General features: G+C 45.5%; 1 long non-coding RNA gene across 1 annotated transcript; it reads right to left on the reverse strand.

The window, feature by feature from the left end:
- Positions 1-12,687: 12,687 nt before the first annotated feature.
- Positions 12,688-16,633, reverse strand: LOC132250051 (uncharacterized). The gene is made up of 3 exons (XR_009461649.1): positions 16,544-16,633; positions 15,122-15,249; positions 12,688-14,113 (listed from the first exon to the last, which is right to left on the reverse strand). It is a non-coding gene; the product is annotated as an uncharacterized LOC132250051 (long non-coding RNA).
- Between the last annotated feature and the right edge of the window lie 55,456 nt (positions 16,634-72,089).

Raw genomic sequence — 72,089 nt, forward strand, 5'->3', positions numbered from 1 at the left:
TGGGCCATTTCTACCCAGAATTCCTTCCCTCTTGACTGCCTAGCTGCTTAGCATCAACTGAAGCATGCTCTTAGTTCTGTCTGAGCTGAGCTCAGTGGCCTAGAATTTAGGGCACAGTCCTGGACTGTGACATCTTAGAATCATTGAAAATTTGGGCTGGAAGGGACCTCAGGAGGTCATCTAGTCCAACCTCCTGGTTAAAGAATGTCCAACCCCAATTAGATCATCCCAGCCAAGGCTTTGTCTAGCCGGATCTTAAAAACTTGCAAGGATGAAGATTCCACCACCTCTTGGGGTAACCTGCTCCAGTGTTTTACTACCCTCCTAGTGAGAAAATTCTTCCTAATATATAACCTAAACTTCCCTTGCTGCAACTTGAGACCACTGCTCCTTGTTCTGTTATCTGCCACCACTGAGAACAGTTTAGCTTCATCCTCTTTTGAACCCCTCTTCAGATAGTCGAAGGCTGCTATTAAATCACCTCTTAGTATGCTCCTCTAGACCAATTAAACCCAGTTCCCTCAACCTCTCCTCAGAAGTCATTGTTCCCCAGCCCCCTCACCATTTTGGTTGCCCTCTGCTGAATCCCCTCTAATTTGTCCACATCCTTTCTGTAGTGGGGTGCCCAAAACTGAATGCAGATGTGGCCTCACCGATGCTAAATAGAGGAAAATAATCACTTCCCTTGACCTGCTGGCAACACTCCTACCAATGCAGCCCAGTATGCTGTTAGCCTTCTTGGCAACAAGGGTGCACTGCTGGCTCGTATTCAGCTTATTGTCCACTGTAACCCCCGTGTTCATTTCTGCAGAGCTACTGCCCAGTCAGTCAGCCCCCAGGCTGTACTACTGCATGGGATTCTTCCATCCTAAGTGCAGGACCTCACGTTTCTCCTTGTTGAACCTCATGAGATTTCTTTTGGCCCAAGCCTCCAATTTGTCTAAGTCATTCCGAATCCTAGCCCTACCCTCCAGCATATCTACTACTCCCCCCAGCTTGGTGTCATCTGCAACCTTGCTGAGGTTGCACTCTATACCATCATCTAGGTCACTGATGAAGACATTGGACAAAGCTGGCCTCAGGGCTGACCCTTGGGGCACTCCACTTTATACTGCCAGATAGACATGAACCATTGATTACTACCTTCTGAGCCACTTTTCTATGCACCTTACAGTCCATTCATCCAGTCTGTACTTCCTTAGTTTAGCTGCAAGAATATTGTGGGAGACTGTATCAAAAGCCTTGCTAAAATCAAGGTATATCACATCCACTGGTCTCCCCACCTCCACAGAGTCAGTCAACTTATTATAGAAGGCAATCAGGTTGGTCAGTCATGACTTGCCCTTGCTGAATCCATGCTGACTGTTCCTAATCACCTTCTTCTTCTCCAGTGCTTTGAGATTGATTCCTTGAGGATATTTTCCATGATTTGCGAGGGATTGAGGTGAAGCTGACTGGTCTGTAGTTCCCGGGATACTCCTTTTTTCCGTTTCTTAAATATGGGCACTATGTTTGCTTTTTTCCAGTCATCCAGGACCTCTCCTGATCACCATTTTTCAAAGATGATGGTCAATGACTTTGCAATCTCATCAGCAAACTCCCTCAGCATCCTTGGGTGCTTCCTGTCAGGGCCCATGGACTTGTACACATCCAGCTTCTCTAAGTAGTCCCTAACCTTTTCTTTCACCACTGTTGGTTGTTAACCTCCCCCAACAAACTGTGCTGTCTGGTGCAGTAGTCTGGGATTTGGCCTTGCCTGTGAAGACTGAGGCAAAGAATGCTTTGAGCATTTCAGCCTTTCCTACATCCTTGGTCACAAGGTTGCCTCCCCCATTCAGTAAGGGATATACACTTTCCCTGATCCTCTTCTTGCTACCAACATACTTATAGAAATCCTTCTTGGTACCCTTCACATTCCTTGCTACCTACAACTCCAATTGCACTTTGACCTTCCCCACTGCATCCCTGCATGCTCAAGCAATGCTCTTATACTCCTCCTTATTTATTTGTCCAAGTTTCCACTTCAGAATTCAGATTCTTATAGGATCTGGAATGCAGGTCCTCCATGTCCTGGACAAGTGCCTTATCTATTAGACTATGAAGCAAAATGGGAACACCAGCACCATGGTACTGTGAGCAGCATCAAAAAGTTGCTAGTCATTAGTTGTGGTCAACTACAGTTTTGGAGTCTTGCATATTTGTATGTTTTTATGCCAAATAGAATTGCAAGAGGGAATAAATAGATACAGTTCAACACCTCATTAGCTATTAGGTCCTGTTCATACTGCTGCAGAAGTGGGTTCTGGTGAGGATGGAGCATGACTGCAGGCTAAGGTAAGTGTGCTCTGAGGTGAGGGGGTTGGTATCCTCAAACCATCAGTGCTGGTAGTACAGCTATGGTAAGCTCTGAGATGTCTTAGTGGTAAAGCAGAATTAATCCTTAAGGTCCTTAGTCCTTTAGAAATAAGATTTTATTCAGAGCAAGCAGAGTTAAAGATCACTCTTCTCCATCCCAGTATGAGTCCTAAAACTTGTTGTGAGAAGTCATAAAACTTCAAACACCAAAGAAGTTTTCATACACATTTCTTTAAATCAACAAAAGCTTTATTATGTGAGAGTTTTCAAGTTGTTACAATCCTTGCAAACTTCGACCTTCATCTATAGCCTTCAATGCTATTTTAATCTTTTGAAATGTTTTCTAGTTATAAAATACACAGAAGTTGCTTTTGCCACTTACACTGATTAACTGATTATCATGTTCCCTAAGCATTTAATTCAAGGTGCATTCAGAACATCAGGTATATAACAGTGGCAAAAAGATGCTTTACCATTTTGTTCTGATATTTGTATTTACTGGGAGAAATACCAAGGAAAGGCATTCAACACCACCACTGCTACTTGCTTTAATTATCTGTGTTACCAGGCACATAGACCTTTCTGAATGGTTCCTGTATTTGTGATATCATCAAATACAGAATTATTATGTCCCAAATAATAACCTAACCAAAAGTACTCTTGGTATTAAGAAATAAAGGCCCTTTGTTTATGTAAGTGTTCCTAGTTTCACATGCACAAAAAGAGAGAGAGAGAAAGGAATTCTTCTATGACCAGAACTCCTTGAGTTTTAATGACATGAAAAGTTTAAAGTCTGTCTTTTTTCATTACTGAGATTATTAGAGACTGGGCGTATCTAGATAAGATGTTTTACTCTAGAGTAGAGCAAATGCAGACACTTACTATGAAGTAATTTGCTCTAATTGTGAGTAAATACAAGTAGCATATTTACTCATTAGTAATTACTGCACATTAAGGCATGTGTAGATGGCTGACTGGAATTTTGCTCCTGGACAGCCTGGGAGCAGGGGGTGGGAGATTGCTCCCTGCCTTTGGGAAGTGTCTGCTGCTGGGGTGGGATCCACCACTGAAGTCCAAGCAGGGACAATATCCTCCTGCCTCAGCAGCAGGGAGCTCCCAACCTCCACTCTATGATTGTGATTGCAGAGCCTAGGTTAGGAGCTCCCTGCACAGAAAGAGTTCCCCACCCAGCCTGGAGTTGGCTGGTAGGGCTGTGTGAAGCTTTGGGTGGCGATTCAATTTGGAGGAGATTTGGCTCAATTCTGTGGCTGAATCTCTGAATCTGAATCAAATCAGGGGACCAATTTAAAGGTCTGAATCAATTCAAAGCTCTCTGAATCTTCGGAAAAGATTCGGAAGATTATTCAGGCAGTTCCCAGTGGCTGCAGCAGGGAGCTATGCCGACTCTGAGCTGGTAAGTACTAGGGAGCAGGGGAGCATGGGCTGGGGGAGGGGACTATGGGGGGACTCCTACCAGCCCCTCTGACCCCCCCTGCTCCCCCAGCCCCCTGACCACTCCCCCAGTCCCCCCATGGCTACCCTGCCTGCCCCCACTCCTGGTTCTTTAAAAAAAAGCCCCAGTGCTCACCAGGTGCTGCCCGGTCAGGGGTGATCCCTGCTTCCCCCCACTGCCCTATGCTGCATGGGTGGGCTCTGCCACAAGCCCCCCAATCCCCCTAGCCCCCTCAGCCCCCCCCCCCACAGGTGCCCTGCCTGGGTCAGCTCTGGCTCTTTAAGAAAAAAAAAAAACTGAGAAAAGCCCTGGGACTCACCACTCCTGCAGCAGCCATGGGGCTTTGGGGGCTCATGTAGAGCAACCCCCCCCATGTGGTGCTCAGCAGTCAAGGGCAGCAGGAATCACCCCCCACTGGCAGGAGTGGTGTGTCCCAGGGTTTTTTTGGGGGGGAGGTTTCTTAAAGGGCAGGAGCTGGCCCATGTGGGGCACCCATAGGGGGGCTGGGGGAGTGAAGGGGTGAGTTGGGGGGCTCATGCAGAGCCCCCCATGCAGTGCTGGGCAGTGGAGGGCAGCAGAGATTGCCCCTTGCCCAGAGGCACCTGGTGAGCTTTTTTTAAGTGCCAGGAGCTGGGGCAGCCATTGCTGGGTGGGCAGAGGGGTGGGAGATGGGCCTGGCCTGGTTGATTCGGAGATTCGAAGATTCGGCTGCTGCTGAATCTCCAAATCAGTTTCGGCTGAATCAAATCAGGACAGTGATTTGAATCACCCAATTGAATCACTGTCCTCCCAATCAGCCGAATCCAAATCCAAAGAGGATACTAACCGCTTTGCACAGCCTACTGACTGGGACCTGCCCCTGGCCAGCCCTGGGCTGTGCAGAGAAGTCTGCACATGCAGCCCAGAGCTGGCTGGGGAATGCCTGAAATAGGACAGTCCCCAGACACCTCCAGGCTGCACATGCACACTTCCTTGCTCAGCCTCTGGCTGGCTGGGAACTGTCCTAGTCAGGGACAGGTCCCAGCCTCGTGTCCTAATTGGGCAAGTGAGGCACAGGGCTTGAAAAGAGCTTTAGGAGAGAGGCAGATCCCAGCCACCTACCCTGATCCACTGGTTGGGCAACTGGCAACAAGGCCATGACTGGGTGGGATTTTTCCCATCCAGCTGGGGGTCACTGCTAGCTGCCCCCACTGGTGGATCAGGACAGGGGGATGGGACCTTCCCCTCCCCTGAAGCTCTTTTCAATCCACTTGCTCGATCGGGAACCCAGGGCCAGGAACTCCCTGCTGTCGGGGCAGGGGGACATCTCCCAGAAGGCATCTCCCAGGGGCAGGAAGCAATCTCCTAACCCCCACCAGGAGACAGCTGTCTTCTGGTCCTGTGCTCCCTTCCAGACCCTGGACTAACATCCAGGGCAAGCATAGATTTCTTCTGGCTGCTGCAGAGGGCTGGTGCAGAGCCAGAGGGGATGGGAGCAAACTGCTGCCAGAGCAGCAAATTTGCTCCAGCATCCCTTCATATGTAGAATGCCTGCCAAGGGTGGATTTACTCTAAAGTAAACCCATCCCACAGTATTTGCGTGTGTAGACACACCCACCAACAAGGAAAGGGGTCCAGAACCAACTTCCTCATTACTTAAAGCTTACTTAAATATCTGAATGTCTTGATAAGTTTCAGAAATTCATTTCTACCTTAACACTATATTTAGAAACAGTTTTGTCCACATAAAATTTATTTTTTCCTTACATATATATGGCCAAAAAAAACCTTAATTCTTTCTTCATATATATATATATATATATATAAAAAGGAAACATTTTATGTATAAAAATTGGGTCTACATATAATTCATCACAAAATTATCCATGGATCATCAGGCAGTCTTTAAAAGATATAGGAATGGCATGAAATATTTAGATCATATTTTACTTAGAGCATGGGTGTTATTGAAAACATGTCCATTCAATAAGCACATAGAATTCCAATCAAATGTAATAAAAGGACTACTTGTTTCTTTAGAAAAAGATTGTTATTTTGTATGGCTAATTCCCTTGCAATAGGACTGCTTCATTCCTAAAAGATTTTAAGATTCTTTTTTATATTTCAGCTAGGATTTGTGAAATGAAACAATTAGAGAGTATCTTATGAATTGTGCAGTAATTCATATAAAGTCTCTTGTTTTAAATAAGATACAATAAGAGATTTCTTTTGAAACATTAAACTGTATCTTTTAAAAAGAAAAATAAGCCTTGTTAGATGCTTCAAGGAGGCTACTACAATCTCTTTACAATGTTATTGTCCAATATATATCTGGAGCGAAAATACCAAGGATATTTTATATGAAAATACAAAACAAGAAACTAGACTTCAGGTATTAAGATCAGACTGAGAGTTCAGAACAAAATCAAAGAGCCTCACAGACACCAAACAATCCCCAGGAATACATTGCAGAAAACAGACTGGCTCTGCTCAGATTGTTTATTCACTTCTGAGCATACAGTTCCTTCTCTGCACTTCTCCCCAGGCAAGATACAGTTTGCTTTCTCTCTTGTTCATAAGTAGCAAAAGATATTCATGACTAAGGATCCTCCCCTCAAGCCATTTTTTCACCCCTTTAAACCTACTGCAAGACCATACCATTTGCCTGTCTAGCTTTTTACCTTGATCTGGGACAATAAACCAATTTAACCTAAATCTGATAAGTCTCATACTACGTCCATCCAGGTTTACCTTAAACTGGTTGTGGCCATTTTGAAAGCAGTTTATGTGCACTGGACTTCTGTTGTGTTACATAGTTGAACCAGTTTCTGATTACTTATACTGGTTTGCATGCAATTTCTGTCCCTAGTCCTTGATACAGTGTAGGGTTTTGTACCGGATACTTTGTGGCTGTAGAGTGCAAGAGGAGTTATAGTAGATGTTCTTGTGACTTTTGAAGAAATGGTTGCCTATGAATTCAGAAGACTAGACTCAGCAGTTCCTTCCCACATGTGCCTGGGACTTCTCCTTGCATATTGGTGGGAGAACATTGAAGAGTGGGTCCTTCTGTCTCTGAGCAGGCCTTAGTTGGCGAATTAGTTGAGAGATGGGGAGTGGAAGCCTTGCTCCCCTCTGTGGCAGAGTAAGGATGAGGAACAATCTAAAGGAATATGTTATATTTATAGTAATTCCACCAAGGTTCCAAGTGTATTAAATATGTACAGTGAAAAATGTCAAATGATTCCTTTGTGACATGAGTTTCCTAGTTTAATAACCTATGTAATACTGGAAAATTTTCAATTTCTCCATATTAATTAACAGAAGTATTGCTCATTAGAGCTACTCCTCCTCCCCCTGCTTTTCCCTAGACAACTTTAAAATATGAACTAATGGCTGAGGAAATTATGCCTGTGAAATTACTCTAGGGTTTAAAAACAATAACCTATGTAGAGCTCTGTTCTGCCCAAATTCATATTCCTTCCACCCTCCTGGTAAAGTACCTGGGGCATATTTACCCCAAACCATGGAGAACATCCATGAGGCACCTATTCCCTAATGCCCCCCACCATAGGTGGTAGAAGACTAGAGCTAATGGGGTTTAGCCCTACCCTGCCAAAGGTGGGGCAGCAGTGACAGTGCAGAGGGCCACAGGGCAGGCCATGCGCAGGCTCTGGGTGGCTGCAGCAGGGGACATGAACATTCACATGCACAGACACAGACATGCAGCCACAGAGGTGGGCTGCTGCTGCAGGTTAGGTCTCTGCACCCTGCTGCCTTTGCCTCAGGAGCCGTGCATAACACCATGTGCCACCCACTGCCAGGCGGGAAGGGGATGCAGTACAGCCTGGCAGCAGAAGGCACAAGGCATTGCGCGTGGCTCCCAGAACAAAAAAAGCAGGGTGCAGAGCCCCAGCCTGCAGTGGCAGCCTACCTCCACCCCATGCACAAATCTGGGGGGCACATTTGCACATGCCTCCCCCGAAGTGCAAGCAGTGGGAATCCCCCCATGCCCCTGGATGAGCCACCCGGGCTCTGACCATGCCATGATGTGCCTGGGGCCCCATTCACCCTAGCCCATACTCCAGCCCTGCTCCCTCCCTCACAGCTGGGGGGGGGGGGTGTCTCAACCTGCCCCCGTCCACACACACCTTCCCTCTCACCACACCCCTTCCCCTCCACAGTCTTACCTGCTGGTCAGGTGTGTACGTGTGCACTCAGCCCCACCAAATAACATTTTTTTCCTTTGCCTATGCCCCCTACCTTCCAAATAAAAGTAATACCCAATGACACTGGGTGTATGTGAAAAGGTTCTTCCTATGACATTTGCTGTGAATCATATTGAAACAGAAGCATTAGTTCTATTCATGAGGTAGTGTGTTTAGCATGCTGTACTGTAGTGGTCCCTGACCTGGTCCTGAGCAAGCTATACATGGGACGAATTTTCAGAAAGCCAATAGGCAGCAACAATGGAAGGTGTTGGGTACTGGTAAAAACTTTTTCTAAAATATAGTTACTTAACTATGGAGATGCCTAACTGGAATTCTTTTAAGCATACAGCTATAAATGGAGGCACTGTGTACATTAAAAAATATGTCTTAAATTGGACCTTTAGATTGTTACTTCTGAAGCCAAAGTAAGCCATAAGAAAATGGTGGAAGATGTGTAGCTTTTATACAGGTAAATGCTTCTTGGCAAGAAATTTTATTCTAACTAACTCCACTTTGTTAGGGAGTTAATTATCAGATTAAGTAATTTATTAGTTATTATTTCTTTGTACTGAAGCCACACCTAGGAGCTCAAGTCACAGACCATACCTAACTGTATAAGGTCCTGTACAAGCACAGAATAAAACATTGCCCCTACTTCAGAAGCTTATAAAGAGTTGATGTGTCTGTGCTGTAGACAATGCTGTATTAGGTTCAATGAGTGATACTTCAGAATCAGCAAGCTTGTTTCGGTAGTTTTATTTAAAATATACTATTAGCTTTTTAATCTATCAAGTGTTGCATTTGTTCAACTAGATCCCAAATGTACTTCTAAGTCCTGGTTAAGGTGTTGTTGGATATCTACACCAGTAACCGAATGATAAATGAATGCTAACAATTTAGCATCTAGCAAACACATATACATCCTTGATTTCATATTCTAAAGGACTTTATAGTAGAACAAAAATGGAGTTTGAAAACTGATAAAGATTCACTAGTTCTGAATATATTTGATTTAATATTGATTTGATTTTCTAGGTAAAGCACTTGATTCAAAGGTTTTTGCATTTGATTTAGCAGATGGTAATTTTGATTCAGTATATAAAGTACATGATTTGGTATGTGAAAAGTCTGATAAATAGTGGTTTTGATAGAAAAGGAAGTGAATTTAGTTTTATAGTTGATTTTCCCAGTGAAAATAATTTTTTGTCTGAAGAAAAAAGAAAAAGGTACCTTTGGAGCATGGTCTGTTGACTTTATCATTTACAGTATTTTCCAGGTCCTGTAATGTTTGATGAATATTTTAAAGACAGCATATTCTATCAGTCAATTTATTCACATCAATGTATAATCTATCCAAAGACAATTTGGAACTGTTGAATGAACAACCATTTATTCTGTGGCTTGGCATCTACAGTGGGCACATCTACACAAGACATGTTACTGGGCAATTGCATGGTTAACCCTGCAGCAAGCATGCACATCTACACATGAATGCACTAACTATGCCATAAAAACCCTTTATTGTGATTAAAATGGCTACCTGCATTTGCAGGTAACTGCTTTGCAGGTAGCCAATTTAATTACAATAAGTGAATGCTCAGTAATATAAATGCAGACGAGACCTAGGTATGCCCAGCCACTAGGGGGCCAGCCTGCAGCCAGCCCCAGGGCTATAGAAGCCTACAGGCATTTTGTGCCCTGGGGCACATATCACAGGCAGCCTGAGGGCAGTGCAGGCCCTGTGTCTGCTTGCTGTGCCTACCTGCCAGCACCCCAGCACTACTGCCTGGTACTGTACTGCTATGTGGCTGCCAGGGCAGTGCTGTTGAGGCCAGCTGGATGCTGAAGGATGCTGCAGGCTGCTACAGCCCCTAGACAGCTGTCAACCCCCCACCCCCAACACCTCAGAGATTCCTGCAAACAACCTCTGGGCAGCAGGGCCAACACCACCTGCCTGCAGCATGCCATCAACACCCTGCCCTATGCCTACAGGAGCTGCAAGGCATTGCCTTTGCCACATGGCTGCCAGTCCCATGCTGTACCCCTGTGCTGGGTGGTGCTGGCAGCTGCCCAGGGAGGGCAGGCAACACTGGGACAGCCACACAAGGGCCCAGAGACCTGGTGCAGGACCCAGCATGACATTGTCCTCCCCATCCAGGCCTAGGACCACATGCATGTGAACACCTGCTCCCTCCACCTTGGGCCCTAACTGGAGCCAGCAGGAGACTGGTAACCTCATGGTTTTCCATGGAGCTGACTTACTGCACCAGTTTGAGCAGGTGGGCACTCCAATGCCCACATTTATGAGGCCCTGTCAGGTTGGATGAATGAGAAAGGGCACAACTAGTCAGCGTGGCAACGTTCCATAAAGGTCAAGACTTTGTGGGCACAGTGGGTTGCCATGACCAACCACAATTATTGGTCTGGCTGTGCCTGCAAGACCATGCCCTTTATGCAGCAGCTGACCAAAATTCTCATACCCTGGGACACAAGCCACAACTGTGTGGTATACATAACCATGGGAGCCCTGCCCGAGTCCCTGCCCCAACCTGGTACACTGGGGGAGGGACCCTTGGGCATGCAGTGCCCCATCCCGCCAAGCTCTCCAGACACATGCTCCAACAGCAGCTCAGGGAGCCCTGGCCAGCACCTGCCTCACCAGTTGCACAGCTCCATGGCCACCAACAAGGCTCAGCCAGCCATGACATCACCAGCCCCCAGCAGTGCCAGTTTTTCCCTGGGAGGGGAGGGCCTGGATGGGTGCCTCCATGGCACACCCCAAAAGCCAAGGGCATTGGGTGCAACCACACACCATCACCAGCTGGGAGGACTGTGCTGAGCTGCAAGCCATGCAAGCCCCACATACATGGTAAGCCCTGCACTGGGGGGAGGTCCCTCTCCACTCCAGCCCTGGCCCCTGACTCTGCCCCAACTCCCTGCCTGAACCACCCACACTCCCCTGGCCTGGAGCTCATCCCCAAAGCACACAGAGAGGCAAGTCACAGTGCAAAACTTTAGTGAGAAGCCCGTGCTCCTGCAGCTGGGCAGGCATGAGTCTCTCACAACCTGAGGAATGCATCAATGCCAGCAGTGATGTCCTTCTTGGCAGTGGAGGGTATGGATATATAGTGCTGTCACAGGTAGCCCTATAGCCAGTGGTGGAGGTTGCAGGGCAACCTGGGCTTCCCCCCTCCCCATCATAGCTCAGAGTCCGAAACAAGAAGAGCAGGTGCACCTGAGGCACCATGAAGCTCAGCAGCAGCAGGGCATAGGGAGTCATTCACCCCTTGGTCCATGTGAACAGCTCCTCGTGCACTGCCCGGGGCAGGTGCGCCAAGAGCACACCCAAGGCATAGAGAGAGCCCCCTGCAGGGAGGACGGAGGTGCAGACGGTTCCTTGTCCCAGTTGTCCAGGAGCCCTGTGCCCCCTGAACCCAGGCACCATGGACTGTACAGCAGTGCAGCAGAGTGGTTAGCCTGCAAGGGGAGAGGAGGGGAATGGGATCTGGAGCCGTGACAGCAGCAGCAGGTACTGCCAGGTTCCTGGCCTGTCCCACCCTAGCCAGAGGATGAGGAAGGCAGGTTGTCTGTGGCCAGCACCGAGCAGGCCACCAGCCAAAGGGGAATGTGTGGGAATGGGGGGGCTTGGCCAGCATCTGCCTGGGCCCAGACCTGCCTGACTTACCGTGGTCCCTGGGCACCAATGCATGGCCAACCCCTGATCTGAGGCCAGGCAGCACACAGCCCTTGGCACAGAGCAACTTATCTTAGAAATGTTGGAAACTCTCACAAAAGGCTTCTGTCTCATGGCTCTGCAGGGACAGCATCTGGAAGTGATGAAGAGGCCACAGCTGGCAGCTCAGGGTCACTGTCACCTACCACATGGGCCCTGCAGATGTGCCAGCTCTGCCAGAGGTGTGCTGTGGACAGACCCTCCTCCTCCAGTGGCTTGTGGTGGTCACATAGGAGTGGGAAGAGAACACAGAGGCCTGGCAGGAGGAGGACCTGGTCTACCAGAATAAGTGGCAGGCAAAGGACATCACCTGGCAGGAGATGTGGGACTGGAGTAAAGTGGTGCAGGACTTTGACAACCAGGAGTTCAGGGCTGAGCTCCTGTCCATGGAGCACAAGTGGATCCAGATCCTGTAGGAGCAAAACACCATCCTGGGCTAGGCAGTGCAGACCACGGTCAATGATTGTCAGGTGCTAGACACCACTCTGGACCTGATGGTGATGTTAGTGCTGCCTGATGAATTTACCTCAGCCCTAGCCCTGCAGGCTCCCTGGGAGCTGCCTGCCACCCCACAGCAAGCCCCTGCCTGGGCCTAGGAGGAGGTCTTCTGCCACCTCCACCTCCCTGGCTCAGCACCCCACCCTGGGTCTGCCTCAACCCATCTCCCTGCCTAGGCCCAAGGCTGCCACTCACCCTGGCTCCATTACACCACAGAGCTGTAGCAGCCAGCAATAGGAACAGGACCCAACACCAGCCCTGCTGGCCATAAACAGCACCTGGTGGAGGAGGAACCACCTGTGCCAGAGTACCAGAGACTTCCATCACTGCAGGACATGCTCTCTGCCTACCCACCATATGCACCTCAGTGTGTGCACTCATGGGGGCACGGCAAGAGGCTAGAGTGCTGGCTGCCTGCCCCTGGGCTCTTCCCCACCATCCTGCATCACAAAAATGACTTCGTAAATAGTTTTCTTAGGAAAGAAGGTGTTTTATTATTGGTGGGCGAGACAGATGGTTGAGGGGCATGATGTGAGGGGAATAAAAACTTCTTCAGATATATGTGTCAGCTATGAGAATGATGCTGGGAGAAGGCAGGGTGTAGGGGGTCTGTGGGTGGTGGGGTAGTTGGGCTTGAGCAGGGAACACTGGAGGAGATAGTCAGCTAAAGCCTCCCCCACCCAGTGCCCTGGCCCCAATGGTGGGTGTGTGGCTCTGCTGGTGCCTCAGCAGGGGGACCCACTACTGCTGCTGCCACCACAGGTTGTGCTCCCAATTCCAGGCAGCCTCCATGTGCCACACCTCCTCCTCCCAGGCCTTGCAAAACAGCTCCTCTGGTCCTCACAGATGTTATGCAGCATACAGGATGTGATGATGACCCATGGAAGGTTCTCCTCAACAACCTTGAGGGAGGCAGTGAGGGAGCACTAGGAGTCCTTGAGGTGGCTGAAGGTGCACTTGACCAGGGTGTGGGTCTGGCCTAGGGAGTAATTAAAGTGGGCCTAGTGGGGGTCCAGGTGACCAGTGTAGGACTGCATCAGCCAGGGCAGGAATGGGTAAGCAGGGTCCCTGATGAGCAGGGGTGGGACCATGACAGTGCCCAGCTGCAGGTCTGGTACCCCTGGCATGAAGTGCCCACTCTCTACTAGTCCCACAAGGCCAGAGTTCCGAGACATGCAGGCATATGTGTACTGCCTGCCCAGCCAGCACTTATGTGCACAAATGTGCCATAATGGTCCACAATGTCCTGCAGGACCATGGAGTGAAATCCCCTGCAGCTGTAATAGGGCCAGTCTCCATGGGATGGGTAGATGACAGGTCTGTAAGCCCCATACAGGGACCCAATGCACTGGGGGAATCTCAGTGCATGGAACCCTGCCACCACCACTACAGGGTCATGGAGGCAAAGCATGGTATCCTGGGGGGCCCTGCACATCTCCAAGACAGCCTCCCTGGTGGTAGCCTTGCCCACCCCAAACAAGCGTCCAACATACCAGAGGCTGGCAGATGTGGCCAGCTTCAGCAGCGTGAGGTCCAACTGGGCGTCTTCAGGGAGTACTGGGTGCATGCTGGTGTCCTGCTGCTCAAGGTGGGGCTGGAAAGTCTGGAACAGGTCCCAGAAGGTGGCCTGTGTCATGCAGAAGCTGTCCAGTCACTGCTTATCATCCCAGGTTTTTTGAACAAGGTACAGCCACCAGTGCTGGCTGATGTGGCAATCCAAGAGGCAGCAGGGCTGGCAGTCCAGTGGGGGAGACAGCAGTCCTGGCAGTGGCATCATGGAACCCCTTATCAGCATCCCTGGTGGTGGCAGCTGTGCAGTGCTGGCAATGGCAGCAGCCTTAGGACAGTTTACTGCAGGTGGTCAGGTAGTCACGGGGGGTGAGGTAGCTGAGTGGGGAGAGACAGCCATGGGACAAGCATGATTGGCATGGCAGGCCAACAGGGTGATCATGGCAGCCAGCAGGAGCCAGGGCCAGGAGCTGGAGGGGCCAGGGGCTTGGAGCAGCTATAGTGCAGGGAGGCAGAGTGGCCCAGGAGAAAGTGTCTGCATGCTGTCCCTGTGCTTGGCACTCTGCTCCTGGGCAAGAAAGAAGCTGGCCAGAGAGCAGAGGGTACGGCAGGCTTTTAAAGGGGGCTGCCAGGTGCTGGCAGCTGCAGCCAGAGCCTAGAGCTCCCCCCAATGGTGGGAGGGGCCCATTGCAGGGCTGCAGGGAACTGGGAGCAAATGTGTAGATACTTACCCAAAAACCCTTACTCTGCCTTAATTTATACCAGAGTATATTCATGTCTAGGCCAGAGTAAATTCATGTGTGGATGCACCCAGTTTGTACTATATTATTCACTTCTTTACCTCCACTGGAGGATCTGTAGTCCTTCAGCCCCATCTTTGACCCATCTCTCCCTCTTCTTTGTTTGCCCATTTAGATCCCAGCTCCATCTTGCACCCGATATTTACTTCCTTTGTTCTTTTGTCCTGATGAACACTTCAAAGCAAATTCAGTCCACCTTTTAAAAGCAGCTTTTTCCATGCTATATAGCTTATGTTTCCTTTATTATTATCTAACTTACAAGATTTAGCATTTCCTCTTCATTCTCAATCTCCACCTTCCTCCCTACCATAGCCATTCTTCCCTCTTTGTCCTCAATTTCACTAACCTTCTTAAAAAGGTGAGAACTGTCATTCTTCTATATGAGAATACTCCTCCATTGCAGTCACTCTCAACCTATGGCTTATAGGTAACATGCCATCTATGAGACCTGCTAATGTTGCTTGCATCCACAGAACATTTAAACAAATTACATCCGAGGTTGATAGGGAGAGTAAAGTCTGAACGCTGGTTTAGATTGCCCCCCCAAAAAAAAACAAAAAAAAGAGCCAATGCAAACATCACGTACTTTTCTCCGATTTTCTTTTTCCCCCCCCTCCTGGAATCCTGGAAGAATCTGCTGTGTCTTCAAAGCCCATTGGTTTATATAAGAGTTGTTTGTGGATGTTCAGTGATGGCTTAATTTGGACTGTCTCACTATATTTAGAAATGAGTGAGTAAAAAAAAAAAAAAAAAAAAGTGTCATATCCGGGTTGTCTAGAATATAGCACTTATCTTTCTTGAAAGTACAAGTGCCTTTGTATTCTCCTTATCACTGTCTGCACCATAACACAATATATAGTGTTAGAAATGACTGGATCACACCTCCAGAGAGGAGAGAAAAGGGCGGGGGGGGGGGGGAAAATCAAAGAAGAGAGTGACCTTTTTGTCTCCAAATTTCAGAGCCCTGGGCAGTGTGGCAAACCTCAGAACAAGTTCTCTGCCAGTAATACACAGAAAGGAGACAGTCAAGGAAGCCAGGAAGTGCCCCAGCCTAGCAGAAAGGGAAAGGAAAGCTAGCAGGGCAGAAAATATCATTTAAGAGTCTCTGCAGAGAGACTGGGTGATAGCCCATAAGCACAGCAGCTGCAAAAAGGAGACCCAAACAGGAAAGGACTCTCTCCACAGGAGCAAGGACAGCAATACAAGCTGCTTTTTTATAGGCCCAGAAGCAAAACATGTAGCAAAGGGATTTCCAATTAAACAGGAGGAATGGAGCAAAAATGTCTCATGTCCCTTCTAAAGTGCATTAATGTAGCTTATACAGTGGTTATACCAATTTAATATGAGGGCAGTCAGGGTCACCGTGCTCTTCCCTGCCACCTCCTTTACCGTGTCATGTTGCCGACTGGCACCTTCCAATTCACGCCCACCATGACTTTGATCTTTATATATATAAAATTATAGGGAGGCTGCTTTTCATTCTCTGTTCCACGGTTATCTGGTTCTCTCCAGTTCCTCTGCACTCCAGCCTTATGGGCTATGCGTGGCTCCAACTACCCCATACCATGCCCAAAGCCTTCTAGATGTAACTGACGTTGTTCTGTCTCTCTTTCTATACTCTCTCTGGCGCTCGGGTTCTCTGAAGCCCTGTGTCTCAAGCATTGCTGCCCCTTCTCCAGGGCTTTCTCAAGCATTACCCCATTTCCTGGGGCTCACCACAATGCTGCCCCCTTCTCCGGGACTCACCACACCCACACTGGGGCATCTCAGCAATGCCCCCTTCTCTGGGGCTTCTCAACTGCCCCTCTCTGGGGCTGGGGTCTATGTACCCCAAATGCTGCACCTTCACTGGCACTCGGGTCCCCACACCGCTGTGAGTCCCCTATGAGGCCTCCTCCATCCCCTGATAGCCTCACCCAAACCACCGGTTTAACAAATAACACAAACACAAGCCTCTTGGCTATAACATAAACAGAAGCCACCCGGCCATAACAACAATCAATCCTACCAGGAATCCTTTCTCTCTCTGCAGTATCAGATGCAGCTCCCTCATCAGACCTCTCCTTTATAACATGGCTGAAAACTCCCTCCTCCTTGACTGTCAGTCAGGAACTACCTCCTGGCCTTCTGCCTGTGATTTATATACAAGCCAGGCCCTGCCCCTTCCTTCAGCTGTCTAGGCAGGTGGGGCTTATTAATTCCCTCCAGTTATCTCAGCAACCAGCACCTGAGGAGCTATCCTGGCTCTCTCAGTACCAGGCACCTTAGTGCCCTGCTACAACCACAGACCATTTTGGGCATTTTTGCATGTTATTTGGACAGATTTCCAAATTGGTTTTATAATTTACACCAGAGGTGTCAAACATAGTCTGTGGCCAGATCTGACCCACAAAGCCATGCTATCCAGCACATGGGGCTCCTGGGGAAGCTGCAGTTTTGGCAGCAGGGTGAACAGCATCAGTGTTAACCCCCACAACTCTCTGGGCTGACACAGTGACCCAGGCACTAGTAAAGGTTAACACTGCCATAACTCACCCTTTTGTCAAAGTCCTGGATATGGAGACTTAGTTCAATAGTGGCAGGATGAATGACTCTGGGATGAAAACTTGTGGCTGTGTCCCCACGAGCAGGGGCATATGGTTGCCATGGAGAAAAAAGCAAAAATTAATGCTGCTACTTTTTGCCTAACACATGCCCCTGCATGTGGGGTTACTGCAGGGAAAAATGCTCCATGTGGGGTAGGGGAGGCTGGGGGAGCTCCTGGGTTGGACCCAGGAGGCTTACCTGTGGTTCTGGGGGCCTCCCAGGGCTCCAGTGGTGGTGATCCAGGCACGTGGAGCCTGGCTGGTAGCCACAGCATGGCTCTGGCCTGCCAGGCTCCTGTTTTGTACAGCACATGCTGCTGCCATGTGTGGCACCCCACTTTTTCTCTATATGCTTTTTTATATATACCAGGATTTTCCAGTATCTAAATTTGGCTCTGCGCTGCAAATATGTAGTGCAGAGAACCAAATAACATGTGTGGGGTGCATTTTGCAGCACCATAACATCTTTGAGGCACCAAAAAATGCACTTCCATTTGTGTGGACATGGCCACGGGTGCCTGAGAGACTGTGTTGGCTCATGGGACCGTGCGGGTGGGTTAACATTGCTACTATTCACCCCACTGACATTCCTGGGTACAAAGGATTCCCATTGTCTGGCTTTGGCCTGGGGGGAGCAAAATAGTTTTACACTCCTACTTTACAGAAAGGTAAATGAAACAGCTAATACTATGATGAATTTTAGCTTAACTCTCAAGCAGAAAAATGAATGAGGGAGAAATAGATGTGTACTGGATTGGAAAACTCAGTTAGCCCCAAACAATAGCAAAAAGACAACAATAAAAGGGAGAGCATTTAGCAAAGGTAGTGCAGCATGCAGAACCTGTTAGAGAAACCACTGGAGTAAAAGTTACAGTGAGTATGCTGGAAGGTTATGACAGAAGCTCTGATCCAAGAAAATTAAGTTTGCTTAAAGCCTTCAAGAGAGAACACTTTAATGGTAGAGGCTAAACAAAACCCATGAGAAGGAAAAAAAGACAATGAGCTCTGAATAAATACATCTTTCATAGGATCAAGAACAATTTCTGTATTGTTTTGTCTTCTCATTTACACTATCAGTTTCACTAGGGGTGGCGGGGGGGAGGGGAGAGGGGGGAGAAGAGCTGTAGCCAAGAAAAGTACTTTTTTAAAGAGAGCGGGTAAATATTCTAAGACTGCCTACTGGCCAGATTGTAAAACGTATTTACAGACTTGCTAATGCAAACAGATACCTACTTTAATTGTCAAAAGTCCACAAGTGCCCTATTGCAATCAATGAGAATGAGACACCTTCACACTTTTTGCAAATTCTGCTAATGGCCTAGATCAGGGCTGTCAAATTCACCAGCATCCCCAGCTGGATCTAGACCAGGGGGCCATATTCTGACTGCAAGGAGCCTTGTGGGCTGGATCCAGACATGGCAGTAGGGTGAGTGGACGTGATGATAGGAACAGCTGAGGCTGCTGCTGACCCATGCCCAACATGGCTCCATAGTTGGGAATTTCAAAGTAGGCCCTGCCCGTTCTCACACCATCCCAGCTTTAAAAATGGGACTTAAGTTCTCAAGGGGTACTTTAATAATTTTTATCACATAATTATGTAGCGGCCGCACCGGCTGTGGCACAGCATACTCACAGCTTGCTGGCTTCAGCAGCACACTGAGCCATTGGTGGAATTTCTTCCACCAGTCAGGAGAGGGTGCCCCCCCCCCCTTTCCTGATTGGTGTGTTTAGTATCCAGGGGCAGAGCTCCTGGGAGGAGGGGTCCTGGTGAGGTTTTTACCCCTCGCTCTGATTTGACCTTTTGTGATAAAGGGCAGAGCCCCAGATGGCTATAAAAGAACAGCATGTTCTGCTGGGAGACCTGACTGGCAAGGGACAAGAAGAAGAGAGGAGCTGAGAAAAGCTAGGGAGAGCTACTTCAGCAGGCAATAGCCCTAGGCTTCTGAAGACACCACTGGAGGAGCTGCCTCCAGAGCCTCAGCCCTGACAGCAGGGAAAGCCTGCTCAGGCTTCACTTGGTACACGCTCCGGTGCACAGAGCCTCTGCCCTGGAAGAAGGGAGAGCCCGCTTATGCCCTACATGGTGCACACCCTGGTGCCCAAAGCCTGGGCCCTGGGAGTGGTGAGAGACTGCTCGGGCTCGTCAAGGGGCACCTGCCCTAAAGCACTTTTGGAGTGTCACCAGCCCCTTTCCTCTCACAGGGACACTGGGCCTAGGCCCAGGAAAGGTGGGCCAAGCCCCCACCCCTTGCTTCAACAGAAGGTGAGGCCTTGGAGGTGCCCAGGACTAAACCCAAACTACGAAGAAGGAAACTCCTGTGGCACACCAGAGCAGCAGCCAGTGTTGCCCTGAGGAGTCAGGCCAATGCTCAGGATCTCAATATTGCTCTGTTAGACAGGAGGGTGTGGTGTACAATTGCACATGCACACATAAAAATCAAATAAGCACACATACACTCACTAGGTGCATACACCCCTACTAGGCATACACACTCACACTAGCAGCTACATACTACTCAGGCCAGATTTAGACAGAATCAGTTGCCAGTTACCAACACCTGTGCATCCAATACACATACGTGGATTACTAATTCATATACCACACACACACACAATGATATCTATATATGTGTATATATGTGTATTCACTAATTCACACACATACCACCCACCTACACAAACACACAGGTGAGTTTCTAAGTTGGATGTTGTGATGTGTATGTAAGTATATGCTTGCTGTACTTGGGATATCTGGGGAAAGGTTAAGGTAAGAAAGTAAAAGTGTAAGGATTTAAAGTTACCAGGGCCGGGATTAGAACCAGTAAACTGAAGGGTCCTGGGCTGAAGAACTGAGGCTTGGGGGGTAACTTTAGGTTAATTGATCTTAATTGATTAAAAAACAACAACCAAAGCCTGCAGAACAGGGAAGCATGCTGGCACAGAGTCTGGGACTGGAGCCAGAGCTACCGGGGAGCTAAAAACGTAGGTGCTGGAGAGGGAAAGTGGGACTAAGGGAAAGTGGGGGTGTTAAAGAGGGGCTCTGGGTGTGGGGGAGCCAGAGGATGGCTCCCGGGCAGCTACAGAAGTCTGCAGGGGTGGGGGGAAGCCTGAAACCAGAGAGATGGACAGCAGAAAATCACAGAAAAAGCAGCAGGAGAGACCGAAAGGCGGCAGAGGCAGCAGGAAAGCAGAGAAAGACAGCAGAAAATCACAGGAAAAGTGGCAGTAGGAATTGAGAGGAGACTGAGAAACTATTGGAGAGGGGTGGGGGCTGGAATTGAGAGAGAATGAGGCTGGAATTTAAGATAAGGAAGGGACTGGGATTCAGTAAAACATGACCCAACTCGGGGTTGCAAATGACAGTGGTTTTATTGAACAGGGGAGATGGTGACACAATGCCAAATTGGTTCCCTTGTGCACACACACCCACCCCCACATAAACACAATGGCAGCAGGGGTTAGAGAGGCTTGGTGCACGGGCTGAAGTCCACTGAAGTCCAGGAGGAGAGAGACAGAGAGAGAAAGAGAGTCCAAATTGTAGGAGGAGGTGTGCAGGTAATATCAACCTATCCCAGGCTGGAAGTTGATCCTCAATGGTCAGTCGGGGTCTCCTGCAGCTCAGTGTTGTCCAGAGGGGGTCACCGGCAGGGCCTCTGGGGTGGATAGGTGACGTGAAGCTGGTCTGATCCAGATGGAAATGGCGTTCCCACTAGGTCTGTCTTCGCTACCCCTTTTTATAGGGACAGACCGTGTGTGACCCTTGTTACAGGAGGCATGCCCAGGCACGGGTCAGCCCCTGATGTACTGAACATGTGTGCTCCATGCAGGGATGTACAGTTTCGGGTGTCTGTAATGGTAGGGTACAATGATAGAATTGCTGGTTCTGCAGGGTCTTTTGTTTTCAAATGCTGGTTCTTGTCTCTGTTGCTGGGTGAGGTCCATGGTTCCTGGGTGAATCAATGCTGGGTGATTGCCTGGTCATTACAGGCCATTCAGTAGAGGCCTGCTACCATTGTATTTCATTCATTCTCAATCATTCTCATTCATCGGGGAACCAATTGACATTGGAGGGGTACAATAAATCATATTATTGCAACATGGGATGCCCAGGCACAAGACACAAGATGGAGGCTTGACATATAAAATGGAAACTTGACATGACTTTTGGTTCACTTAAAAACACAGGCCTAAACCATACAATATCCATATGAAATAATAAAAATCAATACAAAAATGATAATAATACAATATACAACAGTAAAAATTAATACAAACCTAATAATATGATATAAAACAATGGATATCCGAAACCAAAAACTTGCTAGCAAAATAAAATTGTTTAAAGCTTATCCTAAGTTTGAGCTCACTTATACTTATCTATAGGGAATAGAGAGAGAGAGAAAAGTCAGAAATGGTTGGGGAAGGGGAGGGAATGCATTTTAAAATTTAAAAAAAGGAAAAACTGGGGGTTTTGCTACACCAGGTCCACAATGTGGGGAAAACAAGCCTACCGCATCCCCGCTTGGGGCAACTGTGAGTTCAGGGAATAGGAGCTTTGCAGGGGAGGAGCTAGTGAAAAGGGTCCCCCCACCCCACTCCTTTCAGAGAACTGGGTGAGAGCATGCCCTACAAAATGAGGAGCTGTGCCTAATATTTTGTAAACTGGTTGTACTGTGTGTTATGTTCTATTTTAGCTGGTAAATCAGTTTAAGGTTGTTATTTTTCTATTAGAGTCTATTGTTGAGTATTATATTGGGAATCTGGTACTTATCTGCTGGAGGCCCACATGGAATCACCCTGTGGGCCTAGTGGCTTACCTTAAGGATCTTGGGGTCCTGGGTAAGGGGGCTGCTCTCAAAACATACCCCATGCAACCCCATTCCCGAATATAGTTATAAGTGTATGTATAAGAGTGTATAGTGGTTAATTTTCTCTAATATTATCTATTGGTTTTGGAGAGATATATATATATATTTTGCTATATAATTATTTTTATGTTAGATATATTCTGTATATAGTTAAGAACACTTTGTGCGGTGTGGTTCTATAGAGAATAGAAGGATCTGTACCCTCTCACGGCAACCCTCTCACAGCACTGTTGCCTGCCCACCTATCCCATTCAATTGAGCATGGGGCACACTCTTGGGTGGACTCGGGTTACAATTAGTTTGGCATATAACTAGATAGGAAATAATGTATAACACTGAACCACTGAATTCTTTAGACATAGGAAGCTCCAGGAAATAATAGTTTTGAAATCACTGCTGATAAAGAAGAAAACAGAATGAGTAAATCTAACAAGTTTAGCTTAATCATGCTTGCAAGTAGTAGCATATATAATCTAGTTATGATTTATTAGGAAACATAACATTTGCTAGTACTAACTGAATTAAACATCTAAATTTGGAGTCATTCTTAAATTGATTGCATATGGCAGGTCAAATATCCATGTATTTTCCTTTGTTAACACTAGTTCTATTTCAGATTCAACAGATGGGTCTAACTTTTGTAACTTTCAAGCAGATTTTACATACATATACATAAGCTGTGTCAGTGATAGTTTTCCACTATCATGGATTTGTCATTTATTTTCTTAATGCTGAATTTTAATTCAGTTGCTGTCAGCTTTGAAGACCAACACTTTAAATAAATTCACAGGCAATGTAAAATGCAGTTATCTAGCTGGTTTGCTAATACATCTTCAGAGACCTAGAAAAGCACACTACCTGGTAAAATTAATGCCTAATTTGCCTCCATAATCATTTTATTTCATGCGTTTTCCAGGGTTATTTACTGTACTGATTTAAAACCTGTTTTGTCCTACATGTTATCAAGCCAGTAATATTGATGTTACCATCAATCAATCTATTTAAGCTTTCAGAACTTTTCAGGTAGGTGCTTTTCAGATAGCTTTTAAAGGCCCAATATGCTTTTGTCAAGAATTCTGAAAGAAGGTAAGGCATGGAGGTGAGCAGGGCATGAACCCCAAGTACTCTGTAAGGAGGGAGTAGGGGGCACCATATGGGAGCTGGCAGCACCTCACTAGGGCTGTGCAAAACTTCAGTCCCTGATAAGATTCAGCAGAGATTTGTCCCGATTTGGTGGCCAAATCTCCAAAATCCATAGATTTCTTAGACATTAGGGGCTGGAAGGGACCTCATGAGATCATCGGGTCCAGCCCCCCACCCTGTTTTTTGAAGGAGTCCATAGTAGGTGCTTGCACCACCTCTTGGAGGAGTTTGTTCTAGACCCTGGACATAATCAAATCAGAGGACCCTTTAATCTCTCTGAATCGGAACCCTCCAAATCTATTCAGAGCGATTTGAAAAGATTCGGTGATTCGAACATAAGCACAGCTTTAAAAGTTTTTTCTACATACCTCTAGGTAGCAGACATCATGAATGCTGGGATGGTGGGGTGCATGGAGTGTCCCACAGAAGCATGGAGTGCTCCCCAGTGCACTCTCTGGCAGACCTGGAAGTGGACCAGAAGCACTTCTGGTTCACTTCCAGCTCTGCCGGAGAGTGCACTGGGGGGACCTCCTCACACCTGACTCAGTGACTGGTGCCTCCTGGGTCTGGAGGGGCACCCAGGGTCCTCCCATGGCCAATAACTGAGCCAGGGTGTCATAGGGGGGGGCAGTGTGCTCCCCATGGACCCGGGAGTGGACCAGAAGTACTTCCAGTCCATTTCTGGGTTCACCTCCGAGCACACACGGGTGGAGAGCACTCACACTCCTGTGGGATGCTCCATCCACCCCAGCATCACAGCATTCATGAGCGGCACCTGGTACCTCAAGGTATATGGAAAAAAATATTTAAAGCTGTCTATGTCTGAATTGCTGAGTCTTCAGTCAGCATTGAATCTTCAGATTCAGATTTGGTGGAATTGAATCGGGGACAGTGATCTGAATCAATGTGTCGAATCACTGTCCCTGATTCGGGCTGAATCCAAATAAAAAAGGGCCCATTTCACACACCCCTACACCTCACCCTCTTTCTCCCCATCTGCCCATCCCACCATTCCCCCCACACCTTTCTAGCAGTGGCTCTGACTCTGGGAGGGCCGAGTGGCAGTAGAGCAGGAGTGTGTGTATGACTTACTGAGGCTTTGGTCTTTGGTGAAGTGCATTCTAGGAAATTAAATTCTAATTTGAGGTTTTCTTCCCCTAGGGGAGACATCAATTCTTTTTACCTCTGAAAGCTGGTGGGGGGTTTTGGCCACTCAGCATATGTATCAGGAGAAAAAATAGAAGACAATATCTCCCATAAGAGCAAAAAACATCCAGTCACAGCTCCAGTAGCACACTGGAGCCTTCAGGTAATTTTCATGAAGGTCAGCCATCATCATGGGTTTGTTGCAGGTAGGTCTTGCTTGACCAGTCTCATTTCCTTTTATGACCAGGTGACCTATCACCTGGACAAGGGAGAGGAGATTGGCATTGTATATCTTGACTTCAAAAAAGCCTTTGATCTGGTATCCAATGATCACCTCTTGGCAAAACTAGCCAGCTGTGGCCTTGAGTCCACCACGATCCACTGGCTGGGGAATTGGCTCTGTGGTCGGACCCAGAGGGTGATGGTTGATGGAAGTCAATTGTCGTGGTGCCCTGTGACCACTGGGGTCCCCCAAGGCTCTGTTCTTGGGCCTATATTGTTCAACTTCTTCATTAATGATGTGGACATTGGAGTCAGAAGCGGACTGGCCAAGGTCACGAATGATAACAAACTTTGGGGTAAAGCATCCATGCCTGAGGACAGGAGGGCAATCCAGGATGACCTTGACAGGCTCAGAAAATGGGCAGATGAGAACCTGATGGTGTTTAACACCGAAAAATGCAAGGTTCTCCACCTTGGGAAGAAAAACCTGCAGCATCCATATAAACTTGGCAGTGCTACACTGGCTAGCACTATGGATGAAAGGGACTTGGGGGTCATGATTGACCACAAAATGAACATGAGCCTTCAATGTGATGTTGTGGCTAGTAAAGTGAGCAAAACACTGGCTTGCATCCATAGATGCTTCTCAAGCATATCCCGGGACGTTATTTTCCCATTCTATTCAGCTTTGGTGAGGCCACAGCTAGAGTACTGCATCCAGTTTTGGGGTCCACAATTCAAAAAGGATGTGGAGAAGCTTGAGAGAGTCCAGAGGAGAGCCACGCGCATGATCAGAGGTCAGGAAAACAGACCTTACGATGACAGGCTGAGAGCCATGGGACTCTTCAGCCTGGAAAAGCGCAGGCTCAGGGGCAATCTGATGGCCACCTATAAGTTTATCAGGGGTGTTCACCAGGATCTGGGGGAATGGTTGTTCACCAGAGCCCCCCAAGGGATGACAAGGTCTAACGGTTATAAACTCCTCCAAGACCATTTCAAGCTGGACATAAGGAAGAATTTCTTTACTGTCTATGCCCCCAAGGTCTGGAATAGCCTGTCATCAGAGGTGGTTCAAGCAGCTACTCTGAACACCTTCAAGAGAAAATTGGATGTTTATCTTGCTGGGATCCTGTGACCCCAGCTTACTTCCTGCCCCTGGGGCAGGGGGCTGGACTCGATGACCTTCTGAGGTCTCTTCCAGCCCTAATGTCTGTGAAATCTGTGAAATCATTCCTAATCTCCCAATTATTTTTTTCCATTGTCCTTGCTTCATTTGTCTCTTTTGTTTTATCCATTTATGTTAAAAACCCTTTGAGATACTTCAGGACAGGATCTACTTATGTAAGTCTACAAAACACCTACTATACCTTTTGCACTATAAATGAAAAAAGGAAATTTTGTTAAAATAATGTATTCTCATAATACCAAGTCAACACCTTATAAGTTAGAAGGGCCAGATATTGACTTGGCTATTCAGTGTTAATTCAGTCAACTTGTGTGTCCAACCTGAACACTTAATGAGGCTGGAGCCAGCTCAAAAATCCACGATAGTATCATGCAAATAAGGACTTTATCATCATGTATAACTATTAGATGGCAGCCCTTCATACTGCTGTTCTGGTTCACTATTTACTTTCTCTTTTTCAATTATTTTACCAAAGGCCAAATTTAAATCTTGTTGCCTGCATTTGGCATCTATTGCTCAAGTTGCATCAGAGTCCCTGGAGTCATCCTCCCTTCTCTGGCTGCTGCTTCCTGTCCCCGGGGTAGAGCAATACACCAGCACAAGGGCTTGATGGTGAGACTGTCTTGTGGGCTGCAAATGAGGGGCATGGGGTAGGTTCACAGGCACATAGTGCAGTGGTGGGCGGAGGGTGGAGTGCAAAATTAATGTTAAAAATATCAATATCACCTAAACCTATCAATGTTTATTTTGGTGTTGCCATAATGATGCATAACTCTGACAGATTGAAGTAAGATTTTGGCAAAGCAGTATAGATGAATAAATTAATCTTTAGGATATAAACCTCACTAATTTTAGCCTCATTTACACAATTAAGTCAAGCAAATTCAACATTATAATCAGGGCTATACAGCTGATCTTATTTATGTTTTTTAGAAAATATTTTCTATTTGAAATCATCTGGGTTTTTTGTTTTGCAGTTGACCTTTTAATCAAAATGTGCACAATCACTATTTTCCTTCCTATGTTCATTCACTGATTGCATTTTCTCATATTTATGTTATCCAAGTGCTGAGTAATCACAGACAGAAAGATGACTCATTAATATGATACACAGCTATTATGCTGTTCAAAGACATGACTCTAACTAAAAAAAGATGTAGGGCTTGCCTTTCACCACTTGCGTAAATTTTGCAGAATAGAGTATCACAGCAAGATCAGAAGCTGTTGTAACATTGGAGTTCTAGAAACAGGATTGGAAGAGCTTTGAACTAAATCTCTCTGTGTTGTTAACAGAAAATAAAACACGTAGAAATACTTGATTTGACTTTTGAACTATTTCAGTTTTCAAAACGAGTGACATTTTTAGAAGATTTAATGAAAACTGACATGATGGCAAGAAAATGCATTAATGGCAATTTCACCATGTCCATCATCCTGGAAGACAGTGTACAGGTTTCCCTCAATTTATGCAGTACATACATTCCTGGAGAACACCACATAAATCAAATTTGCATAAAGTGAACACACTTTATAATGTAAGAAATAGGGATACATTCTCATGTTGGCTGCTCCCAGGGCCACTCCAACATGGGCTGGGGTGAGTGCAGACAAGCGGAGCCCTGGGCAGTGTGGGGCATGGCACTAACCCTAGCTCTGGCTGCAGTGGCCCTGGGAGCTACTAGCACCAGCTGCCTGCAGCCACTGGGCTGTACCATGCTCCAAAGCCCCCAGGGCTCTGCTGTCCTCACTCACCCTAGCTCCTGCTGCAGCTGTCCCAGGAGCAGGCAATGTCAGCTCCCTGTAGCCGTTGGGCTGCACCTTGCCCTCGTGCAGGCAGCTGGTGCTAGCTGCTCCCAGGACTGCTCTATCATGGGCTGTGGTGAGTACAGACAAGTAGAGCTCCGGGTGGTGCAGGGTGCAGCACTCACTGCAGCCCCAGCTGCAGCAGCCCCGGGAGCTGCCAGCACCAGTTGCCTGCACCAAGGCATGGTGCAGCGCAGTAGCTACAGGGAGCTGGCATCCCCCACTCTTGGGACAGTGCAGCTGGAGCTGGGGTGAGTGGAGACAGATAGAGCCCCAGGGCATTTAGGGCACAGTACAGCCCAGTGGCTGCAGGCAGCTATTCCGGCAGCTCCTGGGGCCACTGCAGCCAGGGCTGGGGTGGTGCCACGCCCTGCACTGCCAGGGTCTCCACTTGTCCCTGGCCATGTGGGAGTGGCCCCAGGAGCAGCTGACACTAGCTACCTGCTCAGTGGGTGCATCTACACATGTGCATTTACTGTGCAGTAACCTGAATTACTGCACAGTATGGGTGCATGTCTACACATGCACACCTGTACTGTAGAATAAATATGGCACATTGAGGCAATATGGGTGTAAGTTTGATACCTAAATTATGCAAGTATTGCATTTACATCTGATTATTTACTGTTAGCCACATCTGGACGCATTACTGCACGGTAACCCAGGGGACCTTTCTGCTGGGTCTGCCCAGCCACTAGGGGGCCAGCCCCAGGGCTCCTGCCTGGCCCCTTCTCCTGCTGCTGGGCTGGGCTGGGCTGGGCTGGGCTGGGCTGCTCTGTGGCAGCTCCTAACTGCAGGGTAAAGAAGCCTGAAGCCACTTTGTTCTGTGGTGCACACACTTCAGGAGCCTCCAGAAGCCTGTGCTCACTACTGGAGCCTGAGCAGGCCCCATGTGCCCCCATGGACAGCCCGCAGGCTGTGTCTGCCAGGTCTGCCCCACTCCAGAGCTGCTGCCTGGCCACAGGTGAGTGTTGCAAAGGGCTGCAGTTTGCTGCACCCCTTGCCCAGCTCTGTGATCCCTCAAGGGCTGCTGGTCCTGCTGGCTGTGCAGCCAGGGCCAGCACCAGCTCCCTACTGCAGCTCACTAGGGCTGTGTGAAATTTCACCAGCTGTTTCATTTTGACACTGTTTCAACTCATTTTGAGCTCAAAACAGTAACATCAAAATGAAACAAAAGGCTTCGAAACAGCCTCGAAATAAAATGAGAGTAGTTGAAATGTTTCAAAAGTTTTGAATCTGGGCTTGCTTGCGGCTAAAGAGAAACTAAGGAGAGGGAGAGGGAAGAAGGGGGAAGGACTGCTCTGATACTGACATGTGTAGCTTCCCAGTGACTCTGATCCTTCTCTGAAGTCACTTCCAATCCCAGTGCTCTGGGGAAGGGATGAAAAAGCAGCATAAAAAGCATTTCTTGAAATGAGCTTTCTCTGTGCCTTTACACTTACAAGTGACACAAGTTTTGCTCTGAACAGTTTGAGATGGATTTTTCCAGAAACCCCTGCACCTATCTCCTTGAAACTTGTCAGGCTTCATGGCCTCAGAAGGGGCTATTATGCCTGCAGTTTTCACCCTGCTGTGTCTTAACACATACACATGACACGAGTTTTGCTTTCAAGACTTTGAGGTGCAGTCTCCCAGAAACCCAGGCTGTACCTATCTCCTTAAAACACGGCAGGCTTCATGGCCGCAGAAGGGGCTACCATCCATGCACGTTTCATCCAAATCAGGCAAGAAATGACAAAGTTATAGGCTGTTTTGTGCTTCCCCATTATAACCTATGGGTGAAACGTCAAAATGGCAAAACGGTTTCGACTAAATGAAATGGAACAGTGGTTTTGAAACAAAAGAAAATGCAAAATGAAACACCGTTCTATCAAAATGGTGAAATGGAAGTCTAAACAAAATGGTGCTGTTTCACACAGCCCTACTGCTCACCCCCATTTCTCTCTCTTTGCAGGACTGTGGTGAAGCACCATGGCCGTGAGGCTGTGACTTTCTGGCCATGCCCCTGTTGGCAGTGCTGCTGTCAGCCCTCCAGGACTGACCACACAGGACCAGCTGCACAGGGGCACAATCTGCCTGCATGGGGAGGATGTCCACCACTTCCCCCATGTCCAGCCCCATCCCTGCCCACATGCGCACACGGATCTGCAGCCCTGGGCATGCAAACCGGATGCACTAGGAGGTGCACGCCCTGGTGGCACTGGCAGGTAGGGATGATGTCCTGAGGCAGTTTGCCCATGGTGGGAGCTTGAACATCCACATTGATGAGGCCCTAGTGGCTGGGATGTAGGCACAGAACCACTCCCAGTCAGTGTGGCTGTGTCATGTGAAGGCCAAGGCCCCGTGGGGCCAGTGGGTGGCCATAACCAGCCACAATTGCTAGTCCGAGGGTTTCCCCTAGCATTATACCCTTCATATGGGAACTGAACTGCATTTTGGTGCCCCAGGAGGCCATGCCCACACCCCACTCTGACACCTCTGGTGACTCATCACTGGGGAAGGAGACCTCAAGCCTCCAGTGCCCTGCTCTGCACTCATCCTTGGCTGCTGTGCCCACTGGCAATCTGGGAAGCCCTGACCAGTGGCCCATGAGGAACAGCCAGCAACACCACCACCAACCACCAGAAGAACCAGCTCCTCCCCAGGGACAGCCCCTCCTCCTTGCCCCACCCAGTACCACTCCCCTGCCCCTGGATTCCCACCCACAGAACATGGGGAAGCAGGACACAGGTCATAAATTTATTGAGCAGGCCATGTCCCCACAACTGGGTGGGCACAGGCCTCCCACATGCTGATGAACACATTGAACCTGGTGCCAATCTCCAGGGCATAGTGGCTGTGGCACCCCTCCACCTGTACAAACAGCTCATTATGCGCTGCCTGAAGCATGTGCAGCAAGGGCATACTCAGGGTGTAGCAGCAGCATGGCAGAGGGTGGCCCTGGGGTGCCTCCCCAGAAAGAACACCTGTGGGAAGGGCAGGGGTGCAGCCAGCCCCTCACCCCCATTGTCCAGAAGCTCTGCATGCCCTGAGCCTGGGCACCAGGGGCTGGACAGGTGTGGACCACAAAGGTGGACCTGCAGGGGCCAAGGGGGGGGGGGGTGGGCGGAGGCTGGGGATGTGCCAGCGGGGGCTGGGGATGTGCCAGCAAGTATTGCCAGCACCCTGGCCTGGCCAGCTTTGGAAAGGAGACAGAGGAGTCAGATGGCCTGCGGCCAGCAAGGTTCCCTCTAAGGTGCATGAATGCACGGCCGCGCACAACTAAAAGTCTGGTGGTGCACAGCCTTTTCAAGGTCACACACCAGGAGAGGAGCTGAAGATAAGCTCTGAGGGGAGGTGGGGGTTGAAGCCTGGTGTGGGCTCCACCGGGTCCAGGGAACTGCTCCGCTCCTCCACTTCACCTTAGGGAGTGAGGAGGCACATGGCATCAGGGCCGGGGAGTGTAGCACTTCCCCAGAGCCAATGGAGCCTGCACCAGCCCCTTGCCCCAGTCTCCATCTCTGCCTTACTACACCTCAGGGAGGAGCTGCTGCCTGCCCCAAGTGAGGTTCCACCAGTTCTGGGATAATGATCCCCAGTCCCAACTCCATGTGCCTCCTCACTGCCTGAGGTGATGCGGGGGAGCGTAGCAGTGTCCCAGAGCTGGCGGAGCCTCACTCAGGGCAGGCAGCAGCTCCTCCCCGAGGTGTGGCAAGGCAGGGATGGAGGCTGGCATGGGCTCCACTGATTCTGGGGAACTGCTCCACTCCCTGGCCCTGATGCCATAGGGGAAGCAGTGGAGCAGAGCAGTTCACCTGAGCTGGTGGAGCCCACAGCAGCCCCCAGCTCCAGCCTCTGGCCCTGGCCCCAGCCTCCAGCCCCCAGCTCCAGACTCCAGCCCCCAGCTCCAGCCTCTGGGTCCCCTCCCCCAGCCTCTCAACTCCATCCCCCAGCCCCCAGACCCCAAGGCCCCAGCCATCAGCCCCCTTCAGTAAGTGTCCCATGCCTGACCGAGGCGGTGTGCTCATGGACTGACGTGGTGTGCTCATGGACCGAGGCGGCACACTCACAGACCACTACTCCTTAGAGGGAACATTGGCCACCAGCCCCCAGGGAGCAAGCAGGGATGGCAGCATTCACCTGGGTTCAGGTCTGCCTGGCTAGCTTACAATGTTTCCTGGGCACCCACATGCTGCTGCCCTCTAATCTGAGGCCAGGAAGTACAGGGCACCTGGAGAAGAATATTTTCTCTCAAATATTGAAAATGTTCACACAAGACTTCTGTCTCTTGCCTTTATAGGGCCAACATCTGGACATGGGGAAGAGGCTGCAGGGGCACACAGGACCACCAGCACTAAGTGACTGCCACCCACCACTGGAGCCACCTGGAGTCACCAGCAACACCATTGCTATGTTCAGGACTGGACCTACCTGCTCCAGTGGCTGGTAGTGCCTGTGGAGGGTGGGGTGGTGAACCAATGGATGTGGCAGGTGGGGAACCTCACCCGAGACGCTGCCCAGGAGGAGGTGCAGTTACGGGCATACACAAAGCATGGGGCTGAGCTGGTGGCCCTGCTGAAGCAACAGATCACCACCCAGGGCTACCCAGCAGAGGCTATGCCCATGTCCCCTGGCACCTGGCCCCCTGCCTCAGCTCCACGTGGCCTCTGGGTCCTGCCTGCAACCCCACAGCAGGCCCCTAGCAAAGCTGTTGAGGAATTGGTGCAGTGCCTGCTGGCCACAGGTTTCCCCAGGATCTGCTGTGGCCTCTGGACCCATGGCAGCACTTCCTGTGGCTGGGGTGCTGGCCACCTGCCACCAGACTCGCCACCCTGGGTGGCCTCACCACTAAGCCCCTCCCAGGTAGACTCAGGAATGGAGGTAGACACTTGAACTGTGTTTGAAGCTTGGTAAATGGATTTTTTTATTGTTGGTGGGTGGGGAGAGTGATGGAGGAGCACTGTGTCTGTGGGAGGAGGGCAGAATGGGCTGTGTTTGTTGAGGGGGAGGTGGGAGAGATTGGGGGGTTGTTTTGTTAATAAAGTTTGATTTACCTATCCGTGTGTCCTGGTGCTTGGGGAGGGCAGCGATTCAGGGGTGTGTAGGCAGTATGGCAGGTGAGCTGGAGTGGGGAGTGCAGGAGGAGGGGTTTGGCCAGAGCCTCCCACAGCCAGTGACCTGGGCCTAGCTGGCAGGTTCATGGCTTTCCTGGGGCCTGGGTGGTGGGGAGCATGGTGGGGCCAGCAGGGCCAGCACCATGGTAAGCAGCAGCGCAGGCCGCTGATAGACAGGGGCATGGGTGGTGCACAGCAGCAGGGAGGGAGTTGCCATGTTCTTGTCCTGTGCTAGGCACATAGCTACTGGGCAGGGGAGGGACTGGGCAGGGCTGTGAGGGTGGGGATGAGCCATGGCTGCCACATGCTGGCAGCTGCTTCTAGCCTCAACATGGCTGCCAAGTGCTGGCAGCCATGTGGCCAGAGGCTGGAGCTTTTTGCAGTGGCCACAGCGGCACATGGCAGGCAGCTCTGACGTGGGACTAAATCTAGTCCCTGGTTGCCTGTACATGTAGATGCTGGTCTATTCCTACTTACTGCACAATAACCTACGGCACAGTGAATTTAAACTGGTGTAAATGTATGTGTAGATGTTTCCAGTCAGATTAGCAGGCAGAAGAGTCCTTATCACATTGGAATGATATATTTATTATTTATTATGTCCTTTGCTGAGTGTGTGCTCCACTTCTACTCCACCCACCACCCTTCCACACATGCTTACTCTATTGGAATAACAGATCTGAAAACAAGGAAAGGTAACACATGCCTAAGTGATATGCTCTACTGTCTATGCTGTTGTAGATTTGATGTAGATTAAGTGTATAAATAAAGTCTATGCTGAAGAAGATATTATCCTTTCTGATACCTCAGAGTCAACCTCTTTATACATAGGAAGTGTGAGCAAGAGAGAAATGTCATGAAAATGCTTCCTACCCAGTAAAGAACAGAATGCGTGGGAAGCTGAAGGCTAGAACCAGAGCAAAATAGGCTCCCCAGACATGAACCTGGGGACTTAAAAAAGCACAGATAAATTGCAGGAGATAATATATTAGATTCCTCTTCCACCACCTCAGTCTGATGCTTATTCCACTCTCAGCACTAATATGAAATTCATGGTGGACATGGATCATCTGAGCAAGGAACTGATGGGGCACAGTGACTGAGTCAGCTCCAAGCATGCTCTAGTCTTCAGCCATGCTTAAAAAACTATTTGTTTCCTGTGTTAGTTATTGCAATGAATCTGTGTCAGGAAAATGTGATATGTCCTCCAGATACTTGAGCATCTTCTCAAACCAAGTATAACACCCCCCTCTTCCCCATCTATTTTTATATCTAGAGCAAGTAGCTATCCAATTCATGTGACACACCAGATGAAGCTAACAGGACAAGCACAAAACAATATTCATAATTTATGAAAAATATATATACTGAATAATGTTGACCTAAGTCATCTATCACATAAAAGGGCACCCCCCTCCCCCGCCAAAGCTTCTCCATGGGTAATTTTGAAACACACAGAAGGTCTAAATCCATTCAGTCTTTTGGGTGGGGAGTCTTCACGGTTTGATGACCTCAGAAAAAAGGTGTACTGCATTTTCTGAACTATCTTCAGTAGCTCGAATCAGCAAGACTATCCAGTGAAAGAAAGATTTTGACTAACATTAGTTAAATAGGGGGGAATAAATGCAGAAAATCACCTATACAAAACTGTTTAACAGTTTGTTCCGAGAAGGCCTTCCAAAGATTGGATTGGAAAGATACATGGGTCTATCATAACTAGATAGTAACTGAAGCATCCTAGGCAATATTATCCCACTCTTATTAAATATACGTGGGGAAAATTGATAGAGGAACTCAATTATGAATGACAGAAAAATGTACTGAAAATTAATCTGAGTAAAATGAAGACCATTGATCACTGTCAACCATTGTAAAAAGAAAAAAACAGCTCAGCATATTTGGAAAGATAATTGAAAAGTAGAACAATAAATCTGCTTTAGCAGCCATTTGGGTTAGATAGAAATCAGACAATGGGAATCAGGTGCAGAAAGAACATGTCTAACCACAAATGGATTTGCAAATATAAAAGTCAACATGAAAAGTATTCCTTCTCTGAACTTGATAAATAATGAAATCTATAGTCAGTGTATGTATCAGGTAACATGTAGCTCAGAGAGGCCATGACACACAAATGATAGCAGGGAAGATATACAATACAATAAAAATAGGTTTTGACAATGAGTAGACAGACCTGAAATAATAATATAATGAAACAAATGGAAAATAGCAGAAGCTCCCTGTAGGAGGATGAGCTGTATTAATGGTTACTAATTACTAAAAGTATAATAGAGAATTAGTAAAGTTATATTATTAGAAGTAATGAATGAACCATGGATATAGAAGACCCAGGATAGAAGTGGTAGGTTTTATAACCTGAATGGGCATTGATTTGCATTCATGGGTGTGAGAGTACCGCTTATAGCCTAATTAATTATTCTAGACCCTCTTTTCTCAGATTGCTCTGTCTGGACTACTTGCGGTATATTCCAACTCTTTCCTGCCACATCTTGATTATTATCTGATGTTATTAGTCGGAAGGTGTTACTTGTTTTCTACTGCAGTAAAACTCCAGCAATCTATGAGGGGGAAGGATCCTCTTGAGTTATCCCTTTTATGGTAACTCTTGTACAGGATACCCAAAGTTGATTGTCATATTGAACTCTCAGTCTTACTTTGTTTAAGTTAACAATTTTCTTTATTTATGAAGACTCAGTTTTACATCCATAATCAACTTGCTGTTTGAAAGACTGTCATTGCTTCACTACATCAATTAGGTCTTAATATGAACTTAAACAGAATCCAACTTGGGTATAATTTTAATTTAACAGCTACAATGCCCACATAGCACTCATATTCAGTCCCATTTAAAACACACGGTGTTTTATTTATTTATTTATTTTATTTCTCCATCTCTGGGCATGGTCTCCCTTCCCTGAGAACTCACAGTATCACAGTCTTGTGAAGGTCATCGTCTCCCAGTGTCTCTTCTCTAATATAAAACCCAATTGGCTCACAACCAAGTCCGATAAATAAACAACAACAAGACCCGCTGTCCCAGTATCACCACTGACAGCCGCGTTCCTCCCCTTCCTTCCTCTCTCATTTTTAGGATTACGTTTCAAGGATTTTCTTCACCGACAGTTCCCAGCTTAATTAGCTCTACTCAAGTTCTTCTCTTCAAACTGGTCCTCCAGGGGTCTTTTTGTCCCCATCCTCTTCCCGAACTTTCTGCTCTCTGATGTCTTCTGGCATCCATTTCTCCTGTGCCCTGCCCCTCCCCTCTTGGGGTCGCTGTATCTTTACAGAGAAGCTGCTCCAGAAGCACCACTGTCTTCCTGTTCTCGCATCCCTCCCCACTTCAGACTCCTTCCCTGTGGTGAGTGTTTTATTTATTGCCCATGTTTCTTCACAATGGGTTACAGAGAATTTGAGGATGATAATTTTGGGTGAGCATAAAAATCTATCTAAGACTTATTTATATCTCTTAGAGGTGAAAAGTGAAGAGTTATTGCTAAAATAATTTTACTCATTTGTTAACTTGGCTGAAATATAAAGGAAAAGATCAAGGTTCGCTTCTCCTGCCTAACTGAAACACCAGAGGGTATATTTCTTGGTTTTGAAGAGTGTTGAAAGGAAAATATGTCAATATGTCTATCAACAGCACTTCACTGCTGTTTACCTCTATTTTACACGAAAAGGCTATAAACTAACTTCTATTACTGTATACTATTTCCAGCAAAGATGCTGAATTACAAAGCCGGATAATACATTTTTTTTTAAATTAATGCTAAAGTGTTTTTTAGTGTAAATTAATGCCATTTCAAGTGCTTTTTCCTCTGATAAATAACTTCAGTTTACACCCAAAAATACTTAGGGGCTGCTAAGATACGTTACATTTGCTATAGTCCAGAAAAAGGTGATGCAGGTGGTGACAATTAAGGCTGTCTCATCATCATCTAGTGTGGGAAGAAGTCTTTATGCTAATCAGAGAGGACAGAAAACACAGATTTGCAAATATAAAAGTCCCCTACCCCTGGTCAGAGAGCCAGGGCCAGGAGCTCCCTGCTGCTGGGGCAGGGAGGCATTGTCCCCACCCCTCCAGCAGGCAGTCCCCCAGGGCCAGGAAACAGCTGTCTCCTGGCATGATGCTCCCTGCCAGCCCCTGGGCTAGCACCCAAGGGGAGCCTAGAGCTCTCCCGTCTTGTGGTGGCAGAGATCCATTGCAGGGATGCAGGAAACTTGGTGCATAGAGCCGCAAATCTGCTCCCTAATTCCCCCATGTTTAGATGCCTGCCCAAAAACACTTACTCCAGAGTATTTTACACCAGAGTAAACCTAGACCAGACCAAATGCGTGTGTAAATACACCCTCTTTGTATGTGTCTTCATTTTGAGTAAGCTGTGCAGCACCTGAAAACTCTTCACAATTATTTCTTCTATCCACCACCATCAGCTCTGTCATCCTCAGGTCCAGCTTCAGCTAGTTTTAATCTACAGTATCTTTATTATTAGTGATGGTACATAAAAGACAAAGAGCTCCAATTAACTTTTGGAACACAGGAAAATCATTTAATAATTGTGTTTGGGAAAATAGATCACAATGTAGTTTGTATAGTATACCTATGATTTCTCTACTGATAATTTTCTTGCACCTCTGATTTTGGTCCTTTATCCCAAACTTTGGCCCCAGCACCTTGAAGGATATTAGATATCCTTCATCCTCCAACTTGCTAGATGCAATCACCTGGATATGTAATTACTCCAGGTTAAATTAAATGCTTGCTAACTATTTAAAGTTATATTCTGACCAAGGCCAGCCCTAAATCATCTTACTTAAATCTACTTACATATGGGAGCAACATTTTCCCTAGAGAAAAATCTTATAAATGGTTCTTCATCTTTCAAAAAAATTAATAAACCAAAACTGAACAAACAAGTGTGGAGCTCTTGAGTTTATTTGTGTAAATATTTATACAAAATGTTGGGTGCACATTTAACGCTCCTTCACAATTCTTGTGAAGGGTCACAAGTTTGAATAAAGTTGGTTTAAGGAAAGATTAGTTTTACATGGATTTGCTGGCAGTGATTGAAATTTATCCTTTAGATTCCACATCCACTGTGAAGCATAGGTTTTGATTGCAAAAACTTGGGGCATTTATACACATAATTTTTGGTTCCACGATGCACTGGAGATTTGCAACCAGAGATCTATCACTTCAGAGCTGACGCACACTGCACTGTGTCACGTGCAGTTGTATAAGTGGCGAAGTGTATGTCAGCATGCAGAAAATGGTGGTGATGAGCTTTTGAATTAAAGCACCTTCCATGTGTTTTACTTCAGAAGTGCACAGCCACCATTTTCCTAGTACTGGTGAACATTTTGCCACTTATACAACTGAAGTGTCTCAGCGCTGGGCACTTTCCAAAATACCCGGCACTGTGGCACTTGCATGTGCAAAACTGCACTGAGATGATTTTTAGTTTAATTCTAACTTTGCCAAACTTTTAATACAGGTGTCCTAATAATCACCTTGGGAGAATCACATTAATTATCTTAGCTTTTTTGTCATATTTAGTTAGTTCAACACCTTCATATGATTTGTCCTCTTCTCTTAGTTTAGGGAGAAAAAGGTTACTAAGTTGATAACAAGTTTCTATCTTCTGAAAAGTAGGGTTTTTGTTTATGTCCAAAAATAGGGTGAAATTAGACTGGTTTCCATCCCAGCCTAAAACCATATTGACTCAGAAATAAAACTATATTTCAAGAGGTTCAGTCACCAATAGGAGTGACTGTATTATAAGAAAAAGGCTGCACCTGGAGAGACCTGTAGATGATCTGATAGAAATTGGCCTTGATGATTAATTTGAGACAATAGCTAGTAATCCAATCATTTTAAATAAGAGGACTCCTTATGACATTTTTTTCTAATAGTTATTTTTTGGGAAAGGTTGAAAAAGAATAATAATGTATTTCAAAATGTGTTGGCAATCATTTTAGGATGGATGGCTCCACTCTGCATGAGTGATTAAGCAAGGAGTTATATAGGATATTTCCCAAAATGAAGGCCACTAAAAAAGACAATGCTACACCCAGCCAACAGGCAGTAACTGCATAATAATATCTAGCTCTTCCATATATCACAAAACACTGTATACAGCAAGACTCAGAATCCCCATTTTAAAGATACACCAAAAAAAACATTAAATGACTTGCTTACTATCACCCAGCAGGCCAGAGACAGGAAAACAAGTTAGATCTAATTCTCAATCCAGTCTCTTTCCACTTAGTAAGATGGTTTGCCTTCCATATATAATCCATAAGGCATAAATATCAAAATGCTCTTACAGGGATGTTTTAGAGTATTTTCAAACATTTTACTAGAACCATTTTTCATATCCTTCTATCAGTACAGACTAGATGGCATTCAAAGAGGAAAACTTACAACTAATTAATTTTAAAAATCTTTAAAATGACCTAAAATGTCCTTTTCATGCATAATGATATCTTGATTTTAATCTTACTAATTAAGATTAATAATATCTTAATACTGTCTCTACCAAGGTTAAAAGTGAACATTTTCCAGGTCAATAATTTCAAGTCATACATTTCGAGTCATATATGTTAACCATGAAAATAATTAGCTATTAGACTTATGGCTAGCAAGGATCCAATATTACCTGTCTTCCTACCTGAGAACAGTGTAAATGTAGGTTGAAAAAACTGCCTTTTGAGTGAAAGAAGGAAATATGTATCTGACCAATTGTTTTGTTTTTGTTTTTAATGGCTGCTTCGAGACTCTGCTTAGAGCTTTATACTGTTATAAGCAGCTCTTTTTATATACTTAGAGCAGGGGTGGGCAATTATATCAGCTGGAGGGCCACTTAACAAGTTTTGGCAAGCTGTAGAGGGCTTCATGGGTAGCCCCGCGCCTTGACTGGTGCTCCATCCCCTGGTCACCATCTTGGAACCAGAAATCCTGGCCCCTAATCCCTGACCTTTGCCACCAGATGGCCCTCCCCTTGCCCCCAGAAGTACTCCTTTTGGCTAAGACATTTACCATCTTGGAACCAGAAAAAACAAATTATATTCTAAAAATCAAACAACATACTTTAATTTGATTTCAAAAAATATTTTGTCCTTATGTATATGGGTTTGTGCAATGTACATAGAGGTGATTGCATAATAGCCTAAAATGAAGTCTTACTTTTGTAAATTGTGGAGCAGGTATGGAGGGGTATGGGGGTATGTATGAGTGAGTACAGGGCTTGTGGGGGCTATGGGTGTGGGTGTGTGGTTATGTGTGTATGTGGGGTATGGGGGAGGGTGTGGGTATGTGTGTGGATGTGTGTGTGGGGTTTGGGAGGTGGATAAATGTGTGGGGTTTGGGGGAAAGGTGGAATGTGTGGAAGGGGAGGGTGGCTGAGGTGTGTGAGGGGGTGTGGGTGTGGGGCATGGGTGTGGGACCTCCACTTCAAACATGTCCTCCTCCCTCACTGTGCACAGCCCCCACCAACAGTAGCAGCAGCAGGCAGTGAGAACTCAGGATGCTCATGGCCTGTGGCAGGTGGAGATCCCGGTGGTGCATGGTCCCAGTGAGTCCCATGACTGCATGTGGCCGGGCCAATAGCAGGGGGAGTTGTGAAACTGGCCAAGTACCATACAGCACCTGCCAGCCCAGGCTCCGTGCTCCTGTTGCCCTGCACTGGGCCCCTGCTGGCCCCAGGGCACTGGCATGGGCCCTAGGCTCCTGTCTGGCACTTCCCCCTCCACCTGCTGCTGCTGCCCTTCCACAGCCACTTCTCTTCTCTACCTTCCCACCCACTGCCATAGCTCTCCTAATACCTACCCGCACTCTGACAGTATGCAGTTTCCAGCTGCATGGCCAGGACTGCAGAAGACAGCAGGAGCCAGCTGAGCCCCCATGGTTCCCAGCTGGCTCCTACTGCCATTGGCCCTGGCCCCAGGTCCCATCCGCTTACTGCTATACTCCCCTCCTGCCTGCCACTACTGCATTTCCCCTGCTACTTCTCTTCCTTCCCTGCTCACCACCACTGCTCCCCCCCACACCCACCTGCCCACCAGCCATTCCAGCAGCATGCAGTTCCCAGCTGCATGGCTGGGACTGCAGGATGCAGCAGGAGCCACCACAACCTGGCCCATCCCCCATGGTTTCTGGTTGGCTCCTGCTATGCAGTGTGGTCCTAGCCATGCACCTTGGAACTATGTGGTGCAGAAGCCAGCCCATCCCAGCCAGCAACATGCAGTTCCCAGCTGCACAGCTGAGTCCATACAGTGCAGCAGAAGCCAGCCGGAAACCATGGGGGCCCGACTGGGCCAGGCTGGCTCCTGCAGCATTATGCTACTGTTTTTACTGGCTAGTCCCAGCCATGCATCCAGGAACTGTGTGGTGCCAGCCAGGCTGAGCTGGCTCATGCTGCACCACCAATTCTCTCCCCCCACCCCCTGCCTGTTCTTATCTGAGTTTCCCTCTTGGATACAGGGAGGGAGGGTGGGGGAACAGTCACAGGGTCCCTGGCCAGAAGCCTCCACTAGGCAGAAGCTTCCAGCTGGGGGATGGGAGTGGCGTAGGGCCAGAAGGACCTTGCTGCTGCTGCTGCCCTTGGGTCCTGCCACTGCTGAGTCCTGCCACCAGCTCCTTCTGGGTCCTGCTGCACTTTGACAAGCAGCCAGGGACAGGTAAGAAATAGTTTTCTACATTTTTTAGGGGCTCTGCAGGCTGGATAGAATGGCCTGGCAGGCTGGATCTGGCCCATGGGCTGCATTTTGTCCACCCCTGAGTTACAGTCATCAGAATACCATGGAAACAATGAAAGTAGAATCTCTCTCCTTTCTGTCATTCTCCTTACACTTGTTAAATTATTTTTCTCAAAGCTGTTATACTATATTTCTTCAAGAAGAGGTGATAAACAGCCAGTCCACAAATCTCCAACATTTTTATCACTCACTTTATGATGTTACAGATGTCCAATATGGGAGCAGTCTGGGTGTGAGTGAAAATCTAATATCTAACCTTTCTGAACCTGACACCCCACTGAGTAAGGAATTCCTGACATAATTCTTCAGTTGTCTTTCGACTAGTTTTCTTCTTGTTGAAATATGAAAATTCACTGAAACCGATATAACAAGAAACTGAATCACCTTCTAGCATGGTTATTACTCTCTTCCTATTCCTCCTTGGGTGCATCTACACATTGCCTTACAGTGAGGTAGCAATGTACTACATTACTGTATGGCACGCTACGGTGACATAGCAATCTATATGTGATTGCCAGCTACATTGCCATAGTAGCACATTCCCCGAGTATAGCACGCCACTATGACAATGTAGTGACAAAATTTACTCATGCACCACATGCACAATTCAGTAACTATCCATACTGCACCATGCTTTAGTACTTCCAAAGGGAAGTACTAAAGCATGGCACCATAGCAAAGTCACCATATGGCTCTGTGTAGATGCATACCTTTTCTCTGTGATCTTGAGCCATCTGCATAAAATTGCAGAATGAATGTGATTGTGGATGTTAAAATGTTATTTTGGCTTTTCTCATTGACCTCCAAATATTTTGTTTAATGTATACACTGTTAATATCCTTGGTTTCTCCTGCAATGAGCTAATATTTTGCCCCCATCTCCCACTGAGCAGAATTCTGGAACAGCGAAAGATCTAGGGCATTTGTCTAATTTCAACAAACATAAATTAAAATGTGAAGGACTTTATTCTAATCTCTACTACTCTATTTACACCAGAGTGGATACCTTTTCTTCCCTGGAGTTACTTCCAAAAGACAGCTGTGCCAATGAGTTCAGAATCAGGACCCAAGACTGACCCACATCATTCTGATCAGGAGCATAATTTATTCTTCTAGATTATAGAAAGAATTGCCATGTCATAAATCAGTGACAGGGCTGGTTCTATATGGATGTTCTATTTTTTACAAAACTGGAACATTGCCTAGTCACACTAGACAATCTTTCTCTCACAGTTGCAGACTTGCATCTTTTATCTTTTTGGATTTAATGGAAGCTAAAATATCCTCATTTGACCTAATGTTCAATCTTGTTCTTAGTTCAAGCAGAGATTATATGCACACTCTTCACATTGGGATAGCTAATGCTGTGTCAGCACTTTTGTTATAAGCCCTGTTTTTCAGGGGTTTATAACTTTACTGTTAAAATTCACTAGAAGCTGAAACATGATTGGCATATAAATTCTAAGCCTTAAAATACTTTACAAAGTTGAAAAAATAAATATTTTGGCTATTTTTAAACTTCAAGAAAAAATAAAAGGAGAAAGAATCCTCTTTTTGATGTACTTTGTTGCTTTTGTTTGAATAAAAATAATGTTTTACACTTTGAAATTAAAGTTGGCAAGCATTTCAGGTTGAATCTGTTCACCAGGATAAAGCCTGAATTACAAATCTCTATGTAGGTGGGACTGAGGCTGTCAGAAAGGAAAATTTGTCCTCTTCAAAATTAGAATGAAGCCAGAAATTAAGTAAGGGTAGAGTTGAATACTCTCTCTTCTCCAAACCTAATGTCTTAGGAAAGTTTTGTTCCTGACAAAAGTAGAGGCTCCCTTAGTTCAATTCCCTTTTGAGCTGTTCCAATGGAGAATCTCTTCTGTGTAATTGGCAGCCTTGTCTGTTGAAAGACATCTTGCTTTCCCTTAGGACCTTTTGGCTCTCAACAGAATAGTCTCCAGTTCATGTTCTGCACTTTCTTGCAATTAAGCAGGCAGTCTGAGCCGATCTGTGTGTAAATTCTCACCCTGACATATCCAAGAGTTTTATTAGCTGAGAAAGCAGGATTTGTGGTTCAGTACCAGTTTCTGGTAGTTGGAGAACCAAAACTAATGAAATGAGGTCAGAACTATCAGCAACATCTTACCTCTGTTTTATCAGGTTTTCTGAATGACTTCTTGGAGTAATAGACTAATAGAAAAATTGAAAAAAAGAGCTCTTGTCTTGACCCCAGCCTATGTGAAAAGCATCTGCTGGATGCTGGATTTTGTCTGCCCTAGAGATTATTCTGAAACATTTATCAATCTCATTCTCTGATTGTGACATAGGGTTCATATAAGCATTCAGATGAACTGATGAACATTTAGGAGTTTAGTCTAAGTACTTGGAAACCCTGTAAGTAGAGCACCATTCAAGCATTACAAGCCTGGATGAATATTCTGCAGACAGCCTGTGCTGCTGATAGCATCCATCCAGGGATCCAGGGAGCCTCATCCTCCTTTGTAGGCTCCCCTGTCTCTCTGCACCTGAGGGAACAGGTCAGGGATGATTTATCCCAGCAAAACATTCCTCCCTTCACACAACACCCCCTCCCTCCCTCTCAGTTGTCATGCCAGGGGCGTGCAGATAGGTCAGGGGTCTGGTGCTTTTGGGTCAGTTTCTCCTGCCTGTTCTAGGTCAGGCAGAGGGTTTGTTCAGGTTTGTCCACTGCACAGCCCCAAAGCTGACAGGAGAGGTCTGTTCTGTGCTTGGCCAGAGCAGTGGAGTCCAACTAAATTGCAGACTCTCTATGGAGGGGAGGAATGGTAGAGTAATGCACTCTGGGCTGCCAGAGGGCACTGTGGAGTCATCTAGAAGAGATGTAAGTGTACACACATTTGTTTCTCCAATAGAAGCTCCTCTTCCCTTATCAAAGCTGATAGACATTTCTACTGGAACTGCCATTTTTGGTTTGGTAGAAGCTGTTTGAATGCTTGAACATTTAGGGTTTCTACCAGTAGCACTATGATTCCACCAATAAAAATGTAACCCTTGTACTCACCCATTAGGGATTAATCTAGGGCCTGCCTCACTTGAAAGATGTGAAATAAAGGAATGTTTCCTTGAGGGACTGATCATGCTATTGATTATAAAGTTTGAGCAAAAAGCCTGATGAGATATTGTCTTTCCCTTGTAGATGAAAAGGTACAGGAGTGAGATATTGACATATTCTGTACTCCCAGACCAGGGTAATTTACTGACATGGCTGTGTTTAGGTCAATCTTCTCTTTGGTTATTGATATAATATATCACCATGGTGGTGGCTGTCAGTATTTGGACAAGTATGGAGAAAACCTTTCAAACCAAATTAAATAGTTCTCAGCTTCAGCAAATAGATGGGGATGGCACATCTTTAGCAATCCACCCTATAGCAGATTCACTTGAAATCGGGTAAATTGTTTTAAATATAGCCATGAGGTCACAAGACTTCATCTCTGTAGAAAATCTGGGACACTTTGATACTAAGATATCACTGAGGCTGGTGCTTCTGGATGATATAGGATTTCATCACAAGGCTTCATCTGTAAAGAAAATCTGAGACACTTTGATGATAAGACATCACTGAGGCTGTTGCTTCTAGAGGATAGGATTTTGAAGCAGCCTCCCTAAACTCTACACGTTCAGTTGAAGAAGATAAGGAATATCAAACAGTTATCTGAGTTTGACCGTCTCCCAGTTGTCAGAGACACCATACATTGGATATCTTAGTAGAGTGTTGTATGAAGCATACTGCTTCAGGATAGCTTCCTTAGCTACACAAGCCATTCCATAAGCTAGTATCAGGTGAGCTAAAACTTGAACACCTGAAAGGAAAACCTGGAGAGATGCAAAATTAAGACATTGGGGATTGAACACAGATAATTATGTGCCTTTGTTGTGAAGAAGGCTAACAGCATAGTGGACTGCATTAGTAGGATTATTGCCAGCAGATTAAGGAAAGTGATTATGTATTCCCCGCTCTTCAACACCAGTGAGGTCACATCAGGAGTACTGTGTACAGTTTTGAGCCTCGCGCTACAGAAAGGACGTAGACAAATTGTACAGAGTTCAGCAGAGTCCAGCAGAGGGCAATGGAAATAGTTAGGGTGCTGGGGCACATGACTTCTGAGGAGAGATTGAGGGAACTGGGTTTATTTAGTTTGGAAAACAGAAGACTGCAGGGCGATTTAATAGAAGCCTTCAACTACCTGCAAGGTGATTCTAAAGAGGATGGAACTAGATTCTTCTCAGTGGTGACAGATGACAGAACAAGGAGCAACGGTCTCAAGTTGCAGCAAGGTCGGTTTAGGTTAGATATTAAGAAAAACTTTATTGTTCCAGTAAAGCCCGGGAACAGGTTACCCAGAGAGGTTGTGGAATCTCTATCCTTGGAGGTTTTTAAGACCTGGCTAGAGAAAGCTTTGGCTGGGATGGTCTAGTTGGGGATGACCCTGCTTTGGGCAGAGGCTTAGACTAGATGACCTCCTGAGGTTCCTTCCAACCATATTTTTTCTATGATACTAAGATTTCTACAGTAAACAGTAACAAAATGCTTATATTTTTCTAAACAAAACAAAAAAAGGACACACATACAAAAAGAAATATATGAATATTTACACTAATATTTATATATATATGCATTATACTTAGCATCATACAGAATTTATTGCATAATGTTGTTTTTGCTGTTGTTGGATCCTGAAAGGGAATGGGGAAGGAGAAGGAAAAACTGGGCAGGAAATGGGCAAAGGCATGGAATGTGCTATGAAGCAGCTACATCCACATCGTTAGTGGTAGGAAAGAAGTGCAATGTGTCTGCGTGTTATTATTGATAACTCCAAAACCTTAAATGTGAGAAGAGGTGGAGAAGGGAAAGGGGACCCAAGATATTGATTTCTAAGAAAAAGTGCACATGTTTTTCCTGAGAATAGGACTATACAAGGTCAAATAATTCTACAGGGGACATAATATTTTTCTGTGAATTATATGAACATCAGTAGCACTAACCAGTTTGATGGAACAACTTGTAGCAGTTCTTTGTGCCTGCCTCTATTACTTGCTCATCTGAGATTTGTTGGAGGATGGCAGCAACATTTTTCTCATAAAACTTCCGTCTCTTTTTACATTACTTTTATTCGGGTGCTGTGGCTGAACATGGTCCACCCCAGAATATGGAGAGGATGAACATGAATTTTATTTATATTGATCTTACTGAGATGGCATTACGGTAACAGGAATCAAAACCCAGAGCAAGGAGTGTTTCGTCTCTCATTTATTGTAATTTGCATTACACATGTGTGTGCACATGTGTGTAATTTGCAGTCCATCATCAAAAACCAAAACTGATGTGCAGAAATCCTTTTCTATTCACTGTTACATTAGTGTCTAATTATTTTACTCCTACAAAATAGATTTTTTCACAACTTTCCTCCTATGAAGAATTCACATTTGTAATATTGAATTTCAATCAAGATGATTTCTGTTCTCAACTTTTGGGGGGGGGGATGGGAGAGGAAGATTCCCTTTTAGCTCTTTTTACAACTTACAAAAAACAGAACTCCATAGGATCCCTAACGCTGAAGTTAATAGTAGATGGAAGTTTCCTATATTTATTTGAATTTAAGACTACCCCACAACAATTAGAGTCTATATATGGAAATATATATAAATTTGTTATAATTTTCCAGGTATAGAATCTAATTATCAAGAGTGTTGTCTTAAATTTGCAAACCTACCCCACCCATTTCTACATCAGGAAAAGCAGTGGCCAGGGGTTCAGGTGGCTGGGAGGGTCAGGTGGCCCCCTTGCCCTTCCCCACAAACTAATGCATTTTGAAACATTAACAGTTGGGACTCCTTCCAAATATATATGAAGCTGGTATTGACCTCACTGAGTTCTGGATCCCCCCCCCCCCCCTGAATCCTTCCCCCTGAAGCCTTTGCCCCCTCACCACCTGCAACCCTCCAGCTCCTAATAGCTTCTGACCTTCTTCCCACCCACTCCCCACAATCTCTGCTCCTCCCCCCACCCCCATTTCCCCAGTCTCTACCTATTTCTCCCCCTCCCATTCCTTACTGTCAAACATTGTTTGGGCTCTATTCCCTCCTGAGTCATGGAGCACAACAAATGGAAGAGCAGCCCCTGCTAGGTCATGCAGCAGTGTCAGCACTGCTGATTCACCAGGCAGGGGTTGTTTCCACATGCTCCATGCCTGAAAGGGAACCCAGCCTGAGCTGGAGCCAAGCTACACCTGGCAGTAAGTTATGAGGGGAAAGAGAGTAGGGCAGAAGCTGCACAGGGTAAGTGGTGTGGGCAAGTGGCTGCTGTGGGTCTGACTCTGGCCCCAACCTGGGCTCAGGGCCAGAACCAGCGCTTCACCAGCTGCCTGCCCTTCTCCCCTCCACCCCACTTTGTACACGGATCTAAGATAAGACGCTTTTTTTGCATGCTGATTGGCAACCTCATCTTAGATTTGAGTAAATATGGTATTTCAGGTTTGTACTTTTAAAACAGATGAGCTCATAAGACTCTGCAAGGGCCTGATCCAGAACTCAGTGAGGTCAATACCAGCTTCATATATATTTGGAAGGAGTCCCAACTGTTAATGGTTCAAAATGCATTAGTTTGTGGGGAAAAAAATCTTTTATCAAAACTTTGAACTTCTGTTTTTGTAATTCAAAGTCTACCTTGTGTCATTTGTACCATGTTTTTTTTAATATTTAACAGCTGTGTCAAAACTTATAGCCAGGTTTAGATTAATTACTCAGGTTCATGGAGCACCTTTGCCATTGTTTATGATCATAATAATTCTTATATAGCTCATGCAGGTCAGTACTTTTTAAAATAGTTATTCCGCAAGACACTTGATGGGAAAAATAAATCAGAGTACAGAGCTACATAGAGGGGGAAAATCACTCTCCTGGTAAAAAATAAAAGGATTTAAAACGTTATTTACATGTAAGCATCAGAAATAAGAACAGATCATTTTACTTACAACCCACATCTCTCTGCAGCAGTTGTAGTTTACATTCCAAGCAGGCATCTGTATAACATAAATGGCTAGAATGCCATGCTGTGATAATATCTTCAGGGCTTGTTAATGGTGTGGATTGCATTTATTTACTTTTGCTCTTCTTGGAAGGAAATTGGCTTTAAGTAAATCAACTCCACCTGGTAAATATTTTCTAAGAAAACAAGGTATGTGGAAAATGGTCACTAGATACCTTTATTTTTCTCGTTTGTATTTTGCAGTGTAAGGAATGACAGGCTCATTTACTTGTACTTCATCTCTCTAGAGTCAAAATGCAAGTAGCTTGCCAGTTGGTTTGTATGTATAAAGGCATGGCTCTAACTAGGCAGAGAAATATTTAATGTGGGTTTTAAAAAGAGTTAATCCACAACATGATACAGGAATGCCACATCATAAATGATTTGCAATGATGTGGCAATTCTGCACAATGCACACAATCAAAAAACAATACACAGTTCAGTAAAAGACATAAATATCCAGCATTAGCAGGGTCCCTGGGCTGCTACATTCAAACATTTTACTATTCCCTGGGATATTTTATGGAATATTTTCTCCCATTGTAAACCTAGATAAAAAGGTAATACCTAGTGCTGGGACATTCAGTACCTCAAAAAGCTCTACAAGCTGACTAAATTCTGTAAAGAAGACCCAATGGAATGAATAGCTTTTATGGAAAGAAAGTGAGTGTTGCCAGTGAGAGCTGGAAGGAATCTAATGTCTCAATAAATCATTCCAGGTGTTTAATCTATCACTTTCATTGGCATACAGAATGTCCATCCTCCAAGAGAAGACGGCAAGCATTAGGCAGCTAAATCAGAAGTATGAAACACAGTTTCAAAATTTGACAGTAAGACAGTATCCAAACTTTTTTAGATGATTGAGGATGGATAAAGGGACAGTTTTTGTTTTGTGAAAGGATTAAACCTTTTGTGGGAAGCAATAGATTACTCTTAGAGATGTTTGTGTATAGTCTGGGTTGTGTATAATACAGTCCACAGATTAATGTCTAGATATATTTCTTGATTTAAAGTGATGAGCAAGAAGTGTTTTACACAAATCAGAATGAAAATAATCAGTGGAGAGATGAAGGAAAGACTATTTATCAGGTAAAGAAGAAAGCTAAGACAATGATGACAGTAAAAACAGACTCTAATTAAATAAATCAGAATTTTTGTAAAATTGGGGATGTACTGGAAAATGGTGAATAGTCTTCCAATATAATTCAGTTTATGAATGTAATATACATGGATTTTGCTTAATGAAATCACATAAATTATAGTTAGCATGTGCCTTAATCAGTAGATGGCAAGGAAGCAAAAATACCAGCTGAAAAACTGATGTTGGAAGGACTGGTGCTACTTCCTACACTTTTGAGCTTCTTAAGCGCTGGCAATTCAAAACTACAGTGACCTATGGCATACATTCATAACCAAGTGATGGTGGAAACTGAAGCTATTCTACTGACTGGTGGTACATTTCCTCTTGTGGCTGTCAAGACCAATGTTAGCCTTGTAGGTCCTGCCATGTTGGTCATGGATCTACATGGCATTTAGGGGCTACTGTAGTGACAGGTTTTTTCCTTTGGTCACATTTCTGTTGTAATTCAGGTTACCATTTTCCATCATGATGTTGGACTCCATGATTGTGAAGGGAGTGCCACTTTGTCCTGTCTCCTGCTAAGGCCTCCCAAAGGTTTGGGTCAGTTCCAGAAGCCTTCATATTCTTCTTGCATATGTCTTTCAAGCACAACTTTTTGTGCCCAACTCTCCTTTCCCCACCTGCAATTTGCCCATACAGGATGTCCTTCAGGATGCACCCATCTTCCATCCTGTGAAGATAGCCAAACCAGCATACATTGCTGTTTTGAGTAGTGCAGTAATGGTTGGCAGGCTGACTTTGGCAATTGCCTCTGTGTTAGTAATTCTGTTTTGCCACTTGATGACAAGGATGCTCCATAAACAACATGGAAGCTGTTCAGCTTTTTTTCTTGATATGTATATGTTGACCATGTCTCACTGCTCTACATAAGGACACTGAGGACTCAGGCTTTTTACACAGGTGGGTTATTTTTTTATTGTAAGCTTTGTATTGTTCCATACTCATTTGGAGATCTTACTGAAAGTGATAGCTTCCTTCCACACATTCCAATGCACTAATCATCCAGTGATAGGTTGTCTCTCACAGTGGATCCAAAATAGTAGAATTTGTTCACTGCACTCAGAGGTGTGTTGTCAAGGCTGATAGATGGTAACTACTGAACACTCTGTCCTGGGACCATGGTCTTGTTGATGCAGATGGTCAGGGCAAACATTGTGCAAACATGGGAGAGACGATTCATGAGTATTTGTAGTTGTTCTTCTGCATGGGTGGTGAGTGAAGCATCAGCAGCAAAAAAGAGGCCCTTAATAAGTATGTGCCTCACTTTTTTTCTTGGCCATTAGATGTGATAGATTGTTGAGTTTTGCCATTTGATCTTGTGTGAAGATCAAATCTTCCTCCAAAGCATCAATAGCATAGTGCAGCAGCATAGAAAAGAAGATCCCAAAGAGTGCGTGCACCAGAACACAACCCTGTTTCACTCCACTCTTCATCTCAAACTTGTCAGAGGTTGATCCATCAACCTAACTGTGGTCTGTAGGGCTGTGTGAAGCTTTGGTCCCTGACTCGATTTGGCAGAGATTCAGCCTGATTTGGTGGCTGAATCTCTAAATCTGAATCAAATCAGAGAACCCTTTAATCTCTCCAAATTGAATTGGAACCCTCTGAATCGATTTGGAGAGATTCAGAAAGATTTGGCAATTTGGACATAGAGACAGCCTTAAATGTTTTTTCTACATACCTCTAGGCAGCAGGGGCTCATGAATGCTGCACTGCTGGGTCACATGGAGTGTCCCATAGAAGCACAGGGCTGCTCCCCAGTGCACTCAGAAGCACACGTGGAAGTGGACCAGAAGCACTTGTAGTCTACTTCCAGGTCCACTAGGGAGCACACTGGGGGCCCTCCTGCACCCCCGTGGCTCAGTGACTGGTGCCTCCTGGGTCTGGGGGGGGGGGGCATCCAGGGTCCCCCTGTGGCCAGTCGTCAAGGTGGGAGGGTGTGGGGGCCCCCAGTGCACTGCCCGGCAGACCTGGAAGTGGGCCAGAAGTAATTCTGGTCCACTTCTGGGTTCACCCCTGAGCACATGGAGGGCCCCCGCGTACTCCTGTGGGATGCTCCACGTGCCCCAGCATCAAAGGGATCATGAGCCGCACCTACTACCTCAAGGTATGTAAAAAAAATTTTAAAGCTTTGTCTATGTCCAAATTGCTGATTCTCTGAATCAGCATTGAATCTTCAAATTCATATTTGGCCAAATCGAATCAGGGACACTGATCTGAATCAACTGATTGAATCACTGTCCCTGATCCAGGCCAAATCCAAATCTGAATTGAATGGGGACCACTTCGCACACCCCTAGTGGTCTGCATGTTTTCATGCAGCATATCATGCTGAGTAATGTTAGGGGGACATCCAATCTTTACCAGGACCTTGAATAAATATGCTCTGCTGATAGTGTCAAAGGTTTTCTTCAGGTCGAGAAATGCTATATACAACAAGGATTTTTCACCTCCTTGTCTACCTCTGACATTGGATACCACCAGTGAAGAGGACAGCCTAATCTACACATCAAAGAGCAGCACTCACAAAAGGACTCAGAAATACCCAGGGGAATAAACTTCCAATCTTTATATCCCCTAAGCAAAATGGAGTTTCACTTCTACCCAACAGGGCTTTTACAATCTTTGATTCCTCCTCAGTCTGAAGAAGGGAGTTTGTGCCCAAAAGCTTGCCAAGAAAGGATTTTTTTTTTTTTTTTTTTGCTACTATTTAGTTGGCCTAATAGAAGATATTGCTTTTGAACCAAGAGGTTTATGTATCACATGAAATGGCTTATTTTTTTCTCTGCATTTTTCTTGCAGTTGGCATAAGGATAATATGTCATTATTGATCTCCATGCTCTGTGATTCCAGGTAGATGTGATCAGCAAGTTGTTGCAAGCATTTCAAGATGACTCTGGCAAAAGTCTTGCCTGTGACATTGAGAGAGATGCTCCTATAGTTGTTGTGGTCACTTTTGTCTCCTTTTCTCTTGTAGACAGTGATAATGTTAACATCACACGTGTCTTGGGGTACTTGACTTTCTTTCCAGCAGCACACTAGAAGCTGATGAAAATGTAGCAGCAGGCTAGCCTTCCCAGACTTGAGAATATCAGCTGGGTTGCCATCCTCCCTGGTGCTTTTCCACTTGCTAAAGTCTATGGCCTTGCTAAATTCTTCCACTGTAGATTCTTTGTCTAGCTGTAACAGTATACTTAGAGTTGGAAGTTGATCCACTGCCTGTTTTGAAATGTCTGTTTCATGGGAGTAAAAATCTAAGTAATGTTTGCCCCAGTGTGTCATTTCCTTCTTATCAGTGGTTTTTACTTTGCCATCTTGACACTTGAGGGGGTGACTTTAGTGGCAGTTGGGCCAAGAACTTTCTTAAGGCCATCATACATAACTCACAGATTTTCTTGTCTGAAGCAAACTGTATCTCTTGACACAGGTCAGTCCAGTACTGGTTTGTGCAGCATTTGGCTATTTTCTGTACCTTTGCCCTGGCGAGCTTCAGCTTAGCCCTGGAACTTTCTGCTGGATTCTGGTTGTGTTTCAAGTGGGCTATGTTCTTGCCTTTAATAAGTAGTAGCATCTTGTCTGAGTGTTCAAACCAGTCTTAATTTGACAATTTGAACCAAGTCTTTAAATTAAGACTGGTGGGGGATGGGCTGTCTATTAACAATTCTAGCCCAGGTCATGTCAGTCACATTACTAATAACTTGGGCAGCCCAAGGGAACCTCCTCTGATGACAGCCTAAGGAAAGGTCCCACCTCACCCCATAGGGAAGCATGGGGCTTCTCATGGAAGACACAACTGCCTATACATGAACACCAGGAGCTTGGGAAACAAGCAAGAGGAACTGGCCCTTCTCTTACATGAAAAAGACTATGACCTTGTAGGGATAACGGAGATCTGGTAGGACTCTACCTATGATTGGTCTCTTGTTTTGGAGAGTTATACCTTGTACAGGAGAGACTGTCTTGAGAAGATGGGTGGTGGTGTTGCTGTCTACATCAAGGTTCAGTTCACTTCAATGCAAATTGAGTTTTCTAACCAGGAAGGGCATCTTGGGACACTCTGGGTCAAAATACAGGGAGAACATGGGGAGGGTGACATACTTGTAGGAGTCTACTATAGACCTCCTCACCAAGAGGAAAAAATTGATCAGGAATTCAATAGGAAACTGGTTGAGGCTGCACACTGTGAATGCATGATCATCATGGGGGACTTCAACTTCCCTGACATCTCTTGGGATGAGTGCACGGCCAAATCTGACAGGTCTTACAGCTTTCTTGCTTGCATCAATGACCTCTACCTAACACAGGAAGTCTATGGGCCGACTAGGGCAGAGGCATTGCTTGATCTGGTCCTGGACAAAGGGGAGGACCTGGTGAGTGATTTGAAGATTGAGGGGAAGCTTGGTGATAGTGACCATGATTTGGTCACCTTCTCAGTTCATTAAAAAGCAGGTAAATCCCTCAGTAAAACAGAAATCCTTAACTTTGGGAAGGCTGACTTTCACAAACTCAGAAATTTGGTAAGTCAGGCAATTAGAGGCCATAGCCCCCTTGATAAGGGAATACATGAGGAATGGTCATCTCTCAAGAACATAATCCTTGAGGCACAGGGGAAAGCCATTCCATCTCACAAGAAATGTAATCAATGGTCAAGGAAGCCCCCTTGGCTGAACAAGGAACTGTTGGACCTCATTAAACTCAAAAGAGAAGTCTACTTCAGCTGGAAAATGGGAAGCATCACCAAAGAGGACTACTCAGCACTCGCCTGTACCTGTAGGGAGTGGTCCAGAAAAGCCAAGGCACAAACCAAATTCAGGCTAGCTTCAGAGATCAAGGACAACAAAAAGTCCTCCAGATAGGTGGTAAGTTGAAAAAAGAACAAAAATAGCATTGGGCACCTGCAGGATCAAACAGGGCAGTTGACATCCAATGCCCAAGAAAAGGCCAATCTCCTAAATGACTTTTTCACATCAGTTTTTCGCCCTCCCGAGGGAATCGCCCTCCCAAAGGACACAAACCAGCCTGGGAGTGGGTGGCAGGACTAAAATTAATGTGGATCAGGTGAAGGAGCACCTTGAGATACTGAACATTCACAAGTCCGTGGGCGCAGATGCAATGCACCCAAGAGTCTTGAAGGAGCTGGCAGACATCATTGCACCCCCCTTGGCAACGATATTTGAAAATGCATGGCACTCGGTGCTGCCCCTCAGTGGGAAGAACCCTCAACACACTTAAAAGATTGGCAGTGCTATGCTGACTATCACCACAACTGAAAGAGACTTTGCAGTCCTGACTGACCACAAGATGAATATGAGTCACCAATGCGCTGCTGTAGCTGGAAAAGCAAACCAAACTCTGGCATTTACATACCGATGCACATCAAGCAAAAAACAGGGATGTCATCCTCCCAGTTTACTTTGCCTTGGTGAGGCCACAGCTGGAGTACTGCATCCAGTTTTGGGCTCCCCACTTCAGGAGTGATGTGGAAAAGCTTGAGAGAATCCAGAGGAGAGCCATTCATATGATCCAAGGCCTGGAGGGCAGACCGTACAAGGAGAGGTTGAAGGATTTGGGACTCTTCAGTCTATAAAAGGGAAGTCTCGGGGGGGGGGGGGATTTGGTAGCAGCCTACAATTATATAAGAGGGATGCATCAGGACCTGGGAGAACAGCTGTTCACCAGAGGTCCCCAAGGGGCAGCAAGGTCTAATGGCCATAAACTCCATCAAAGCTGATTTAGACTAGACATAAGAAAAAAGTTCTTTACAGTGCAAGTGTCCAGGGTCTAGAAAAGACTCCCCCAGAGGTGGTGCAAGCACCTCCTCTGGACTCTTTAAAAAAAGTCTGGATATTTTTCTTGCTGGGTTCACTTGATCCCAGCTGACTTCCTGTCTATGGCGGGGGGCGGGGGTGGGAAGAGGCTGGACTCTATGATCTCATGAGGTCCCTTCCAGCCCCTGCTGTCTATTAGTCTAAGAGTCTAATTTATTTTTCCCAAATATTTCTGTGGCTGTTTTCTGGATGACTGATCTTAGTCCACTCCAAGTTCCTTCATCATTTGCAGTTGTTGCTTTTGTAGACATAGCTAGCTCAAAAGTCCTTTGAAAGTTGAGGTACTTGCTTTGGACTTTTGTGCTGTGTATGCTAATTATTTAATGACTTAAGCTTGGTTCTATGCAACTTCTTTGGTATCACTTTCACTTTGCTGATGACAAGAGAATGGTCTGTGTCACATTCTGCACTGTGATAAGTGAAGGTATGTAGTACACCGGGCAGGTCTTTCCTCTTGGTGATCATGATGTGTAATTGATGTCAGTGGCTAGATCATGGGTGTCTCCATGATACTTTTTGACACTCTTTTCCTGCAAAGTAGGTGTTAGTGATACACAGATGGTTTAAGATGCAGAGTTTGAGAAAATGTTGGCCATTTTCATTCATTTTCCCAATGCCATGATATCCCAAGAAGGTTGGCCAGGAGTCATGATCTATGCCTATTCAAGCATTAAAGTCCCGTACAAGGAGAAGCCACTCATTTGATGGTAGGTGCTCAATGACTTGATGCAGAGCATCATAGAAGTTATCGTTACTATTTTTAAATGTGCCTGTAAAGTTGGCGCATAGGTGCTAATGATGTTATCAAAACTGTCAGTTCACTGTAGTCAGAGAGATATGATGTGATCTGATGTTGTAGTGTAGGTCTTGATGGTGTTCACCAACCTGTTGCAAACTGTAAATCCAACCCCATGTACCTTCTGCACTCCTGCCTTTCCAGAAAAAGGTGTAGCTTGCCTCATGAATAGACTCTCAGTTGGCCAATATTCTTTCCTGAAAGGCTGCAATGTTGATGTTAAGTTTTTGCAGGTCTTAATCAATGTGGTCTTCCAGACCACTGTTCATCGTCCATAAATTATCATTCAAGACAAGTCAAGACATGTGGTCCTGACATTCCAGCTTCCCACTAAGGTTATAAGGTATCTTTTCTTGTTGCCTGGTACTTGATTTGCTGTCTGTTTTTTGTTTTTTCTATAGCTCTTAGTCTAGGGCCATCAAGTTTTAGTGATATTTAGTCCATGAAGGGAGCTGTGCCTTCTGGGATACTGGAGGACTGCACATTGGTGGTTTTATCTCAGTGGAGCAGCCTGATTATAATTTGAGCAAGGTAGCACAACTCAAAAATAAACCTCATTCAAATTGCCATAACTTTAAGATGCCTAAAGGGCACATAGCACATCTTAATGAGCCCTAATGTGGAGATGCTCAAGTTTTAAGTGTCTTTAATGTGGTTTACTTGTAACATATAACCTCACCTTTAATGTAGCCAGGTAAATACTTAGTTTGGATCTTCTATTTTATGTTTCCAAACTCATACTGCATATCAACAGCTCCCTCTGTGACACTGTGGTGCTTCCAATTACTTAACATTTTAATAGAATCTGTGAAATGTTCATGAGTAACTTTAAATACTCCCTAATTTTCCATTGCCTGCTCTCAAACTGTTAATCTGTTTGTAACCCCGTTTAGAGCACTAAAAACATAGATTAAAAGTGGAATTCAGCAAGAATTAGATATTTACAATGCCCACTAATTAAACAGCTTAGAAAGTGAAATGAAATGTACAGCAAGGAAAATTAAATGTACAGCAAGGAAAAGAATAAGGTAACAGTGGAGTACATAAAGTCAAATGATAACACCAGCCCAAGGTCATGGGTGTAAAATGAACTCCTTAAAATGCTTAGAAAAAAGTGAAATTTAATTGAGAGAATGAGAGAGAGAAAAATAGAGAGACAGAGAGAGGGCGAAACTGGTTTGTTTGTTTTTTTAAAGAGAGAACATTGATGTGAAGGATTATGTTTATTTCACTTTTATACACTATGGAAAGGCAAAAGAAATGGAGGAGATTGCTTAGAAAGAACATGTATAAATTATATACACAAACTGCAGTTATGAAACTCCATGAAGCACTTACAATATGCTAACTTCAAATGGGGGTGAACCCCTCACCCCCGATATAAACAATTTAATAACAGTGGTCTACATGTCTCATCAGATTGTCTAAGTCCAGGTTAGAAATGACTGACCCTTACCATTTTATAGAAGCTCTTCAGTGACTTTCGTTAATTATGGGTGATCCCAGTCCAGCTACTAACAGAGGCTCACTTCACAAAACTACTGCCACTAATTAGCAATTATGTTGGCAGTTTAAGAGGAAATGACAAGGAATGAGTGGCTAGGAAGACGGAACAAACTTTTCCCACTCAAACATTTCCCCCATTTAGGCACAGATCCAAGTGCATGTGTCACAGCAAAAAACTTAAACAGAATTTGTCTCTTTCTGACTAGATCTTGTTCACAAACAAGTTATATTGCACAGCACTTTGAGTGCTCGGTATTTCACATCTGGAAGCTCAATTTGTTGGCTCCTTTTTATTATATATGTAGAAGCATTCTGGCTCCACTGTCAGATAAGAATACCTCTTAGAATGAGGTTCCTGGTGCATATTTTCCATTACCAAAACAAACCAAAATCACTTTTACTATTTTACTACAAAAACCATTTACTATTATTTGCTTGATGTTTCCTCAAATCTGGCAAGACAAGAAGGATAGTCCTAGAATTTAAGACTGAACTTCACATAATGTTTTCAACTTTATCAGCTTCCCTTGTCATTGAATAGTGTTATGCTTTAGTTTTCTATTTATTAAAGCGTGAGGGGGGTGGGGAAGGCAGACAAACATTATCTTCCAGCTTATAGGAATACATTCCTTAATTAATATAAGATTCTCAGATTCTACGGTATAGTCTCGAAAGTAAGACTACAGATAAATACTTACGTTTCTTGCCAGAAAAATCATCTGTCAGAACTTTTTTTATAAAAAGAAGCAAAGGGCAACTGAAACACATTCTTTAAAAAAATCCAAAAAATATTCACTGAAAATGTTTTGTAGAATACATGCTACTCTAAAGGAGGTAAGCAAATATAGAAAAATCTACACTCATTTTTTCTACCTGGTGTTCTGTACATATAAAGAGATAAAAAGGAAATTCAGTAGATTGCATTAACCTGCACTTCAGGAAAGCAACTGAAAGCCATCTGGGAAATTAGTTAAGATGGACAAGATAGGAAGTAGTATATAGATTGAAAGGTTGGCAAGAAATTGGGTAAGGGGAAGATGGCAGTGGGTAATGCTGAAAGGTTCAGGCTAAAGAGAGATTGCTACTATATTTTCTCAATGACTAGTCTTCATGCCGATCTTCTTTGATATTTGCATAACGGCCTTGACACAAAGAATAAGACTGTGCTAATGAAATTTCCTAAATGATGCAAATTGGTGAGTCATCAATACAGAGGAGAAGCAGGTCATCATATAGAAAGAATGTGATAACAGAAGAAATGAAATTATATTCAGCTGTATGAAGTGGAAGGTAATTTACTTTGGGGCTAATACCAATTATTTCTGCTGAGAGCTCCTCACTGAAAACAACTGAGTGAGAAAAGGCCTGTGCACAGTAAACAATCAGAAGGGTAGCTGTGCACCAGCAATATGATGTCGTTCTGAAAAAAGAAAATACGATCCTAGGATGTACATATTTATGATTGAGGTAGGGAAGAATTAATGCCATTGTACAAGTCACTGGTGAGACTTTATCATTCTGATCACCCAGTTTCAAAAAATAGGAATTGAAATTAGAACAGAGAAAGGGAACGGAGAGCATATCATAAGCTTATCATTTGCTTTGTTAGTAAGGCTATTCTTACTGAAGATCTTGGATGAAGATAATGCTCACAGTAAAACTGTCTACTGTAAGGGCAAAACATATCCAGGAAAGATACAGGATTTTTTAGGAGCTGGTCCAACACTGTGAAAAAATGCCAATGGAAATAAGAACCACCAAAACGCTACTATCTTATACCTCACTGCTCAAAAACAAAGAACCCTTCTTTCACGTTTCTACTTATAGACTCATGGCACAGAGTGCACATTTTTATTAAGTAAAAACAAAATGATGCACTGAATGTAAACCATATTTGAGTGACATAAAGAAAGACAGATATTATAATGTTATTAATTGCACTACTGGTGGGGACTCTGATGCTATAATGAGGACAGAGGCAGAAGAAGCTATTTTGGCTATAATACACAAGTATTAATATTTGACGTATCATTTGAATCTCAGAATAAAAGTAGAAAAAATTAGAGTAGTTTGATATAGTTGGTCAATTATTTTTTGTTAGTAACAGCTATATAATCAAACAGCACAACAGTAAAAAATAGTGTGATAACCTTAAGGAGGCATTTTGAATGATTGCTTCAGTCTGTAAAAAAGGTTTCATTTCTGCTTTCCTTTGCATGATTATCTTGCATAAAATCAGAAAAGCAATAGACAGATGATAATGAGAAGAGCAGACTGCTTTTGTCAGCCTAGATTTAGTGCAGAGCAACTTTTTTACTGAATGTATCAATGAAGAGCATCAAAAATTAAAGCAACTGATGCTGATCACTGTATTTACTCAACTATAAGATCTCCCTCCCCTCTCCCCAATAAGCATAAGGAAGAATCCTATATTGCATATAAGAAAACCTCACCCCCATTCAGTATCTTTACTCGGCTTATGACCTTGTCTTTTCTTATTCTTTGTGCAAATGGTTCCATGCTGTACACAAATAGTAGTGGTGACAAGGGTCTCCCTTGTCTCATTCCTGTATGGATTTTAAACGGCCCACTTAGGTGCCCATTAATTTGGACTTAACTCTTTGATTCTCTATACAGTAACCTTAACCAACATATACATTTCTCTGGGAACCCCATTTTTCCTAGCACTGCAAATATGTAATCATGATTCATTCTGTCATATGCTTTTTCTAAATCTAAGTGTGCTATATGCTTTGACTGTGTTTGTTTTCCTCTCTTAGATAATATATTCTGATCAGTCTGATCCCTTCAGAGATCCTTCTACCTGGTACTGGCCACCCTTGGTCTGCATGCATTATCTTCTGGAGGTTTCTCCTCATCCTCAAAGCCAGCATCTTGCTCGTTAACTTAGAGTTCATATTAAGGAGTGCAATCAGTCTCCAGTTTTTCAAGAGCTCGTTCTCCCCTTTCTTGAAGAGTAAGATCACACCACCTATTTTAAAATCTTTCCTTGCCTCTCCTGTTTCCACTATTTTGTTGAACACCTCCACTATATTCTTCCCTACCCATGCCCAAAACTTCTCATAAAATTACATAGGCAGTCTGCCTACTCCTGGTGATTTCCCTCTCTTAAAAGTTTGTAAACACTCCACCACATCCTTTAAGGTTATCTTTTGTTTCATCTTTGCTTCCTCCTGCTCTACTTTCTCTTCAGTCTCTTCCAAGAAATCCTTTATCTTTTTCCTGTCCATCTCTTTCTTCTAGAATAGCTCTTCATAAAATCTTTTTGTCATCTCCAACACCACCTCCTGCTTTTTCACCCAGGCACCACATATTTCCCACACTGCTTTAAGCTCTCCTTTTCCTGCCTTCATTCTGGCTGAAAAGTATTGGGACCATTCTTCATTTTCTCTCACTCAGGTGCGTCTCCTAAGAACATTTTCTCTCACAGCTTTCTTTTAAACCAGGTATCTAACTCTTTCCTTGTTTCTTCTAGCTCTTCTCATAACTGTCTTAATTTTTCTGGCTTCCTTTAACAGCTCCTGTATCTTTCTTTGCAGTTCTCTTAGCTCTTTCATTCTTTTCTTCATGCATCTTTCCCCCATGCCTCCCTGTAAAATTTTCCTGTCCTCTTCTTCACTATCATTCTCCATTCTCTAGAATGTCCAAAACATCTCTCCAGGGTTCAGGACCCCTCATACTGCCTTGTGTATGCTTAACATGTCTCTTCATCTTATAACAGCTGCATGTTTAACTTCCATAGCCCCTTCCCTCTCATGCTGCTCTTGCCAAGACTCATTTCCACCTTCAGCATCCGGTGATTGCCAAAAGCCACATGTATGGTTTCTTCCTTCCTTATCCCCATTTCTTTTGATATAAGCACAGATTCTTGATTGTTTCTTTCCACAGCAGTCTGTTTCTCCCCTGCCCATACATCTCTTAGTGAGTCTTCTTTTTTTATATTTGTTAGCAGTCTGGATGAGCTGTTTAAAGCTCCATTTCCTCCTTCCCCTGTTGTCTCCCACTTCAATTATACAATTGAAATTTCCCACTATTATGCATGGTCTCTATAAGACCACATAAGCCACTAGCTTTCTAAGCAGTGAATGCCTTCCCTCCTTTCCAGTGGTGCATATGCATTGAAAATGTCTAATTCTCTTCCCCTGACTGATAATATCATTTGTTGCAATCTGGCACCAATTACCTTTTCTACCTGCTTTGCTCTCAGCTCTGGGTTCTTGAATAATATTGCTATCCCGCCACTTGGTTCTCATATGTTCCTGACCACCAGGATGGTCCCCATCTTCACCTTTTCTCAAAGTGTTTATAATCCCTCGCCCCTGGTGTACCACAATCCTGTAGACAGATTATATCTGCCTCTACTTGGTTCAACACTGATTCAATCTGTTCCCATCTTTTTCTTATTAATATACTCCTGACATTAAGCAAAATTGTTGTCAATGTAATTTATGCTAGTTTTAAAATAAGTGAGCCTGTCCCTTTAAGATTCATCCGTGCTTTCTTTAACCTGAGTGTGCCTGTCCCTTTATGGCTCATCTGTGCTACTGCTCAGACGGTGGACTCCTCCCCATCACCCACTCACATTCCTGTAGTCTTCCAAGCCGCTGGATCACATTTAGGAAGACTTTCATATTTCCGCCTCCCCACCACTTCTGCCTTCACATCTCCACTATCAGGATTCTTCTTCTTGGTCTTCAGCCCCTGTGTTTTCTTTCTTTTCCTGGCCTCTTTGTTCTTCTCTAGCTCCATCTCCACTTCTGTTGTCTGTAGAGTGTTTCCTTTCTTCCCTACCCTCACCCCCGTGTCTCAGCTGTTTGCTTTCATATTTTCATAGTTGATAGGGTTGGAAGGGACCTGAGCAGATCATCAAGTCTGACCCCCTGCCATGGCCAGGAAAGAGTACTGGGGTCAAACGACCCTGGCAAGGTGTCTACCTAGCCTCCTTTTAAAGATTCCCAGGGTAGGAGCCAGCACCACTTCCCTTGGAATTTGGTTCAGATCCTAGCCATCCTGACTGTGAAGTAGTGCCTCCTGATATCTAGCCTGAATCTACTGTCCATCAACTTATGGCCGTTATTCCTTGTTACTCCTGGTAGTGCTCAGAGGAACAGGGAGTCTTCCATAGCCTGCTGGTCTCCCTTGGCCAGTTTATAGATGGCCACCAGATCCCCTCTCAGCCTTCTCCTGTGGAGGCTGAACAGGTTCAGGTCTCATAGCCTCTCCTTGTAGGGCCTGTCCTGCTGCCCTCTGAGCATGTAAGTGACCTTCCTCTGGACCCTTTCCATGTTGTCCACATCCCTCCTGAAGTGCAGTGTCCAGAACTGAACGCAGTACTCTAACTGTGGCCTGACCAATGTCATATAGAGGGGGAGGATCACCTCCTTAGACCTGCTTGTGATGCATCTGTGGATGTATGACAAGGTGCAGTTAGCCTTCCTGACTGTGTCCCCACACTGTCAGCCCATGTTTATCTTGGAGTCTATAATGACTCCAAGATCCTTTTCTGCCTCTGTGCTGATGAGAAGGGAGTTCCCCAGCCTGTAGGTATGCTGCTGGTTCTTTCTCCCTAGGTGCAGTACCCATACCCTGCACTTGTCAGTATTGAATCCCATCCTGTTCTCATCCGCCCACCCCTGTAGCCTGTCCAGATCCAATTGCCCCTCCCTTCTAGCATGCCCACTTCTCCCCACACCTTAGTGTCATCTGCAAATTTGAACAAGGTACTTTTCATCCCTCATCCAAGTCACTGATGAAGATGCTGAACAGTGCAGGCCTGAGGACCAAGCCCTGGGGGACCCCACTGCCCACATTCCTCCAGGTCGAAAATGACCTATCCACCACCACTCTCTGGGTGCGGCCCTCCAGCCAATTGGTGACCCATCTGACTGTGTAGGATTGACACCTAATTTTTTAATGAGAATGGGGTGAGAGAGAGTGTGGAAGGCCTTCCTAAAGTCCAGGAAGACTAGGTCTACCGTGACACCTGTGTCCAAGGCTTTTGTGACCTGGTCATAGAAGACCACCAGGTTGATCTGACAGGACCTGCCTCATGTTGGTTGCCCCTAAGCATACACTCCCCTGCTTGCCCCTCGCAGACATGCACCTGGATAATTTTCTCAAAGAGTAAGACTAACAGGCCTATAATTTCCTAGGTCCTCCTTCCTCCCTTTTTTTGAAAATGGGGACCACACTGGCCCTTTTTCAATCCTCTGGCATCTGGCCAGAGCACCATGGGTGCTCGTAAAGCTGTGCTAAAGGTCCTGCAATGACCCCTGCTAATTCCCTCAGCACTCTGGGGTGGAGATCATCAGGACCTACTGATTTGAACATGTCCAGTCCCACCAGAAGTTCCCTGATCAGGTCCTCTCTGACCCTGGGCCTGGCTGTGCCTCCCCTGGGACCATCGAGGATCCTGGTGGTGGAGGATGACCTGGTCCCTGCTCAGAAAAATGGAGGCAAAGAAATTGTTAAATAGGTTAGCTTTGTCATCTGGTGAGACCACCAGATTTCCTAGCGTGTCCTGTACCACATTACCCAGAACCTTCTTTTTACCCCCTATGTATTTAAAAAAGGATTTCGTATTATCCTTGATCCGGGTTGCTAGTCCCAGTTCCATCTCCGCCTTAGCATTCCTAACAGCGCCCCCTACAATCCCGAGCAATGGAGGTATAGTCCTCCCTGGTGATGGCCCCTCCCTTCCATTGGGTATGCATCTCCTTTTTAGCTTTGAGACGTTCCTGGATGCTTTTGGTGAGCCATGGGGGCTTTTGAGCACTCTTGCCCCCTTTGATCCATGTTGGGATTGCTACCCTTTGGGCTTGGAGGATTGTCTCCTTCAGGAACGGCCACTCTTCTTGGACTCCCAACTCCCTACCCCTCTGGGACCTCAGTGTCTCACCAACTAGTCTCCTTAGCTCAGTGAAATCTGTCCTCCTGAAGTCCAGGGCTGCTGTCTTGCTGCAGGCCTTTGCCACCTTGTGCTGGATGGTGAATTCCAGTAGGTGATGATCGCTATCGCCCAGGTGGTCGAGCACCCACAGTCCCTTCCATTCCATCCCCAGTCTCCTTCTGTGCTACCTCAACCACATAGATTTTGCAAGCCCTTCCTTCTCTGTTCCATCCTTCTGCAAAGTTTCCTACACCATTTCTATCTCAGCATACAACCACACCTCTTCTTCTCTAGGTTTTTCTGCTCTTCAAAAAAATCTACTTATACTTGCAAAGGCTTTGGGAAACCTATGATACAAGTGTCCCTCTCCCTTATAAATAGTGCATTTTTGGAACTCCTGGGACTCTACTGCTCTATGCCCCATCCCTTCATATCTGTAGCACACTCTGAGAGGGCACAGTGCAAACAGATGCCCCATCTTTCTGCATTTGCTACACTGTTTTGCTTGTCTGTGGTACATTATAAAATCCTGGTGTATCCCAATCTGGATCACTGATGAGCCCACCTGGGCTCCACTCTTCTGCTTGTAACACTACTTGCACTCTCCAAAACCCTGTCCAGATCCCAAATTTGCCCTTTATTTTCTCTAACAACATGATCCTTTGGAAGTACTTTCCATCCATGTTTATAGTCTTCTCCCTCTAGTAAATCCATGTACATTTGAACTATAATCACTCTTTCTCTTGACCTTTCCTCTGCTATGAACTTTATCCCTCTTAATTCCTCCCTCCCATGTTTCTCTTCATATTTCTTCCAAAAGTTCTCATGCCCTTCTCCATCTCAGTAAGTTAGTGCCCAAGTCTTTCAGTTTGAGAAAACAGTTAGGCTGGTGAGATGTTCCACCTGAACCACCAAAATCTCAAACAGTACCCGTTCGAGGAAATTGTATCTGATCATCGTGGGTGGCAAACTGGCCGTGGGTGGCAAATTGACTTAGGGATCATACCCAGAGAGTGGTGGTGGATGGATTGGTATCAACCTGAAAAAATGTGGGCAGCGGAGTCCCACAAGGTTCGGTCCTTGGACCATTGCTTTTCATTATCTTCATTAGTGACTTGGATGAGGGCATGGAAAGCACTCTGTCCAAATTCACAGATAATTCTAAATTATGGGGTAAAGTTAACACACCAGAGGATATGGACCAAATCCAGGCAGATCTGGACAGGTTGGAAAAATGGGTGGAGCAGAATAGGATGCAGTTCAATAAGGACAAATGCAAGGTGCTGTACCTAGGAAGAAGGAATCACCAGCATGCTTACAGGCTGTGGGAGGACCTTCTCAGCAGCATGGCAATGGAAAGAGATCTTGGATTCATTGTTGAAGATGAGTTGTCAATGTGACAGAGTGATCAGTAAAGCTAACCACACTTTATCATGCATTAGCAGGTGCATGACAAACAGGGACAAGGAGGTGATACTTCCTCTTTATGCAGCATTGGTCAGGCTACAGTTGGAGTATTGCATCCAGTTTTGGGCACTGCACTTCAAGAGGGATGTGGACAACCTCAAGAGGATTCAGAGAAGGGCTACGCGTATGGTTAGGGGCCTGCAGGAAAACCCTACAAAGAGAGATTGAGGACCCTGGATCTCTTCAGCCTCCACAAGAGAAGGCTGAGAGGTCATCTTGTGGCTGACTACAAATTCATCAGGGAGGGACAGCAAGGAATAGGAAATGTTCTGTTTACCAGGGCACCCGCTGGAGTAACTAGAAACAGTGTCCACAAAGTGACGGAGAGCAGATTTAGGTTAGACATCAGGAAGAACTTCTTTACGGTAAGGGTTGCCAAAATCTGGAATGGGCTTCTAAGGGAGATAGTGCTCTCCCCTACCTTGGGAATCTTTAAGAGGAGGCTAGACATGCACCTGGATGGGGTCATCTGACCCCAGCACTCTTTCTGGCAATGGGCAGGGGGTTGGACTTGATGATCTGCTAAGGTCTCTTCTGACCCAAACATCTATGGAACTCACATCAATCCAAGCTGCCTCCTGTCACCAGTTAAAGTAGCCTTTACCTGTGTCCTCCACTCCTCTCTAGTTTCTCTCAGTGCCTCTTCCATGTTTTGCCATGTACCACTCCCGGCAGGCCGGCCTCCCATTGTGCTCCTGCTGTCCTCCAATTCTCATCTGAGCTACCTACTCCTGCTTCTCCTGCTTCTCCCATTCTGTCTCCTGCTCTCCTCTGCTCCTGTCTTCTTTCTGGCATTGTCACACTCATCGTTGCAGCCTCTGCTGTTGCTTCCACTGTCAGCTTCTTTTTCTTTTCTCATCTAGCTTCCTCCAGTCTCATGTTTCCATATTTTTATTTCTGCCCAACTCTTTTCCCATCTCATACTTACTTGCCACCACTGACATTGTTTTGAGCTTTGGTTCTCCCTCTACCAATCCTTACACCCTGACACTATATTGATCCCTTTCTCTCCCTTTAAGTTAGGGGTGGGCAAAGTCCAGCCTGCGGGCTGGATTGAGCCCATGATGGACTCCATTTCCCAGAAGCCCCTGCTTGTGTCAATGCAGCCGGTTTCCATGGAGACTACAGGACTGGCTGGTCTGCGACAGCATGGGCTCTGGGTTTCCATGGAGACTGGTCCCAGCAGTGCTGGCAAGGTGTGCAGCTGGCCAGGGAGCTGCTCTGGGGCTGGGGTCTTGTGGTGAATAAGATACAGTACCCACTTCACTCAGTCCCCCTCAGCACCAACTCTTTTTCAAGTCATTGTGAACCACTACACTGAATATATTTCATCTTCCTTTTCACTCCCACAGCTGAGTGGCACCTTTCTTTCCCATTTCCAATGAGTCCTGTTCCTTTACTAACCTTAAATGTCTGGCAAACATCACCAAATATCTATGTACATGAGAGGCTTTGTCACCCCCTCTCTTCGGCTGTCACATGATTGGTGTGGCCCTGCTCTTCATGAGGCTGAACTGAACCAGGAGGCCCTGAATCTCAGCTGCATAGAAATTTTTGAAGGATCCCAGGACTCATGAGAAGAATGCTCAATTCTAGTCATAAATGGGGGCTTATGAACGCATCAGTCTTTTGAGAAGGAGATCTGGAGTATACACACATGCTGAGCAGTGCTGGGCTGTGGAGTCAACATGGCTGGAAAACACTGTTGACTCTGCTGGCACCCAGCCCAATGAACCCTATGATAAATCATAAGCATTTTGGCTTCAGACTAATATAATGCCTAGTTTGTGCTGTGTATGTAAGAGTTTGGCTAGGCCTGCAGATAAGCCCCTGAAGGGCAACCAGGTGGTCAGTTGAGTGAGGGATGCAGGTTACTGGGGTGTCCGGTTGGGGTCTGTGTTAGCAGAGTGCAGATCCAAAAGATGTAGTCTAGGTTGCAAGCTGAGATCAGAAGTCAGGAATATCAGGGAGCCAGGAACCAAGTTCTAGGGAAGAGCAGGGTCAGGGAAACCCAACACTGAGTCAGGAGCCAGGAGAACCAGGAACAGTGGTGAACATAAAGCTTGTCAGAAAAGAGTAAAGCTGTTTTCAAAGCATGCACCTGCAGCTGCAGGTGTGCTTAAGAGGGCTGAGTGGAGCTCTCAGCAGCCAATTCAGTTACAGAGAAGTATGGCAGTCACATTAGCAAAGGATCAGTAACAAGTGAGGATGCTCAAGAGCTTAGCCTGACCAGGCCTGACTGGCCAGAGGCCCTGACAATGTACAAGGAGGTATAAAAGTGCTGCTTAGAAGTATGTTCATAGAATACCTAGGCTGAAACTCAATTAAATGCATCAATACTAGATGAACTATGTCTATATATACAATTTGCTTATATGAAAATTAGTGCAGGAATGTTTATTTCAAAGTATTCTTTGGGGTTTTGCATTTAAAAGTTCTCACTTCCATGTGCTTAGGGAAGGAAGCAGGGTCTGATAGTGAAGAGTGGGGAGGAGATGCAGGGGGAAGAAATTGGGGGAAGCAGAGGCCATCTGAGCCCCCCCACACACACTATTTTTACTGCTGTAGCTGTGGGAGTTGGACAAATTCGAGACAAACTCCTAATAATTAGATTCTATACCTGAAAATTCATAACAAATTTATCAATTTTTCATACATAAAAAATATCTAATTATTAGGGGGTCATGTTAGATTTAAGTACATACATGAACTATGAACTTTAAGTACTTTAATGAACTATACTAGAATATTTTCACAGTAATTGCCTCTTATTTGCTTAGTAAGTTTCTATAAATTTTAAAACCAGATCAAAAAAGAAAATACGAAACAAAAGAAAAAAAAGAGCAACATAATGACTTTGATGTGGTGCCCCAGTGAGGCCAATCAGAGCCTCTGTTAATTAATAATGATGACTAATTTTAAAAATAGTTGGTCAGATCTTCAGTATAATTTATAATGAATCCATTAAAGTCAGTAGAGTTATGGAAATTTACACTGTGTAAGAATTTGAGGTTCTGACTAGGTACATATTTGTTTGATCCTTCAATGGCATCCTTTCATCTGTGAGTGATGGTGGATATTGCAGCCAATGAAGTAGATGGTTTGCAGTGTCTCATGTGACTAAATAGTCCAATCTAATATTGGCATGATTTGTAGCAGTGGTTCCAAATGTATGTCATGGTTGGGTGGTTCAGGAGCTGCTTGCTTCCTACAGACTCTTTTCTCTTCAAGCTATTGGAGCCAATTCCTGTCATGGACTTTAATGCTCTAGTGAAGACAACGAACGCCACTTGTTCTGATCACTTGCCAAGGTTTACCATTGGCTGGGATCAATTCCAAATGCCTTCAAATCTCACTTCCATGTGTCTTTATAGTGAAGCATGGAGTGTCCTGTTGTTCATGTTCTCTCTGATAGTTCCACATATAGCATGTCTTTGGGTATACATCCATCTTTCAATCTGTGCAGATGGCCTAGCCAGCACAGTCATCCCTGTCTGAGTAGGGATGTCATACATGGTAAATTTTCCCATTAAAGAACCTCTGAGTTGGTAAATTTATCTTGCTATTTGATGTTGATTATGTAGTATAAACAGTACAGGTAGAAGCTGTTTAACCTTTTCTCTTGATGTACATAAGTTGTCCATGTTTCCCCACCATACATGAGAGTGCTGAGTATGCAAGTTTTGTACACTAGCATTTTCATCTTGATGGTAACTTTGAGTTGTTCCTGCTCTTATACTTAGTCTGCTGAAGGTGGTGACAGCCTTTCTAATGTGAACATTAAGTTCTTCAATGAGTGAGCGGTTGGTGGTCACTATAGAACCTAGTAGGGCTGTTCAAGGCTTAGGACCGTGCTTTGGATCTGGGGCCGCTTCGAATGTTTTGGTGTCCAAAACAGTATGCCCGGAGCAAAGCGCTGGCTCATTAAGGCTTTCTGTAGTAGTTTGTAGCTTCCGAAGCAGTTCAGAAAAGCTTCGGATGCTTCATACAAGCTTCGGAGTCTGAAAGTGAAAGTTAGAAGAGGGAGGGAGAGCAGGAAGGGGGAGGGGGAGCAGGGGCAGGGAACACTGACATGTGTAGGTGGCCAATGAGAAGGATTTCTCTCTGGCTGCCTTTCCAATGACAGTGCCTGGGGGGAGGGACCTAGAAACAGCATAAAAGCCTCTGCTTGGAGGCATGCTGTGCCTTTTGCAAGCTTGTTCCCTCTCAGGAACTGTGAGAGAAAGGTATCCTAGCAGACACAGGCATCTCAGCCTGGTTGTTTTACTCAGTAGTTGAACTTGCCTGCTCCTTTTTGTTGTTAGAAAGGATTGGGTAGGATTTAGCTTAGCTTAGCTTATCTTAGCATCTCTTAGTACTATTCAATTCATTTCTTTCAATTTATATTTGCTCTTTTTTTTTTTTTTGCAAACTTGGAAAAAAGAAAGCTGTATTTTCCCTGCCATCGTGATCCATCACTGTGCAGGGAGGCACACAGATTGCACGCATGCACACACACAATATAAAGAAGAAAAATCAGATATTCATAGGAGAAGAAGACACACAGACAGACAGCACACAATTTTTACATAGCTCTTAACACTGAAGCAAACAATCAAAGAAGAGTCCCAGCATGTACGCAACAGAGGGAATAAAACACACAACACAAAAGAAGTGACACACACACACAGAGACCTTTTACAGCACAGGAAAGATTAATATGAAGCATGCTGGAAAGGCAGGTGCCAGGTCTTCTGGCAGGGGAGGGAAAGGGGGTAGGGGGAGAGCTAGAGCTGCAAGCCCCCCACAAACACAGATGTATTCTCTTCCCAAGCAGCCATGACATCAGTACTGCCAGTGGAAGCGAGGCAGTGGGAGCAGTGTCTGTACCTGATGTCCCTGCACCTGTACCACCCTCCCTCAGTCCACAAGTGGGCACCAGCAGTGGAATCACTGTCTCCTCCACCCCAATGTCAACTCTCAGCGTGAGCCTCCCACCAGAGGAGAAGCTGGAGCTGGAACCAGGGATGATGAGTGCGTTGGCTGAAGTAATTCTGGGAACTGAGGGGGAAACAGAGTTTGTGCTCCACACCCCTCAAATTTCCCCTAGACCCAGGTCTCCTCTGGAAGGCAGCATCTTGGAGGAAGCTGAGGTTTTGGAGGCATGTGGCTTAGCTGAGGCAGCTCCTCCTGCTGTTGAGCCTCAGCTTGCTGAGGAGTGGGATAAGGCAGGATCCTCAGCCTCAAACCAGAAGTGGGGGAGTAGTATAGTGTGGGAGTATTTTGAGCTGGCAGATGATCCCAGGTTTGCCATCTGCCAGCACTGCCCATATAAGCCATCGGAAGGATGTGAGACACTTTTCCATTAGAGTGATGCTGATGCATCTGAGGAGGCAGCACCCCCTTGCCCTTCTTCCTGCTCAGCCTGGCACCAGTGCAAGCGTGCTGAAAGTGAAGTCCCCCACTCACTCCAAAGCCCCTTTCCCCTCAAAGCAGAGGCAGGCCACCCTGGACCAGTGGGGAAAAAGTAGACAGAAAGTGGGGCATGTTCCCAAAGTGAGTGAGATCACCCAGACCACCGGGGAGATGCTTGCTCTGGATAGCCAGCCCTTCTCCCTAATTGAGCAGCTAGGGTTCAGGCAGTTCGTAGCACTTCTGGCCCCATCTTACAAATTGCCTGCATGCACCACCTTTAGCAAGATAGTGGTGCTTTCCCTGTATGAAGCGTTCAGGGAGTACTTGAGGAAGGAGCTGCACATGGCAGGGCCGTGGGTAGCCTTGCACTTCACCTCCGACATGTGGAGCAGCTGGGGTGGCGATCACGCCTACCTCTCCCTCACAGGGCACTGCTGTGATCAGTCAGGCCGATAATGGGCTCCACTGCAAGCCAAGGTGCTGGATGTGTCCCACATGGCAAGGGAGATCATGGGGCCATGAACTGCATGGTGCAGGGGTGGCTTATTGGGCTGGCCGAGCTCACCCACGGGTTCATGATCACTGACAATGGGGCCAATATGGTGAAGTCTGTCCATGATGCCAACTTTGTTGGC

The sequence above is a fragment of the Alligator mississippiensis genome, chromosome 1 (genome assembly GCF_030867095.1).
Source record: "Alligator mississippiensis isolate rAllMis1 chromosome 1, rAllMis1, whole genome shotgun sequence".
Classification (NCBI taxonomy): domain Eukaryota; kingdom Metazoa; phylum Chordata; order Crocodylia; family Alligatoridae; genus Alligator; species Alligator mississippiensis.